General features: G+C 39.4%; 3 protein-coding genes, 1 long non-coding RNA gene and 2 other non-coding genes across 11 annotated transcripts; 3 read left to right on the top strand and 3 right to left on the bottom strand.

Moving 5' to 3' along the window:
• The first annotated feature begins 3,001 nt into the window (after positions 1–3,001).
• On the top strand, positions 3,002–5,251 carry LOC115004981 (uncharacterized). The gene is made up of 3 exons (XR_003831905.1): positions 3,002–3,078; positions 3,156–3,329; positions 3,625–5,251. It is a non-coding gene; the product is annotated as an uncharacterized LOC115004981 (long non-coding RNA).
• A 6,042-nt stretch (positions 5,252–11,293) lies between these two features.
• trnat-agu (transfer RNA threonine (anticodon AGU)) lies at positions 11,294–11,367 on the bottom strand. Its single transcript has one exon. It is a non-coding gene; the product is annotated as a tRNA-Thr (tRNA).
• Positions 11,368–11,612: 245 nt separating this feature from the next.
• trnas-aga (transfer RNA serine (anticodon AGA)) lies at positions 11,613–11,686 on the bottom strand. The gene has a single exon. It is a non-coding gene; the product is annotated as a tRNA-Ser (tRNA).
• An 834-nt stretch (positions 11,687–12,520) lies between these two features.
• Positions 12,521–23,931, top strand: atxn1l (ataxin 1-like). Its single transcript, XM_029461357.1, has 3 exons — positions 12,521–12,619; positions 14,648–15,798; positions 16,817–23,931. Exons 2-3 carry the CDS (start codon positions 14,770–14,772, stop codon positions 18,320–18,322), a joined length of 2,535 nt encoding a protein of 844 aa, XP_029317217.1. The 5' UTR covers positions 12,521–12,619; positions 14,648–14,769; the 3' UTR covers positions 18,323–23,931.
• Positions 23,932–26,695: 2,764 nt separating this feature from the next.
• Positions 26,696–42,738, bottom strand: znf821 (zinc finger protein 821). 3 transcript variants are annotated; one of them, XM_029428761.1, is made up of 6 exons: positions 42,581–42,738; positions 33,063–33,194; positions 32,802–32,920; positions 31,102–31,200; positions 30,226–30,392; positions 26,696–28,684 (listed from the first exon to the last, which is right to left on the bottom strand). In XM_029428761.1, the coding sequence occupies exons 1-6, from the start codon at positions 42,582–42,584 to the stop codon at positions 27,766–27,768; spliced, it is 1,440 nt and encodes a 479-aa protein (XP_029284621.1). In that variant the 5' UTR covers positions 42,585–42,738; the 3' UTR covers positions 26,696–27,765. The 3 variants fall into 3 exon arrangements, with proteins under 3 accessions (XP_029284621.1, XP_029284620.1, XP_029284619.1); XM_029428760.1 differs by lacking the exon at positions 42,581–42,738 and adding an exon at positions 39,261–39,936 and having other exon boundaries at positions 32,802–32,917; XM_029428759.1 differs by lacking the exon at positions 42,581–42,738 and adding an exon at positions 39,261–39,934.
• Positions 42,123–62,892, top strand: ap1g1 (adaptor related protein complex 1 subunit gamma 1). 4 transcript variants are annotated; one of them, XM_029428756.1, is made up of 24 exons: positions 42,123–42,235; positions 48,395–48,598; positions 48,738–48,862; positions 49,064–49,205; positions 49,388–49,484; positions 51,048–51,124; positions 51,535–51,543; positions 52,886–52,981; positions 53,293–53,373; positions 53,460–53,558; positions 53,643–53,698; positions 53,801–53,914; positions 54,018–54,158; positions 55,075–55,129; positions 55,362–55,484; positions 55,604–55,693; positions 55,828–55,952; positions 56,075–56,179; positions 56,331–56,472; positions 56,742–56,868; positions 57,058–57,162; positions 57,346–57,506; positions 58,078–58,176; positions 58,319–62,892. In XM_029428756.1, the coding sequence occupies exons 2-24, from the start codon at positions 48,398–48,400 to the stop codon at positions 58,418–58,420; spliced, it is 2,472 nt and encodes an 823-aa protein (XP_029284616.1). In that variant the 5' UTR covers positions 42,123–42,235; positions 48,395–48,397; the 3' UTR covers positions 58,421–62,892. The 4 variants fall into 4 exon arrangements, with proteins under 4 accessions (XP_029284616.1, XP_029284615.1, XP_029284617.1 ...); XM_029428755.1 differs by lacking the exon at positions 42,123–42,235 and adding an exon at positions 42,336–42,860; XM_029428757.1 differs by lacking the exon at positions 42,123–42,235 and having other exon boundaries at positions 58,325–62,892.
• The last annotated feature ends 303 nt before the right edge of the window (positions 62,893–63,195 follow it).

Genomic DNA, 63,195 nt, shown 5'->3' with positions numbered 1-63,195 from the left:
AGTCACAGATCAGTGCCTCACACGGAAGTAGTTGGGGAGGTTTAAAGGCTTCCCAATCAAAATACAGAAAGATAAAACGGTTTATTTGACATCTATATGAAGTGAAACTCCTTTGCTATCAGTTCGAATAGATTTGACACTTTATCACTTCCTGTAGATGAGTATTTCATACATTTATTGGCGAAAAGGAAACACAAAACTGTTGAGTCTCCAGGGTTCGATTGGTGGCGTGCTTCTTTGATGGGAACGTGTTCAGTTGTAACTGTCCAATGAGCAACGCGCAACGGCCGATATTATCTGACCAATGAACGACGAGATGAGGCTATATAAACCGCCGGTTTAGTCACCGTTGGTCATTCAGCAGAAGGAAACGAAACAGGCAGGCAGCAACAGCTAGGAGCGGCGCTAACAGCTAGCTAGGAGCGGAGCTAACAGCTAGCTAGGAGCGGAGCTAACAGCTAGCTAGGAGCGGAGCTAACAGCTAGCTAGGAGCGGCGCTAGCACGAAGCACCAAGCACCAGGGCGGCCAGACACCACACACCAGGGCAGGCCAAATGAGTCTTGGCGACCGCAATTGCCCGATCGCCGGCGGCCAATAAAACCCCAGGGGGCCTAATAAGCCGGTGCGAGCGGCGGTCAAATGAGCCAAGGCGGCCCTATACATGGGAGGTCATGGGGAGGGGCGAAATGATTGGGGAGGGGGGCCAATTGTGCCCTAAAAATTGATTTGAAAAAAAAAAAGTAATAATAAAAAAAAAATGAATATATGTATATACATACATATATATATATAAAAAAAAAAAAAAAAAAAGTAATAAAAAAAATGAATATATGTATATATATACATACATATATGTATGTATATATATATATATATATATATATATATATATATATATATATATATATATATATATACGTATATGTATGTATATATACATACATATACATATATATGTGTTTATGTATGTGTATATATGTATATATTTATATGTGTGTATACATATATATATATATATATATATATATTTATGTATGTATACATATATATATATATGTATATGTAAATATATCTATATATATATCTATATATATATATATAGATATATATATCTATATATATATAGATATATATATAGCCCGCGGGCACTTGGTCGCCCGCAGGGACCATGTCTTTTCTAAAAATAACACTTGTCACCATGGAGCTTCGCCTAAAATAAATAACACTTGTCACCATGGAGCTTCGTCTAAAATTTGTATTTAATTGTTTTGCTGTTTGTTTTCAAAAATCAATAACACTTGAATTATTCTTTATTTTAAAATGAAAATATTGAATATAGCATTTAAAAAACAAAAATGTTTTATCTATATATGAACTCTAACCCTGTAAACTAAATCTCCATTTCCCTTTTCGCTGAGACAAGCTAGCGGGAGCAGCTACGATGGGGCTCGTGCTGCGTTGTTTACGCTAAACATGGCAGAAAAGCGAAAGAAAACGAACTATTTTCACAATGATTGGGAGGTAGAATTATTTTTTACAACAGTGAAAGAAAAGTGTGTATGTCTCATTTGCGTGGCGACGGCAAAGCGGCACATTGTGGAGACACTTCGGTACGTGTCACAGAAGCTACCATGCTAACTACATGCTAACTACACACCTGCAGCACTGCGGGCAGAACAAGCCGTGAGTTAAAGGCAGCTTTGGGCAGCAGCATCTCTTCTCACGAGGCCGGTGAACAAGTCACACAAAGCAACGGAAGCTTCATTTAGAGCTGCACATCTTTAATACGTATTTTTTAAATAAAGTACAAGAAAGCCTTTTCGGACGGAGAGGTCTTGAAAGGTGCAATGATGGTTATTGCAAACACTGTTCTTAGACGAGAAGAAAGGTTCCGATGTCATCTCCACTCTCTCCAATGTTACAAAGTTAGTGTTTGTACAAACAGGATATGATTTGAAGATGTGACAGTTAATGATTTCCTAAATCTTTTTACAGAAGTGATGCTTTGTATTAAAATATAACTGGTGTCATTTTGAACAAAATGCTACAAATGTGCTCATTCATACAAAACTCAATAAAGATATTTACAAAAATATCAGAGATGTGATAACTCTGACTTTCAAATGTTGAAATAGATTAAGAACTTAAATAAATGTTGCATGTTTAAATATATCTGTTTCCTACCATGGTAAATCATTGTTAATAATCATTGTGAGGAATAATTAACATTAACATGTGATCAGACAGTCTCTTCACGTATATGAATATGTATTATGATTATTAATGATAATATTATCATTAAAGGTGAACCGTGCAACTATGTTATTCAGGAAGTTTGTATCAAACAAGTAGCCCTTCGTATTGTTCAGTACCCTTGAAGTAGCTCTCAGTATCAAAAAGGTTGGTGACCCCTGATCTAAACCGATCTAAACACTATAGTCCGCTGAAAACATAGGTTGAAAGTCTGGCAACCACGTGAGGACTGACGCTGAGGGGCGCCTGCTGAAACCACAGACGGGTGTAAAGTCCATCGACAGCAGCGGGTCGACTGCAAACCACATCGTCTTGTTTTCAAAGTATTCAATCTAATCATAATGGAGATTCCAGTATTCAGTGTAGATGCCTTCACTAATTTACCGTTCAAGGGAAATCCTGCTGCAATTTGTCCACTTATGCATGTGAGTAAGAACATTTAGGTGAATGTACAATATCATACATGACAGGCTGCATTAGGGTTTGAAAAGATGTTAAGACACTTCAACTTGCTACTTCTAAATTGTGCATTTGTTTTTTTGTTGAAGGATCAGGCTGCTCCATGTAACACTTATTGATTAACTGGACATTTTCAGCCAGTTCACTAGTTTTAGTTGCTCATAAGTCACATGATTTTACAATTAGTTGTAAAATATACAAAGTTTAATCAGCTTGACATACCACTCAACCATACCACAGACAATTCCCTGATTTTTCAGAAAATGAGAGAAACCTTTCAGCCTCGTCAGACGCTTGTTAATGACCCAAGCAGAGGTGTTGATATCCTCTCCACCTTCCCAAGATTCCTGGATACCAAAGGATTGGTAAGTTTGGAATTAAATGTTTACAATGGCTTGACGTATTTCCTGTAGTAGTAACGGTAATATCTTCTTTCGTAAAGGTGGATCAAGACTTCACCCTCCTATTTGATCATGAAACATCCTCCAGGCCCCTTCAGAAATTGGATTCTTCAGTCCAAATGTCATAAAAGAGGCTAAGTGGCTTACTTCAACACCCAGAGTTGCGTCGCTTGTTGCAGAGAATCCCACAGGAAGTGATCTTGATGAGACAACAAGTGAGTTGTATTTGTTTAGCTTGTTTAAAGCACTTGCTTTATCTCCAAAAAGACTTAGTCTTTCATAAGGTAATTATATTATTAAGGTGATTATAATTGTCATGTCACCTTCTTAGCCACAAAAGAGGGTTGTTAAAAAGTGAATGAAATTGAAATGAAGTCTTCATAAGCATTCCCATCTTGCACTAGCCAGTAAGAAGATGTTTGAATAACTGATCACTTCTACAATGTATTTTTCTCTGTGGCTGCACATTATTCTTGTGTGTAATGTTAGGTTTCTTTATCTCAACCCTAGTCATCCTGCAGTTTGGAGGAGCATCTCCGCAACCAGCAGGGTCGGCAGCCATACCTCCTCGCTGTTGGGCGTCAGAAGAGCAAGATTGACAGCTTCTACATCACCATGGATAAGCATCTCATCCCACGCCAGGCAAACCGCTCCCTACCTTGGGGCTTTCGACAAACTTTCCAAAACCCATTTTGTGTTTAATTTGTCGTACGATGCTGCGTTACTGAATTTTTACACATTCTTGCAGACAACATTGTATAACAGTGATGTGGGGAAAATGAAGGAGTCACCCAGAGTCAGAGACTTGAGAGCCAGACTGCTTGACCAGCTAGTACCGGTCTCACTCTCTGAGTAAGAGGCTGAAACAATACTGACCGGTTTCATGTGTCAGAATTTGTATCCCAGCAGCCAGAAGTTGATGGTGTTATACTGGAACCGTTGATAATTTATATAAAATTACTGGAAACCCAAGGCCTTGGTCTTAGTAGTGTTTGATTGAGAGGAATGATTCTCAAACAGTATACAATGAGGAAGATCCCAAAGTGATCCTTCGTGGAAGAAATATGTTTGATATGCATTACAAATCTCTCCAAGACAACCCACAATTGAACTCCTTGTATGGTTTGAAAGAGACTTCTACACTTAACTCATTGAATTATTTCCATGTTTGAAATAATTACTCATTTGATATAATGCATGACCTTCTTGAGGGTGTGACTCAGTGTGAGATCAAATTGCTTTTTGAATATCTCACAAAAGACTTAATATCACAACAGAACTTGCTTTCCAGGATTTATGGTGTTTACTACGGATTTTTAGAACGAAAGAAATGTCCCACAAAGATAATTTTGGACAGTGCTGGCAATGGCATTGGTTTGAATTCTATTCAGACATTGTGTCTTGTGAAAAACATCCCACTGTTTGGTGACATCATTCCTGCAGGAAACGAAAACTGCAATGTGTTACTGTTGTTACTTAAAATAATGAACATGGTTGTGTCACTTTTTCTCACTCTAGGTACGACAATATATTTAAAGCATTTGATTGTTGACCACCACAAACTATTTAAGCACTTGTATCCACATAGAAACTTGCTACCGAAGCTATTGGCTATTGCTTACCACTGGGAAACCTTCACCCTCAAATAAAAAGAGTATGGACCAATTAAGACTTATTCCCTCAGAGATGTGAATGTGGTCAACAATGAAATGCTTGAAATGATTTTGTCAAAAGATGTTTTCTTAACTAGTTGTGTTAAAGTTGATGGTGTGTAGAATATACATCTGGACTTGTTTGTCTTTTGTCAAATATGTGATGTACTTTTGGTTGAAGGTAACACATTTTGTTTATTAACAAGCTATTCACCGAGAATTCTTTTGATGACCATCATCATGCATTTCTAGTGTTACAAAGTGAGGAAAGGTTCACAATAAAAATGTCTGAGCTTAAATTCCAATAAGCCATTTGATATTCAAAGCTCATACAATGTTTCAGATGAAAGTTTGTACATTATACCATGGCTTTGTTTATTGGAATCAATGAATATATTATTTAATAACATAGTAATTAGTGTTACTTTAACTCTGTTTTGTGAGTTAAAGAAGGAACTCTGGCACAGTGTTTTAACTATTATGAAAGGGTTCATTTAACCCTGAAAAGTGTGGACCTATATAAACCCTGAAAAAGTGTTGAAATCAACTCTGGGAGTTAATTCAACACTGGACTTTTTGCAAGGTCCAGGGTGAAATATATATGAAATGTTTTATAGGTCTTAATTACCAGCAACCTTTAGTCACGTTTAGAGAATACATTTAAAAACTAGCTTTAGTGGCATTATAAAGTATTTTAAAGCATTTAGCAGCGATATTACAGGACAAAGTCACAGATCAGTGCCTCATACGGCAGTAGTTGGGGAGGTTTAAAGGCTTCCCAATCAAAATACAGAAAGATAAAACAGTTTATTTGACATCTATATGAAGTGAAACTCCTTTGCTATCAGTTCGAATAGATTTGACACTTTATCACTTCCTGTAGATGAGTATTTCATACATTTATTGGCGAAGAGGAAACACAAAACTGTTGAGTCTCCAGGGTTCGATTGGTGGCGTGCTTCTTTGATTGGAACGTGTTCAGTTTTAACTGTCCAATGAGCGACGCAATGGCCGATATTATCTGACCAATGAGCGACGAGATGAGGCTATATAAACCGCCGGTTTAATAACCGTTGGTCATTCAGCAGGAGGAAACAAGACAGGTAGGCAGGTAGGCAGGCAGCAACAGCTAGGAGCTGCACTGGCAGCTAGCTAGGAGCAGCGCTAACAGCTAGCAAGGAGCGGCGCTAACAGCTAGCTAGGAGCGGAGCTAACAGCTAGCTAGGAGCGGCGCTAGCACGAAGCACCAAGCACCAGGGCGGCCAGACACCACACACCAGGGCAGGCCAAATGAGTCTTGGCGACCGCAATTGCCCGATCGCCGGCGGCCAATAAAACCCCAGGGGGCCTAATAAGCCGGTGCGAGCGGCGGTCAAATGAGCCAAGGCGGCCCTATACATGGGAGGTCATGGGGAGGGGCGAAATGATTGGGGAGGGGGGCCAATTGTGCCCTAAAAATTGATTTGAAAAAAAAAAAGTAATGATAAAAAAAAATGAATATATGTATATATATACATACATATATAAAAAAAAAAAAGTAATAAAAAAAAATGAATATATGTATATATATACATACATATATATATATATATATATATATGTATATATATATATATATATATATATATATATATATATATATATATATATATGTATGTATACATATATGTATATGTAAATATATATATATATATATCTATATATATATAGCCCGCGGGCACTTGGTCGCCCGCAGGGACCATGTCTTTTCTAAAAATAACACTTGTCACCATGGAGCTTCGCCTAAAATAAATAACACTTGTCACCATGGAGCTTCGTCTAAAATTTGTATTTAATTGTTTTGCTGTTTGTTTTCAAAAATCAATAACACTTGAATTATTCTTTATTTTAAAATGAAAATATTGAATATAGCATTTAAAAAACAAAAATGTTTTATGAACTCTAACCCTGTAAACTAAATCTCCATTTCCCTTTTCGCTGAGACAAGCTAGCGGGAGCAGCTACGATGGGGCGCGTGCTGCGTTGTTTACGCTAAACATGGCAGAAAAGCGAAAGAAAACGAACTATTTTCACAATGATTGGGAGGTAGAATTATTTTTTACAACAGTGAAAGAAAAGTGTGTATGTCTCATTTGCGTGGCGACGGCAAAGCGGCACATTGTGGAGACACTTCGGTTCGTGTCACAGAAGCTACCATGCTAACTAACATGCTAACTACATGCTAACTACCATGCTAACTACACACCTGCAGCACTGCGGGCAGAACAAGCCGGGAGTTAAAGCTTTGGGCAGCAGCATCTCTTCTCACGAGGCCGGTGAACAAGTCACACAAAGCAACGGAAGCTTAATTTAGAGCTGCACATCTTTAATACGTATTTTTTTAATAAAGTACAAGAAAGCCTTTTCGGACGGAGAGGTCTTGAAAGGTGCAATGATGGTTATTGCAAACACTGTTCTTAGACGAGAAGAAAGGCTCCGATGTCATCTCCACTCTCTCCAATGTTACAAAGTTAGTGTACAAACAGGATATGATTTGAAGATGTGACAGTTAATGATTTCCTAAATCTTTTTACACAAGTCATACTTTGTATTAAAATATAACTGGTGTCATTTTGAACAAAATGCTACAAATGTGCTCATTCATACAAAACTGTCAATAAAGATATTTACAAAAATATCACAGATGTGATAACTCTGACTTTCAAATGTTGAAATAGATTAAGAACTTAAATAAATAATGTTGCATGTTTAAATATATCTGTTTCCTACCATGGTAAATCATTGTTAATAATCATTGTGAGGAATAATTAACATTAACATGTGATCAGGTATATGAATATGTATTATGATTATTAATGATAATATTATCATTAAAGGTGAACCGTGCAACTGTTATTCAGGAAGTTTGTGTCAAACAAGTAGCCCTTCGTATTGTTCAGTACCCTTGAAGTAGCTCTCAGTATCAAAAAGGTTGGTGACCCCTGATCTAAACCGATCTAAACACTATAGTCCGCTGAAAACATAGGTTGAAAGTCTGGCAACCACGTGAGAACTGACGCTGAGGGGCGCCTGCTGAAACCACAGACGAGTGTAAAGTCCATCGACAGCAGCGGGTCGACTGTAAACCACATCGTCTCGTTTTCAAACTATTCAGTCTAATCATAATGGAGATTCCAGTATTCAGTGTAGATGCCTTCACTAATTTACCGTTCAAGGGAAATCCTGCTGCAATTTGTCCACTTATGCATGTGAGTAAGAACATTTAGGTGAATGTACAACATCATACATGACAGGCTGCATTAGGGTTTGAAAAGATGTTAAGACACTTCAACTTGCTACTTCTAAATTGTGCATTTGTTTTTTTGTTGAAGGATCAGGCTGCTCCATGTAACACTTATTGATTAACTGGACATTTTCAGCCAGTTCACTAGTTTTAGTTGCTCATAAGTCACATGATTTTACAATTAGTTGTAAAATATACAAAGTTTAATCAGCTTGACATACCACTCAACCATACCACAGACAATTCCCTGATTTTTCAGAAAATGAGAGAAACCTTTCAGCCTCGTCAGACGCTTGTTAATGACCCAAGCAGAGGTGTTGATATCCTCTCCACCTTCCCAAGATTCCTGGATACCAAAGGATTGGTAAGTTTGGAATTAAATGTTTACAATGGCTTGACGTATTTCCTGTAGTAGTAACGGTAATATCTTCTTTCGTAAAGGTGGATCAAGACTTCACCCTCCTATTTGATCATGAAACATCCTCCAGGCCCCTTCAGAAATTGGATTCTTCAGTCCAAATGTCATAAAAGAGGCTAAGTGGCTTACTTCAACACCCAGAGTTGCGTCACTTGTTGCAGAGAGTCCCACAGGAAGTGATCTTGATGAGACAACAAGCGAGTTGTATTTGTTTAGCTTGTTTAAAGCACTTGCCATATCTCCAAAAATACTTAGTCTTTCATAAGGTAATTATATTAAGGTGATTATAATTGTCACGTCACCTTCTTAGCCACAAAAGAGGGTGTGGAGCCTCTTGTCCACAGTCCATTACAGGGATGACAGAGAGAGTATAGTGTCACACACACAGCTTTATTCGCACACAGGTAAGTTGATATTACAGGCACCGCTGACAGGTCGCTCTCCTGTCCGTCGCTCTCCTGTCCGCTGCTCTCCAGACTGCGCTGCTTCGTGGCTGAAGAAGCGTCTCCGTCTCCGTCTCCTCTGGAACCCAGCCTACTGCAAGAGAACAGAACCAGGCCATCACCATGCATTTATTATGTGACTGATTACCTGATTCCGTTCAGCTGTCTGGCCTCCAGCTGGGACTCTCCCCAGCAGCCGGCGCCCTAACCACACCCCACTGCCACAGTGGTCTATGAGGTGTGAAGCCAAAGACGAGATGTTTAAAGATCATTTCAAAAACATAACAAAATCACTTGCTAAAAAGCATCAGATGGCTATTGCTTATCACTGGGAAACCTTCACCCTCAAATAAAAAGAGTATGGACCAATTAAGACTGATTCCCTCAGAGATGTGAATGTGGTCAACAATGAAATGCTTGAAATGATTTTGTCAAAAGATGTTTTCTCAACTAGTGTTAAAGTTGATGGTGTGTAGAATATACATCTGGACTTGTTTGTCTTTTGTCAAATATGTGATGTACTTTTGGTTGAAGGTAACACATTTTGTTTATTAACAAGCTATTCACCCAGAATTCTTTTGATGACCATCATCATGCATTTCTAGTGTTACAAAGTGAGGAAAGGTTCATAATAAAAATGTCTGAGCTTAAATTCCAATAAGCCATTTGATATTCAAAGCTCATACAATGTTTCAGATGAAAGTTTGTACATTATACCACGAAAATGGCTTTGTTTATTGGAATCAATTAATATAGTATTAATAACATTAATTAGTGTTACTTTAACTCTGTTTTGTGAGTTAAAGAAGGAACTGGCACAGTGCTTTAATTATTATGAAAGTGTACATTTAACTCTGAAAAGTGTGGACCTATATATATGTATATATAATTATATATAAATATATAATTATATAAATATAATTATATAAATATAATTATATAAATATAATTATATAAATATATATAATTATATATATATAATTTTATATAATTATATATATATTTATATATTTATATATATATTTATATATATATATTTATATTTATATTTATATATTTATATTTATATATATATATATATATATATTTATATATATATATAAATAATTATATATTAAGGCTGTCGTGATCGATATCCACATGAATATTAAAGTCACCTACGATAATTACTTTATCTGTTTTAAGGACTAAATTCTGAGAATTCAGATATAAATTCAGAACAGTATAACAAATAAAATTGGCTTTATTGTTTTCCATGTTGGGTTTGAAAGCGTAAGAACAAGGATTTTAGGTTTAGGATTGATTAATAAGCTTGAGTCTGCAACTCTACCTCCTCGGCCTGTGCCTCGAGGAACGTGAGTATTATTTTGGCGAGGTGGAGTGGGTAGATGAATTGAAGATGCCCTTGTGACAAAATGTCAGATTTATGTCAAATTTCATACAAAGACAAGAATAATATCTAAGCACTCTGCATATACATTTTCAATTATGATGAGTTTATGTTCATATATTTTTTAATATTCCACAGCGCTCTCTGCAAGAAGAAAAGATGCTGTGGTTTAGTTGGTGAAAGTGCCTGTCTAATAAACAAGAGATCCTTGTTTCAAATCCCAGCAGTGTCTAAGTGATACTGAGAGTATCTTTCTCTTTAAACTCAAATTTAGTCTAAAGAGGGAGATCATCTCTGTTCTACTTTATGAATTCATTTGTCTTCCTCAGACAAAAGAATTCCAACTGTACAGATCAATAAGACAACCCACAAACCGTGAAATAAGACAACCCAGTCAGTTTTTTGTGCGCTGCCAAGATCAGAAAACATTAGATTCTAGGCTTTTACTGGAGGGGGGTTTACGGAGCTAGGTGCTAAAACGGGGTGTTTCAGAATTATGTTTCCATTCAGTGTTCCTCAAAGCCATGGGTCAAGATGCTCAGTTGACGGGCAGTATATTCTACTGATCCTGCTTGTGACATATAGGAAGGGGAGCCAAATCTGAATGGTTTGTTTAATCCCATGTATTCTGATCTCGGCAACCCCTGTTTTATTTCAGTTTGGGGGTTGCTAGGTAATCCAGATACCCAAATGTTTATACATCAGCACTGAACAAGTGAGTTTATTATGATACGTTCCCTTTAGAGACAGGAACATTATGTTGATTTTGATTACAATAGCATGCTGCAGTGATGGTTTCAAGTGCATGTGATGCTGACTGAGGCCAGAGGTGAAACAAACATGAAGTGAGTTCACATGACTTTGAAATGCATTTAGTGACTACGCCCAAACTGGGCACTGATTTATGTAGGGGTGGCATGAAGTAGAACAGAGATTATAGCCCTCTTTAGACTAAATTTGAGTTTGAAGAGAACAAGAATTTCAGTATTACTTAGGCACTGCTGGGATTTGAACCCAGGATCTCCTGTTTACTAGACAGGCACTTTAACCATCTAAGCCACAGCACCTCCTTAGCGAGGCATTCACCAAGACTAGCACATTGGGGATTTCTGTAGTAAGAATATTTAAAAATAGATAAACCACATGATCTCATGGTGAATTGAAAATATATATTGAGAGTTCTTAGATATTTTTCTTGTCTCTGTAAGAACATTAATTTAAGTTAAATAAACCTGAGATATCCACAGTTTCTGGGTTATCTTGAGGATAATTGCACTTGGTCTAAAGAGGTGTCTTCAGTTCATCTCCAGTGAAGCACTGCTGGGATATGAACCCAGGATATCCTGTTTTCTAGACAGGCACTTTGACCAACTAAGCCACAGCACCTGTATCAATATCTTCCTCTGGACACATCAAACTTATGAAAGACTTTTATGAACTGAAATAATCACATAAGATGTTAAATACTGAAAAGGTATGTTGATTTTGATTTGTACAGTTGGATGTCTGTTGGTGACCTTTCATTTGTGTAGTCAGCTATTTACTGCGTCAAATTACTAAAGATGTCAGAACATATTAAATGGTCATAGATAAGTAGGCAACACACATGAAACGTTGGGTCACATCTAAAGTGAATAAGATTCTATCATAATTACTCTGATAATATCAGGAGCTTTTCAGAAATTTCCTATTTTTGTGTTTTTCAAACAAACTCACAGAAGAAACCTTAAGATGTATGAAACTGCCATATAATGAAATCCCTGTAGTGCACTTGTGTCCAGCTCCCCCTACTGTACAACATGTCACAATGTATATTTGATGCATTTAGAGGAAATACATTCTTTTTGTTTTTTGTTTGTTTATCTTTGTTGCATGTTGTGTATATTGGGCAAAAGCTGTTCATTGAAGTTACATTTTCGTTTTTACTATCATTCTTCCAGAAAAGCACATGGCCTATGAGTTGTTAAAATGGCATCAATAGTATATTATTTGCATTGTCGTTGGATGTAGGTAGGTCTATTTGTATTTTAGATTATGCATAGTAATAGTTCATAGTTATAGTTTATAGATTAGTCATAGTAATAGTTCATAGTTCTTGCACTATCTTTGCATCTATATATCTATCTTTGTCATTGTGTGTACGTATGTACGCATTTGTAGATGAAAGAAACAGGAAATTGAATAAAGTTAGTGACGTCATTGATGGGCGCCTCTGCTGGCCTTCGAAATGGGCTCGACTCCTTAGCCTTGATTTCTTCAATTGTCCCTCCGCATATCAACTTTTTATAAAGAAAAGCCTGTTCGCGATGACATTTGGAGGTACGTCTATATAACGAAAAAAAACAGAGACATTTTTTATAGGCATTTCTGCCCATTGCCATGTTAGCTGTGATGACTGAAGTCAGTTCATGTAGCTAGTTGTAGCCGTGTTAGCCCTGGAGCTAACTAGCCGGAACCTCTGGGCTGGTGCCCAGTGAAACGTTATTGTGATAACTAAATTGCCTCATATAACATTATGTATCATTTGAACTCACTTTCTACCTTTTACTTTTAATGTATGAAGTGTCATGCTGTCACTTTTCTGTGTTTGCGTTAAAATGAAGACTCTTAATTTGCTAGCTAACTTTAGCCAAGTCAGTCACTGAGCTAGCTAACGGTAAACATGGTTACTCTAAAGTGAAGTGTAGCAGCAACTGGAAGAAAACTCTGACTTGTAACTGCATTTGTAAAGCAGAGGTTTCCTATCTAGAGATGTTCAGGGGTTTGTTGCAGGAAGCAGGTTTACTGAGTATTCTGTACAATTGTGCTTCGTGAAACCAGGAACCCACTTGAGTCTGAATCATGGTCTGAAAATAGAGCTGCTCGAAGTAATAAGATGTATGATAAATGAGTAAACCTGCTTCTTGATAGCATGCCCAAGAACTTAACTCAATATTAATCCATGTGGGACTTTACACCCTGAAGTTAAAAAATAATATAAAATACTAAAGTCAACAGTACTTAGTTGATCATAATTTTTGTTAGACTATAAATGATGTAATTGAGTAAACCTGACAGCTAATGGTGTCATTGGGCATACATTATTTTGCTTGCTTGTAGGGTTCAGTATTTGTAGATACACATGTATTTGAGTTCAGTGTAACTATCATGCCGGTACTTGTCCTAATTTCTTGGCTGTACATTTTGATTTTACTAGAATTACATCATGCATCTAAACATCTTACATTACACAAGGGAAAGAAGACATGCTTGTTGCCATTGTACATGTTTGATCATTTAGATGTCGGGGGCTTATGAAGCATGTAGGGAAAGCCGAGGGTGTTTGAACCTCTGGTGGGTGAGTCATTTAAACTCATGTTCTCCACCCAAGCTTTGTTCAAACTTGCACTACTCAATTTTAAATCCTAGTCAAGATGCCAAATATGCTGATTTCAGAGTAAATGATGCTCAAGACATTTAGAAATCTTCCGTTGGATGAAATGTTACAGCCAAAAACTTTAGGATTGTTTAACTACTTAAAACATTACTATATTATGCAAACATTGTACTGCTTGCAGATACAGAATATTTATGATACTATCTCTGTAGAATAAGAATGGTTTCCCAACCTCACAAATAAATGGGAACAACTGGATGTAAAGGGGTAAAGATGTTTGGGAATCACAGTTCTGAAGGGGGACTCTTATTATGTTAGAACAATATGTTGCCCTTGATTATAATAGAATCACTGAACTCAATTCTTCAATATGTGTTACATTTCAAGACCGTAATACAATATTATTCTGTGTAACTCTAGAGAAAAGCAAACATCCAAAATACCTAAATAATTTTTGAAAAAGCAGCAATAAATCACATATTGTCATGAGTAATTGTTTTATGGAGTTATTTTAGTTTACAGTTTTTTTAAAGACTGCTGCAATGACATGGTGTGTAGTATACTAAAGTACATGAAGTCAGACTTTTCACACTTGGCAACATGAACATGTGAGCCATCATTCAAATGTCAAACGGCAGAACAGTTCAGAGTTCAAGAATGTTCTGTAAAAAGACACATAGTAACTTATATTTTCTCATATCTCAGGCAGGTGAAGCTTGTATCTGACCAGTCTAATGCTTTGTTTTTCAAATAAACTCAGTCAAGGAGATCAGTAACAACATTCTCCATCAATTTCTTTCTCTAAAGTCACAGATGAATGTCGCAGCACTATTAACGCCATGCTGAAACTAAAGATTATATCCTTTTTTATTGTTTTCATTTAGTTTGACATTTATATGCAGTATGTAAAATGGGAAAACCTTTGAATTGTGCTCATAGATCCTTGTTGTGTTTTTGTCCTTTTGTTCCAGGTGAATTGGCAGATGAGGTCAGCCAGTTGATTTCAATACTGGTTCCTGTGCAGGCTGACTGGCTTGCAAGTTTCAGTTCCTGTGCAGTACAGTAAAGTTACAATCTTTGTCAGAGGATTGCAATGAAACCAGCTCAGGAACGCAACCAGGAGTGCCTGCCTCCTAAGAAGAGGGACCTCCTAGTTTGTAACAGCAGTGGAGGTGGAGGGACAGGAGGAGTTGGGGCTGCAGGAGTAGGTGGTGGCAGTGGAGGTGGCAGTAGTGCTGTTTGTGGTATTGGAGAAGATGAAGTGGTTTCCATCCAGAACTCTTCAGCCAACAGTGACACTCAGGGAGGAACCCCATCAGGAGAGTGGCTGCGAGCTCAGCCAGGGCTTCATTATGGAGTGGATAATTCTGATGGCATACCAGCAGTGCCAGTTGACCAGTACAGTATGCTCTACAAAGTGGCTCTTCCATCTGTTACCTACTCGCCTACCAGTCTTCATCCAGTGCTAAGTCACATCTCTCCAGCCTACACCGTACACTCTCCTCTCTTGCAGCATCCAGGCCTTTCCTATCCTCCCCTTGGTTATGCCCAGATCCCTCATTCCTCTCTCCAGTTTGTAAATTCCCCTTATGCAGCGGTACCTTACACTCTACCCCCTGGCTTTGTCCCGGGATCATTAATCTCTCCCTCAGGAACCATTCCTCAGTCCCATGCTGTGTCCCACCTTGTTCCTTATCCATCTGTCCTACAGGAAGGTGTTGTTTCCCCACCTCCTCAGGCCCAGGTAGCTGCTCATACCTTTGCCAAGGTTGCAGAGCAAGCTGCCCAGCAGCACCTTGGTACTCTAGGAGTTTTGCCCGCAACAGAGCTCGGCTCTCGAGGGTTGCCAGTCTATTATCACCCTCAGGGTGCCAGGGCTGCTGGCAGAGACCCCCACAGTGCCCAGCAGGAGAATGAACCAGAGCAGAATGGAGGCGATAAAGAGCAGGGAGCTAGGGAGGTTGTACTCGACTCGGCCTACATTGCCAGAAATGCACGTTTGCTGCAGGTAGCAACCAACTCTGCAGCCCAGGAGTATTGCCAGGACAGAGGCCTGCTGAACCGAAGGCTGGAAGAGAGGAGCTCACCTGGCCAGCGCAGCACTCCAGACAGTGACCTGGAGGTAAGACACATTGATGGTCTCCTATTGTGACTTATGACTCTGGTTTATCTCTATTCCTAACTTTTAGCAGTAAATGGGTGATAGAAACATGTAAATGCAGGTGATATAAGATTTTCCTTTTCCCTGCTCCTTTTCAATAATTGAATGTGTTTAATATTGCTACATATTGCATCTTGTATTTTGCGCATAATGTTGCAAGTGAAGTGATTAAAAAAAAAAAAAAAAGGATTTTCAATAAAAAAAATTAAATCATCATTCAACATGGCAAGCAGCAGCGCCGTGACCAATTAGGGCAACATTTTCAACAATCCTTTTGATCAAAATATCTTTATATTATTCATATAGAGATTAATACTTGTTAAGAACATGATTAAAAAAATTAATTAAATAAAAACTACTATCTCACTTTTTCAGAGGTTGTAGGGTGTTATAAGACATTTTTATAGAAATGCCTACATTATTAATAAATATCTAGAGTATGTCTGTGTTAAACTGTATCTCAGTAATTGTAAGACTCAATCGCACGTGTTCATTTCAGACTCAACTTCCTTCCTTTATTGTGTGTGCTGTGGGTCTCTCAGTTGTTGGGCAATCCCTCACAGCCACAATTGCCACTTTGTGCCAAAGCTATGTTATTTGTGGTTGCATGGAGATGCTCAGTGAAGCAATACCAAAAAAGGCCATTGCGAGTAGCTGAAGATTATCTTTCGGTCTTAAATGTTTTAAAATAAGGAAAAACAGAAGGACTGCAATTGTTTGGCGTGGTTACAAAAAGGTTCTGTCTCTTACCTTTTCCTGGAAAAAAGCCTTTCCTTTCTGTTGGATCCGTTGATGAGAAGAGCGATGTTGGAGCGTGTTGGAGTGAGTTTGAGGCTTGAAGGATGATATGGTTAAAATGTATTTATTTACTGAGCCACACAGGTATTTCATACTTGCATGCTGTAATTCAGGAAGCTGCTGTGTGAACATATTTGGATTTCTTAATTTACTTAACTTGATTTATTTAATCCAATTCCAGGTGCAGCAGGTGGTTGGTCGTTTGGCTTTCTCCAGTCAGGTGCGGAAAGAGGTCTCCTTTGCTCCCTTAAACCTCTCTCAGGCTGCCCAGAGAAACCGAGATGTCCATGGAGAGAGCACAGGTGTAATTTCCAGCCGGACTGCGTACGCTCAGACTGCGAGTTACAGTGATCCCAGAATGACTTGTCTCCAGCAGCAAGCAGGACAACCAGGCCATGCTGTCGTTCTTGCTAACGGACAACCAGTTCTTATTCCCTTGGAGTATCACCTGCAGCATCAGCATCAACTCTCGCAGCATCACTACCCAGGACAGGCTAATGATATCTCAGCCAGCCATGCCTCTACCACCATGTCCTCCCCTATCCCAAGCTTTAAAGCCACAGATTCTTCAGCCAGAGTGTGCCTCCTTGAAAGGGTGGAGCCGACCACAGCTCAGCAGCAACTCCCCCAGCAGCCTCCTGTCCAGTTTACAGCAGATGTGACTCAGGCCTTAGCTTCAAGCCTCACCCCTGCCCCGGCTCCCAGCAACCCGTCACACTTCACAAAGGGAGCCATTATTCAGCTGGCTACTGGGGAACTGAAGCGTGTGGAAGACCTGCAGACTCAGGACTTTGTGCGAAGCGCCGAGGTGAGTGGGGGGCTTAAGATTGACTCCAGCATGGTTGTGGACATCCGTGCCAGCCAGCAGAGACAAGGTCTTGTCTCGCTTCACTTTACAGTTGGGGAGCAGCAGAGCAAAGTGACCATCGATGTGCCCCCCGAGCACCCCTTTTTTGTGTTTGGGCAGGGCTGGTCGTCCTGTAGCCCGGAGCGCACAGCCCAGCTCTACGACTTGGCCTGCCATCATCTGCAAATAGGAGACGTGTGTGTGTCCATCACCCTGCAGCAGCAGCTTCAGCCACAGCAGCAGAAACAACAACAGCACCATAATTCGCAGCAGCAGCAGCAACAACAACAACAACAACAACAACAACAACAGCAGCAGCAGCAGCAGCAACAGCAGCAGCAGCAGCAGCAGCAGAACTTGTCCAGGACTTTGAGCAAAACCAACGCTACATCAGGACCTGGTCACCAGCTCATGGGGCCTCCTGCCCCTCAGCAGTCACGGCCTCCCTCTCATTTCAGGCTAGACCGTATCCACAGAGAAAGACAGAGGGATGGTGAAAAAGATGCGGTCGATAAGGATGAAGCCACACATTTTGGGGTTATCAGCCACTCTGAGTCGGCCATCAGAGCGAGTAGGACCTCAGCAGAGCATCCAAGGAGCCAGAGCAGTTACCACTTGCACACAGAGGGCTCTGCTTTTGCAGGAGCAGGGATGGGAGCAATGCAGGCTGCACTAGGTGCTTCTCAGAGACGCTGGTCCTCACCTGGCCTCCAAAGATATAGCATGAAGGGAGACGAAGGGCCACGCCCTCAAATAAGCACCTCTGGCCACACGAGGCCCTCTTTCATCCCCCAGGAGGTCAAACTGTCCATTGAGGGGCGCTCTAATGCAGGCAAGTAGCATCACATTTGGTAGCCAGTATAGAAGAGACTGCTACGAGTAAGAATGTGTCAGACAAGGAGAGAAAGAGGAAAAAAGAGTGCGAATGTAGCCTCAGATTGTTTGAGATTTTGCACACCTAGAATATACAAAAATACAAGATCTTTGTCTATCTGGTGAGAAGTTCTGGTTCGGTTCGGTTGTCATTCAGCCAAAGGATCTGAGCCTGTGGTTTCCCAGCCAGCTGAGGTCTGACGGGGACATGACAAGCTGAGTAGAAAGTATGTAGCGGATGAAATGCCTACCATAGTCCTTGCACACTGCATTTCTCTTCCTCCCTCCCTCCTTAGTCGCCACTTCCTCATACCCATGCTTGGAGGTTACCATCGCATTCAGAACACTCTTGCTTCCTTTTTGACCAAACAGTCTCTCTGGAAGACTTAAGGACTACGAAGAATGTGTTTGTAGCACAGTGAAGCTACCAACTCGGCAGGTTCTGATGTATTTAAAAGATCCCAGCCAGCGATCTTTCATCTCCTCCATTCCTGAGATCCTGTTTCATCCTTCAAAAGCATTTACCCAAAAAAGAGTGCAGTTGCTGACATCAGCAGCTCCTGCGGTGATGTTGGCACTGTTGACGCTAACTGTCAGTATATGTTACATTATGCTTCTCTGGCAGGAGTCTAAAAACCTCTGCTGTCCGCAGAGTTAGTCTCTCCCCGCCTTCCTTTTGAGGAGGCTGGTCTGCAAAGAATGAGATCCTCTCTCAGGCGAAGTGTGGCACGTCCCACTTGTCTTACAATCGAAAAAGTGATAAATCAATCAGTGTGTCTGTTCAGCAATCAGTTTCCACAAAAAAAAAAATCTTCTCATGCCCTCTAGTTTAGGCTGAGGGCCCTAATGTGTGTGAATGTGTTTGCATAAAAGCCACAGATGCTTTGTTCCCTATGATAACTAGAGATATCGTGCATTCCAGTATCATCAGTGAGAATATCTTACACTTAGTGTTTAACTTTTTCTCCTTTAGAAGAATCTCTTCCCATCCTGAGCGACACCCTCCCTCCTCCTCACTATACCTCAAAGCTTTCCCGACCAGACTGGTGACTTATAATGCGATTGTAAACGGCGTAATTACCGGAGGAGGCACTGGCTGGTCATCACCAAAGCCACCTGTGGGAATGAGACGTTACTCTGTCACATCACTGGCTGCAGGCCACTTAAGGGTGGAAGGGCCTTGTAAGAAACCCTGCATGCGAGTGAATCAGTGGCGAGGAGTTCTAGTTGTTCTTTGCTCAGTTACCAAATTAAAGCAATAGTTGTTTTTACCGCACGCATCTGTAATGCTCTCCCCCAGGAGTCTCCCGTCGTGGGATGTTTTATATCCGAGGTGGGAGATCTGAGCCTATTTTAACCCCCGACCTTTAAAGGTGATGCACTATTTTGGTGTTCATTTGAATTGATTCTTCAGTATTTCTACACAAGCAATTATGCATGACAAATTTCTCAAGAAATCATTGTAGATGAAACTGCTTCTCTTTGATTCTCCATCTCACTGATGATATTTTATCTTTTTACTCAAGTGCATCTCCAAGAAAGGCTTGACTCTAATTAAGTTGTGATCATTATCAAGTTATCTTCTGTTCTGTCTTCTTTGTTTTAACGTATACGGTCCTTTTGCTTTTGTACTAGGATATCTTTTATCCAGTGGGTCTTATGATTGTCTTGTGTTGCACATAGAAGATGTCACTCATTAATTTCACACTGTCCTTGTTATTAGGAATCGCAGTACAGTAGATGTTTTTCTTTAATGAAGGGAATATGTTTGAAGTATTGTTGTTGGTGTTTTGTGGTGAGATTAAGAGAGAAAAAAATCTGACTCGCATTTTTAACTCTGTTTACAAATTACCCAAGATGAATGCTGCAGTTTCCTCCTCCTGACAGATTTTTATCCTTGTCACTGGAACAAAAAAAAAATCCAAATGGGTGATATTAAAAAAATAAGTGCAATTAGACCACACATAAAGTCATTCAGAGGTTTATAATCAGACGGCATTCCTCAAGCAGACATTCCCATTGCAAAGTGTAAATCGCACAGCACCATTGTCATAGATCTTTGGACTTACCTCTGGCAAAACATTTGATCACTTCTAAGTATTACATGTTATATTTCCTTTCATTGAATGTGTTCAGACCGGAGGATCAGTTGGTCGCATGGTTGTCAATTTGGTGTCTGACTGGTGTGCTGGTGCCGTCCATCAGTCCATCCCAGACATTGTTGTGTGTCCGTGTGTCCTCGTCAACTCTTTTAGGATCTCAGCAGGTAGAGGGGCAATGAGAGACAGAGTGACCTGAACTGGGACTCTTGTGCGCTGGCTCTGTCCTTTGGGCTTTTTTTTTTTTTTTTTTTTAAAGGATAGGTTCACATTTTTTATCAAGTCTGTCTTTAAAAAGACTCTCACTTGCCAGGTGTCAGGTGGCTCAGAAATCTACTTGTCCAAAGACCGTTTTTACTTTGCCCTATACAAATAGTTTTGTTTATTAGCAGTTATCAAATAACAACAAAGACTGAAGTTAATTGTTGTGTTTAATCTTCATTTAATTTAATTAATTTGGAGGTTTCGCTCACATTCTTTAACGCCACCCAGCTAAACTCCTGTTTTCATGATAATTTAAACGCTCACTTGCGCTTCAGCTCACAAGGTTTCTTTAAACGCTGCCATATTCTCACGACTTCCTGATCTGTACTGTGCACGTGCAACTCACAACAGAGATGGGAAGTAAGCGAGATGGCTCACTCTTTAGCGAGTTGGTAGATTTACTGACGTGGCATTTTACTTGCACAGGGTAAGCAGACAATCCTTAATGTTGAGCCCTGATAAGGTCTGTGTATTGGCAAGAATCTGGCGATACGATGTGTCTCATGATACAGGTGTTATGCTTTAAAAGTCATGCCTGAAACTTCCTATTAAAGGAGGAGACGGTCTGAATTAAAGCAGTTTCAAGTAAGTTATACATTCAAACTTCTGGACAGACGGCAAAACAAAAGCGTTACTCAATATCAAGGCCATATTGCGATTCTTTAAAATGTATTTTAGGAAAACTGTCATATTGTAAAGAAGACATTACCATATGCATAAAATCGGAGTAAAAAATGTCAACTTTTGTTATGCATTCATCACAGTCCCCGTAACATTAATGCACTACTTCTTTGTGCAATCTGAGCCACTGTCTGCGTCAAATCTTTGCATGTAAACTATTAATTAATAATAGTATCTCAAAACATAATATCGCAATACTCAAGTGTATGGATATTTTCTTACACCACTACTGTATTAGGATAGACTTGGAAAAAAGTGACCCTATTCTTTTAAAATGCTTTGAAATGAAAGATTCTGAAAAACATTTCACTCAAGTCAAGAACATCTTACCATCAGAAGCTCATCACATCGAGCCATTTTCATGCTGTAAGCAATATACACAATACCTGAAAACGTTTCATGTAGTGTTGGCATGTTCTATGCAGTAAACTCAGTATTGTACCGTTCATTGTCTTAAGTACAGCTCTGTGAAGCAGCAGGTTGTGCTGATGCAGTCATTTTATGCTCATGTCTGGTTATAGGATTTATTTTTGCTTTAAATTACACTTTATAGGAATACAAACCAGTATTTTTGCTTTGCTACTTTCAATTTTTTTGCCATCTTGCTACGTATATCACACTGCTGACTCAGATCAGAAAGCTTTTACTGTCTCGTGACACTCTCCAGACAAGTGTCACTCAAATGTTCCCGTGTTTGTCCAGCTTTATTTTGGCCCGATTGCCAAGCCACTTCGACGTTGTATTTTAGGTCAAGATGCTTTTGATGGGGTTTAAATGGTGTAAGCAATGCCACCTGTGACTTTACCTCCTGTTGATCCTCACAGCAAGACCACCCCGTGCTGCCATGAGCTTTGTTTTTGTTTTTGCCCTCTGCTTTGAGCGGTGTGTGCCATGTTAAGCAGGAAAGCTCGACTTCTTCTACCAAGATGTCCGATGAATCTTATTCACATCACTGATAGTCTGTTGCTGTAAGTAATTGCACTAAATGCCCTCCTTTTACAGTGTTTTGAACTTAAAACTGTTGGTAAATTGAAGAGTTTCAAAATGTAAAGCACACAGAATCATGGAGAAATCGCAGGTTGTGTGTTTCTGTAGATAGCTGTTTTTGTTTTGTTTTTTTGTATAGATAGCTTTTGATGATGCTTGTCGATAAATGCCTTAAATTCTGCTTTGTACAATGTGTGAAATTGAAATAATGGAATAAGGCTTCTGGTAGACTTGGTGTTTCATTTTCAGACTGTGCAAGAGCAAATCAGAAATGTTGAGCTTTGACTGTTTTGTCAGGCTTATGAGCAGAAATTCATATTTCTCAAAGGGATGACGGTGAATTCTCTTTGGGCCCCAGGCAGTTCAACTTAAAACTGCAACTTTGTGTTTGTGTGCTGTTGTTTTTTTAAATACCCCCACATCCCCCCCCCCCCCCCCCCCCCCATTAACTATTCCGTTACATTTTTAATTCACTCTTTTACGCTAATACTTGCCTTTAATTCCTGTTTTTAAATGTGTGAAAGTGAAGTAAAGGGAAGCTCTTCTCTGCACTTTTTACAAGGCGACGCCAACAGTGTCAGCAACGGAGGGCAATCCATTAATTCCACACACACACACACACACACGCCTTCATTGTTTTTATTGTTGCACAAGATCAGTAGTTTTTTCTCCCTAGAATTAATGGATTGTGTTTTGTGTCTTGTGCTGTGTCCCAGTCTCTGGACAACAGAATCTAGGTTTGAATAAATGGAGACAGACAGGCTGCATTAATCAGATGGCTTTCCATTGGTGGTGATGTAATGCTTTATTATGTTTTGTGACGTTGGCAGTGGGGGATCTTACTCCTTGTATGAACTACTTCCTGTTTGATCCCGTATTAAACTGCAAAAGTGAATTTAGGATGATTTTGGTGTTGCTGATGTCCGATTAAATCAGGAAAAAGAAGAACTGTTAAACGTTTTAAAGAAGTCTTGTGTATTTTCAGATTCAACATTGTACTTTTTTCTGGCACAAGGTGACACTGCTTTTTATGTGACGTGCAACTATCAAAAAACAAACAGCATTTCATTTTTTTTTTAATGCCTAAATCTGCAAAATATATGCAATGATGTAAATGTAACATTCAATCCTCAAGTATAATCCAGGTATGAACTTTGTATAGTGAGTTTTAATATCGTATGGCCGTACCAATATGTATTGATCTTTATCAGAAGCCTTAGAGTTGTCGACCGAAAGTGCTCCCTTAGAATACCCTACACCTACCTGACTTTAACAAAGCATTAATATCTCTATTTTGTTGCATTTTTTTTGTACTGTTTTTGAATAAAATAGATTTGTACTGTATATTTGTACCTCTCTGTGAACTACTTAGGGCGGTTTTTTTGTTTTTGTTTTGCTGTTTTAATTCTATGTACTTTAAGGACACAAAGATATTGTATTTTTATTGTTACAGCTAACTTGGAGACATTGCATTTATCATGTTTGTTAAGTAAACACAATATAATATATATATATATATACAAATATAAACTATTATCCAACTTGTGTGCCGTGTTTCTTTAGTCGCATTTATGTATTTATTTTAGTTTGTTCCTGTTTAGTGTCTTTAAGAGTTGGGGGTGGAAGTGAAATAAATCGGCGTAAAAGTACACCCACAAGTAAACACACCTGCATTCATATATTTACTTGAGTAGAAGTTCAAGAGTATAAATATGGAGCATAAAGGACCTATATTTGGTTTATTATCACTGATTCATTACTATAAAGATTTTATTGCTGCAGCTGGTTATAGGGGAGCTAATTAAACTACTTCTATACTGTTGGGTAGTTTAAGGAATTACATCTTACTTTCAAAGTCAAACATATGAACACCATCTATATGAATTTGAGTTGAATTTTAATCTGGATGTTGTCAGGTCGTTTAATGTGGTGGGATTTCACTAATTCAGATTAAAAGGTTAACTACAATCCTCAAAATTCATTGATTCATTTGAAATTTAGTGTAAAAAGGAGTATAAAGAATAACAACCTTTAAATACCCCAGTGGAAGAACAGAGGAACACCAGACTGCTTCTGTAAAAACCTCCGACAAACACAAATGCCAAAATTCTCCATAAATATTTAATTATAAAAAACTACAACTACACTTGTCATTTTGAGAGAAGACCTCTCACTGTTGAAGAAATGCATGCGACACCATCTCAACTAAAACAATCTGTGTGTATATAACAAAAAGGAGGAGGGAAGTGACACTGGACACTACCATTATAGTAAAGTCAATGTTTATTTCCACATTCTTTACCAGGTTTCATCATGGTCTGTACATCTGTTAATCCAGTAACAGAGGATGGCATCCCCAAAGTGCCATCCAGTCAGAATGCATTGATATCGCAGCAAGCATGTTCTCAATAGCAGTTTAGCTCATTCATTTGGCCTTGTTCAGAGAGATTTCTTCTGTAAACATGGACATTGAGAGAAAATCCTGATAGAATTAATATAGAAAGGCCAACGGTTTTTTTTTTAAACAACTATTTTCTTTTGAATAAACTGTAAAAAACAGGCAGGCATAAACTAACAGTAAAACACAAGCTCATATTGAACCATTCTAGGACAAGTGCAGTTTCACGACATGCAGTGCTTACCTAATCCATACTGAAAGTGCTGCTCGTAAAAGACCAGCATCACTTCAGAGTTCAGAGTACTTCCTTTGCAATAATATGTCAGACCACAGGCGCCGCAGTTTTCTGTCGCACGGGTCCACTGTAGGACAAGAAGGGGATCACAGCAATTTCAAAAGAGCAAACCTCTGAGAATACCCAGTATTCATAGTCTGAGAGAAGAGAGAAATAAATGACACCTGAAGCCTCTGTCGAGAACAGCGATCTGCCCCTGGTACAGTGCGTCATGAGTAGGATGGCAGTGAGACCCTGTTGCTTTCATGCGCTGAACTATGAAGATAAAACACATATCCAAAGACAAAGTGTCTCTAAAAAAGTCACAAAGATGACAGATCTATAAATGATTCTTGTGGACCAGGGTGTTCTCTCGGGGCTCTGAGCCCTCTCACTGAGTTAAATTGCCTGAGAAGCTAAACTCTTTACATTGAAGTCCGTTTTAAGTCGCATTCTGCATAGTTTAAGTGAAACGTGAATGAATCTCCCTTGGAATAAATAACATCTGTTGCATAGAGGTTTGATGCACTCCTAGAAAAGTCCATATGTTTTACTCCTTGGTTAAATGTTTCGTAACAAACCGCCCAACAAAGATTGACTCTTGTCTAGGAGTGACTCAAACAGAACCAGTACTTGTCTCTGATATTCTTTGAAGAATATTTGAGAAACTGCTTATTGACACTGTAAATGTTTACATCTGGAGACGTGAAGTCAAGAAATACTGGGAGGTAACCTTACAGGCAGAAACTCAAACAAAAGGAATATCCAGACATGGCCTCTAATTTAAAACATTAAAACAATTTTATACCACTGATGGTAACCAAATAACCAAAAACATTTTCACAATAAAAAATATATTCACATCATTTTGCATAAATATGTGCTGGAATGAGGTTAATGGATATTAATAAAATCTCTCTCCCAGTATGGGCTGTATGCGTCATGAGATAAGCCCCAGTGCTCAGTAATGTATGGGGATTCAAAAATAAAAACAGGTACATGAGTTTAAAATCGGTTCCTCCGTCATATGAATCAATAAATATATTCCATCAATTCTGCTGACAGGATATACATTAACCCCGATGTAAAAAGTGGTACAGGTCACATATATTGAAGGTACTGCAGCTTTACAAAGCATGTGAATGCTACACAAAATTGCATGCAGAGGATGCATTATCTGTGTATGATCCTCTAAATATTAATGACACATTTTCATGTTGTTATTTACTCATCATGAGGAAAACAAATGTGTCTGTGGGCAGAATTCAAGTAAATTATTATATTAGGAACTGTATCATTGTAACCACTTAATGGATAACACACACACACATATATATATATATATATATATATACACATATATACACATATATATATATATACATATACATATATATACATATATATACATATACATACATATATACATATATATATATATATATACATATATGTATATATATGTATATATATATATATGTATATGTATATATATATGTATATATGTGTATGTATATATATATATATATATATATGTATATGTGTGTATATATACACACACATATATACACATACATATATATATATATATATATATATATATATATATATATATATATATATATAAAAAAGAGGTAACTAATGTATTGTACTAATTAAACTAATTAGTACTAATGTATTGTACAATAACAGCAGCACAGACTGAAGTTTTTATGAGCCAAAAGAAAAAGCTCTGTAACAGAAAGGTAAAAAATAAAAAATAAACTGACATTGGCAAAAATATTCGGAGTGTAAAAATGTCGGGAAGAGAAAACAGATTGGCAAAGAGAATGTAAAGAGGTGAATGCATCGAGTTGTACAACTCAGGGGGTGAGGGGGGGGGAATGTTGCTCAACACTGGGCGTGTTCAATAGGACAAAACATTCATTTTAGTTCATCTGTTAAGAAACATTACTATCAAACTTGGGAAAGACTTGTGGAACTGTTCGTAAATCAGCTGCTCCTGTGAATGTTTGTGTCCTATTAAAGTGCCTGAGAGATCAATGCAAACGCAAATTGTGGGAAACGACCCAAATCCTCTGTAGTAGTGTACGGTACATGCAGAGCTTTGGAAGCTTGGAGGTGGAACGCAGTAAGCCACGAGACAGAGGGCGACCACGGCGCCAGCTGAGGTAGTAGAGTTTGACTGAATATGAACTTCCCAGGGACCCACGGCGGCAGCTTGAAGAGAGAGGTGTAGCTACCGGTAAACCCGAGTCACTGGGATGGCGGAGTGGACCAGAAAGGGAGGGGGGGGGGCTGTGGCTACAAAGTCCCCACTCCTGTCACTGAAGGTCCATGTGCAAAAAGATTTTTTTTTCCCCCTCAAAAGGAAGTATAACTGCTCCTACTCGAATGAATTGTGTTAAATCTGCCTGCCCACTGACGAACAGATAAATCTCTTTACAACATGCTTTCATCCATACAATATGAAACATTCTCAACCCTGTTCCCAAGGCTTTCTAGACTGTAATAAATTAGAAATTGAAGTAGTTTTTGCTGTATTTAACAAATCAGTTTGTCTGTGAAGCTGTTGGACACAGAAGGAGCTGAAGGTAAACCAGCTAGGAATGGTTCACTGTGACCGTGGCAGCCTGTTGGCAGAGTGCAGAGGTTAACGCTGCTGCTAGAGGCCCGGTGTTTCCCCCCGCCTAGTGGCCGGGTCCCTTTATGGCAGCTTCATGAACAGACCATTATCAATGGAAGGTACAGGCATAGGACAGGGGAACTGAAAGAGACTCATGTCTGCTGTGAGGGCAGCCATGGCAGCAGGATCATGCTCTATCTGTGTCCTCAGGGCAGGGTCGATCTTCTCCAGCCGTCGCTTGATCCTCTTCGCCTCTCTCTCGCGGATCAGCCTGGACTGCCTCTTCTCCGGCGTCTCGTTGGCCCTCTTCGAACGCATGGCCTCCCTGTCTCTCTGCAGTCTGCGCGACCGCTGCTCGTCCGATTCCTGCATCCTCTGCATGCGCTTGGCCTCGCGGTCCCGCAGCCTCCTCAGTTCCCGCTCGTCTTCCGTCTCACACGCCCGCTTGTTCTTCTTTGCCGTGCGCTCGCGCTCTAGACGGTGCACGCGGGCCTCCATGGGTTCGTTCTTCCTTCGCAGAGCCCATTTTCGCATCGGCGACTGAGCCTCCACTAACTGCTGATAGGCCACGCAGCTGTTGCACACCAGCAACACTCCGGCAGGATACACCGGCATCGGGCTCAGGATATCGGGGATGGGAGGGAAGCCTGAGGAAGAGGAGTTAAGAGAATCGGGGATAGATGCCAGTGACGGCCCTTCAGAGAGGAGGCTGTCGGGCAGTGAGGGAAAGGAGGGTCCTTGGTCAGAGCCTGCGCATGATCCCGGGCCGTGACACGGTCTGGGGCCGTGACACTGGCTCGGCATTTGGCCTGGTCCCTGGCAGATACGATGGGCTTGACATAGGTTGGGGTCAGGTGCTTGGCAGGGGTGAAGGCCCTGACATGAACTCGGACTGGGGCCCGGGCTGTTCATGGGGCTGCTGGAGAGGGACATGGAACAGGTGTCCCTTCCATCGGTGACATCCATCCTGGTTGTGTCAAGGACATCTTTAAGCTTCTCCCTAAGAAAAGACCGTATTAAATAGTAAATTGTCAAAGCAATATATCCCCTTATTTATGTGTGGAGGCTTTCTGAGAAGCATTCGACGGCCCCGATACTAAATGTTCTCCTTTCTTAATCTGACCACTGGTCTTAGTGAGACACAATTCTAAATTCAAACTGCTTAAAAAAGGTGAATGTTATTCAGATATATATTTAGCTCTCAAGACACATCTGGGCGCAAACAGTCATCTCCTACTTTCTTTAATCAATTCATGATCTCGTCTCATAGCTACTATCACCAGTCTGCATCAAAGGCTAATAAATACAACAATGTGTTGTACGACAGCTAGTATCGTTTCAAATATTCAGCCTACATGAAAATGACAGTGAAGGGTACAACACAGACTTTTTTATTAATAATGACACTTTCTGTTAGCTTGTGTTCAACACAACCTGGTCCGGTCCGTTCGGTCACATATTCTTAGACAACAGTTAGTTCTGGCTTCATCCTTCAAGCTGCTAACTATCTGATCCAGTGGGTGAAAAGATGACTCATTCCATCTGACTCATTTTCCCAACTACTTGTTTCAGAGATGAGCAAGACACTGTGTTACATCACCTGGGGTTAAACTGGAGGAGTTTAGCACCCTGTTAAGAGGTGACTTCATTCACAGATAATTAGGGATTTCAAACACAACTAAGATGCAGTTTTCTACATCTGTGCTCAGTTTACACGCACTTATGGTGTTTTATTCACAGCAACACCTGACTATAATAGCTCATGATTGTTTGTCTTTGTCTCTGCTGTTACATTACGACTTTAATATTTTTCTTCTATTATGTGACCTGACGTTGCCAGTGCTGTTTAAATCTGAAACTGTATTGGTCGTTGCTAAACAACATGCACATTTATTTCCATTAAATCTGTCATTGCAGTACTAATTATATTCATCCCTCATGTTTGGCATCCTGCCTTATGTCATACTTTGAGAACCACGGCTCCATTGTGTTCGAGGCTGCTGTATTAAAGACATATTTTCAGAATGCTCTACAGTGCATCTGATTACTTAGTTTGATGTAATAAATAAAAAACAAAATCAACCTAAATACGTCTTTTGAAGGAGTGTGACCTGCAATTTCTGAATTCTTTTGTATTCATTCACTGCGCTATTTCAAATAGTTTCTCCTGCTGAATTGCTGATGTCTGCTGCTTTTGTTGTTTGCTGATAAAAGGATCTGTTGTAGGTTACTGATCCTGATGTCGTTTGAAATCTCTACAAATGAACAAAAACGGCAGCAAAACACTACGGATTATTTTAATATGATGTATTTGTCTTATGTACTTGAAAACTGTGGAAGCAACTGACTTATTAACATTTCTGACATCGTTATTGATAAATGTCATTAATCTGAAGTAAAACAGAGAAACTTTGGGACTATAACAATGCATCAAACATCTAAAACATCTAGAATATACATGTATACTTATTCCTTTAAAAAGGACGAAAGCAATGTGCGTTAAAGAACTGAGAAGAGAGATACAGCAGAGATGAGCCGAACCTGTCAAAGTTGTTGGTGTCTGTGAAGCGCGCACCACAGACAGCGCAGTTGGAGAGGCGGTCCTCAGAGTGGATGAGAAGATGCCGTCCAAGCGAGCCAGGAGAACTCAGGGCTCGCCCACACACTGGGCACACATAGCTCTTGCTGTTGCTCATCATAGTTGTGTGCTGGTAAAGACAGCAAAACAAGATAAGAACAAGAAACGGGGAGAAAGAAAAGACATTTAAAAACTGCACCACCAACATTACAAAATACAATCATTTGAGCAGCATTCAAATGTGCTGCTCATTCTCAGGAACTAGTCTTGCAATTATTTATCACTGCGACGGCAGTACACTGCCCATACGTTGCGCAGCGGTTAACGAGGCAAACAATGAAGTAACAGAATGCAACTTTCAGCAACTTTAATTGCAAGAACCACAATCTGCCAGACGCAGTTTTGATTTGTGTGAATTCTGCAAATGCTGAAGCAAACTATAAAATCAGCTCCTGAATATGAAGTGAAACCTCACAGCCATTAGTGAACACACATACAAAAAGGTGTGGATTATTGTAAAAATTAAAGATAAAAGAACCTGGAAGCATTTTTAAGAGAGCATAAGTAATCATTTACCATCAGCAAATATAATAGATTTGACCTTTTTTTAAATGTCAAGACTCCTATGCAGTTACGTGGCCACGTAAGCAGCAGATCATACAATAACACCTTCTCCCTCAACCTGCATTTCACTGAAGTACTGATACTGAAAGCTACTTAGGGACTTTAAAGGTTATGACCCACCTGCAGCTTATTAGACACAGACTGCAAAAAAGGATCTAAAGCGGCTTTTATGGTTCTGCACTAGATTAGGACAGGCGAGACGGTGTTATTCTCACCTGGTAGACATGGGAGATGAGCTTCTCAGGGCTGCTGAAATCCAGCGTGCAGAGAGGACAAACGAAGTTGATGCCGTGGTCCACCCCTTCCTCGCTCTCCTGAAGAAGTACCATTAAAAATACACATTTCAGGAGCAAAACCAGTGCTGCATGCAGAATGGGGCGCGACGTAATTAATTGTAATCAGTTATTGAGAAAACCTAAAATAAATGATAGTAACTTATCAAAAATGTTTGTGATTACATCCAAATATAAAATGTTTATAAAAACGCTCATTCTGTTTCTTTGTTCCGATCTTAACTTTACTTGAGTACAGTTGTGAGGTTGACACCGCCTGGTTTAACTTTATGTTTTTAGGACATTTCAGCTTCATTGCCCGGTTTAAAACCTTTGTTCGAAAAGTAATCAAATGTAATAAGCTACATTACTTTGATGAAGTAATTAAAATAGTTATATTACTCATTAGAAGTAAGGAACAAGGAAACTAGTAATGTGTAACCTATGACATTTCAAAAGTATACCTGCCCAACACCAGCTATAAGCAAAGTACACCGACACCACTGATTATAAACATAACATGGTGCATGCTTAAAGACACTAGTGATTATTTTTACTTTTTAATGTCTTGCCTGGGCCTTTGTGGAGTCACTACTCACTTCACGTTTCCAACTGGAGCATTTCTACAAGTGGGATATGGTGATGTGTCGAGTGTGTGAATGAGCGAAATTCTCACAAGCCCCAGTGACTCACTAACAGTGACATGATGATGTTTGCTGTCACAGATGTGACTCACACACAAGCTGAAATACATAACATTTTCAAAAACAGAAGGTCCTGGCACAAAACATATTGGCTGATACCAGGGGTGTTCTGTTCAAGTCCGTTGAATTGAAGCGCTTGCCGTTTTGCTTAATTGCGTAGGGGGATATTTTGTCACAAGTTGTAGCAACCCACAGAAGCGCTCAATGATTAGACGACATTATAAAAGGATCTGCGCTGCAGTGCAACTACTCGAAACCCAGTTTGTGTTTCACAGTTTTACCAGATGATCTGATGAAAAGGAAACACTGTGAAAATGTCTCAGATATAAAGAGAAATCAGTACTTCCTGTTCCTTGTGAGCCCCACAGTAATTCAGTCAAAGTATCTGCTATTTGTCTAGATTTATCACATATTTGAGAGGCAGAACAATTACTTTAACGATTAATTGATTACCAATATAGTTGAATCGTTGCAGCTCTATTAGCTGTGAATCCACAGTTAGTACAATAAAATAGACTTTTACAGGTAACTTAAGACTAAACTATTAAAACTGCAGCAATTACTACAGCAGCATCTGTTCCTAGACAGAATAGACATCGATAACTACATTAATATTCACATCCACTGCTGTGCACTGCACATCTGGTGGATGAGAGTTGAAAAAAACCTTCCCAATCACAATTAAGTTTAGCATTTTCACAGCCCGCACGTGTCTTGCCACATGTGATGTATCACGTATTCCAAAATGAAACTGGGCACCTACACAGTGACGCAGGGCAGATCCATGTCAATAATTTATCTCTGTGGAGTCATTGTTAGTATGTTCATGCCACACCACCAACTTCACAGTACAGTGATGGCCTATCATTTAACATAGGAGGTGGTATTTAAACTAATTAAAGTTGAGGCAAACCATTGTAAAAATAAATAATCTCTCACCTCTTTGACTCCCGCTCCCTGTAGGCGGCACTGCGATCTCTTGGTGGACATGTGGTCGTCTGCGGAGGTGTTGGAGGATGAGTCTTCCCCGTGGTTGTCAAGGTCACTATCGCTGTCTTCTATGGAGGCAAACACAGCCCTATCAATACAGACAGACAACAGAACACAGAGCAGGGCTTACTCTCACTAACACCCCTCAGTCCGAGGACAGTCCCACAGAGTCCGTGCAGTGCTCCCCTGTCCCGTCCCTCCATCCTTTACCTGAGATGCTATCCTGCTCGTGTACTTCCTGGGAGTTGTTGCTGCAGCATTCACTGTCTTCGGTGAACTCGTCCCTGCCATCCATGTTAATAGTGTGCTGAAGTCCTGTGATGCCTAAAGTGTGGAATGGCCCTGGAGACATGAAGAAAGTAGAAAGTCAGGAAATCTGGCTATATATACAAATCACCAAAAAGGAGCTAAACTGTGGAATTAATATGTTTCTGATATAAACCCCGCTGTACCTGCAGAGGAGTGCTAACATGAGTTAACACTAATTCAATAATTGCACAGTTAATGGTGATATCCAGATAATCACCCCAATCTTTACTACGCATGCTTCTACTGCATCTGTGTGTTGCTTGGAAACCCTTCTGCTAAACGTCTCTGAAGAACTCCATTGCTTGGCGGAAGATTAATATATGTATATGTTTTTTTTTTATCAATAATAACTTTATCATTGGCAGGTATATTTAGTCAAATGAATAAGCAACGAGAGGCAGAGGTTAACGGTGATTTTAGAACAGCTAAGGGGCGTTGTTACGCACAACGTAAATACACCACGAGACAATATGAATTTGCCGTCCATCTTAGATTTTGTCAAACTGCAATCTAGCCATAAACATCTGTAGACCACCACACAAACACAGACTATTCCACCACTGTTGTGCAATTATCACTGCCATATTGGGTTAGGGTTAGGTTGCAATATTCATCTTTGTAAACTACATGGCACTTTACCTCATATACTCTTTGATGTAACGATGTAAATGTCCCCGTTGTGCGACTAATAAAGGATTTCTGATTCTGATCAATGGGTGTATTAGACCAATGTTACAACAATATTAGTTTCTGCATCAAGGAGATTAAGTACCTTGATATGTCAGGTATTTCATTTGCTTGCAGGAAACAAACATTCCTATCTGAATAAATCCACCAATCAATCAAAGCATTCCAAGAACTGCATGTCCGGTTTGCAGATGAAACGGGTGTTGCTGGAAATAATCAATGATTTTTATGTTTGCACATGCACACAAAAAAGGTGTGGAGCACATCAATGGAAGACCGAGCCGATCTATGAAGTTTCACAATTTCAAAGACTGTTTTGGGTCCGACAACAAACTGCAATTTCCTGCATACCATGAATCAAACGGAGAGAACACAAGTGCGTCTACAGACAGACGGACGCCACTAAGACTTTGCACCGTGGTGTCTCGACTTCCTATTGAAGATTTGGTTTCGCAAATAACATTATTATCTTTAAAATATGGTGATTCATAGTATTTAAACATGTCAGTAAGTCTGTTTTAAAACAGAAGCCACCATGAATCCAGCATACGAGTGCTTTATCTCCATAGCAACATACTGTTCAGAGAAACAGAATCTACTGCCACAGCATACCACAAGAAGGTGTGAATTTTTCAACACTAGTGCATTCACCTATAGCTTAGTGTAAAATGTGTCCAGGCCTCTCAGAACATTTTGCCATTTGCTTAAATACAGAACGGTACAGATTATTACAATTATACAAAATGGAGCCGACAGGAAGTGCAACCTAGGATCAGAACAGCACAGGCCACTGAAAATAAAAACAGTCCCAGATAGTCAATTATTTATACAATTCTATATTTTTCTGGAGACTTTGGGGCTCCACACTCAAGACATAAACCACAAGAACGTTTCTACCGATGAGGCTGCTTTCATATGACCAATCCGGCACTGAAACATAATGAAAGCTAAGGCAGCAAGGCAAGCACACTGACATGTATGTGCACACACATTAACTTAATTTGCATCCCAACCCCCACTTTTTCACACACATATACACTCACAGATACATGCTAGCTCTGTTCGACAGCCATGCTGCAGTCCCACGGGGGAAGCAGCCTGCACTCTTTTCCTCTAGCTAACTGCCTTGCTGCTCACTGTGTTTCTCTCGCGCTCTCTCAGTACCACCCACACACTGAACAGCCTGGCTCGCCCTCTGTCCTCCCTGCTTGTATGCAACTCTGACTACTTCCATATCTATACCATCAGCTCTGAGGGGGAGGATAAAGCTTCATACCATGACAGCGAATATGTGGCTCAATTACCTCCTTGTGATGCCACTCTTTGTTGCACAGCTTTGTTGGTTGCAGAAAACTTCACTTTTCTTATTATCACACTTGACCCTGTGCAAACCTGTATCTAACTGCCAGCACTGCTTCACTGGAGACAGTTTTGTTGGAAGCTCCTCTGGCATTCACACACAAAGAACATCCCACTTCAGGTCACTAAAAATTAATGATAGCTTAAAATCCAATTGTCCTCCCTTGTGTGCTCTCCCTCCATTAACACAGATCAGAGATGGGAGAGGGGATCCTGACTTCAGTTACCTGAGACTGACATAAGTAATTACAGCTCTCTCTCTCTCTCTCTCTCTCTCTCTCTCTCTCTCTCTCTCTCTCTCTCTCTCTCTCTCTCTCTCTCTCTCTCTCTCTCTCTCTCTCTCTCTCTCTCTCTCTCTCTCTCTCTCTCTCTCTCTCTCTCTCTCTCTCTCTCTCTCTCTCTCTCTCTCTCTCTCTCTCTCTCTCTCTCTCACATACATACATACATATAATCTTGAGGAGGTTTGTCATCCTAGTATATTGCTACTGGCGAGGAAGTTAGTATGTGAATGCAGTTTGGGCACTTTTCCCATAGAAATCAAAGCATTCATTAGCAGTGGTAGAGTGGGTCTGAGTATTGAACTATGAACTACTACAACAAGCTGGCTTCACGGCACATAGCCAATGATTGATGTGTGAGAGATACCCATCCCCCCACTGCTGGGGCTCTGTCTGTACATCTGTCTCTCCTCGCTCCCTCCCTCCCTCCCTCCCCCATCCTCCCTCCCTCAGTCTCTGCCACTGTGATGTTATCTCTGAGTCTGTGTGTCTGTAGGCAGGAGGTGACGCAGTGTCTGACTGAATCCAGACAAAGAGACAAACTCATCAGCCAACAGACACACAGAAGAGGGAGAGAGGATGGGGGGGGGGCAGTGGGGGGTGGAGGGGTAGCGCACAAAACAAAACAGACAAAAGATAGAATGCCAAAACTCTACTCAAACACCAAGCAATGGGGGTCCTGTTGAATTCAAAGCCCCCTCCTTCTCCCTTTCAGCCGCCGTCCCCTCCAAAAACACACAACACCGTCTGAATCGGCAGGAAGTGCTGGGGCCCCTGTCTTACATCCACTCACACATACACGCAGGAGAACGAGGATGGTGGGCCAGACAACTGATCAATTCTCACTCTCATTAACTGATGACCTAATATTAGAAGAAGGTGAAGTGATTAACCATTTCCCCCCCCCATGTGGAAGACTTTCTCTGGATGGCTTGGCCCCTGAAATCAACCTAAATGCTCCTTCTTGATATGAAATATTAACATACTTATTGGGCCACGAGACTACACTGTCATTCAAGAATATTTGTGTTGAGGTAACTTGGGAGAACACATCTTATTTTAACCAAGTTCAGACGCTTGAAAAAACTTTACTTTTTATGTAAGATGAAATGCAATCAAATCATCAAAAAAAATCATCTTCTGTTCCCCCACATATGTACACTCAACATTTGAAAAGTTCTGGAATAACATGCACCGTGTTAATTACAGTCAACTTTTAAAGAAAGAGTTTTTCCTGAATGTTTACGGTAATAGGCGTACTTATACTGATGTCTATTTACTGTCAACCTCAAGGGCACATCCATTTTTCTCCATGAAGCAAGCACCACCTCCATTTCTTTCCAACTCTCAAAGCTAGACAGACAGCACTGTTGTATTATTGTCTGGAATTCCCTACGTGTGTGTGTGTGTGTGTGTGTGTGTGTGTGTGTGTGTGTGTGTGTGTGTGTGTGTGTGTGTGTGTGTGTGTGTGTGTGTGTGTGTGTGTGTGTGTATATGTGTGTGTGTGTGTGTGTGTCAGCCCGCCCGCCCGCCCGCCAGCCTGTCAGACTGTCTCTCTGCCTGTCTGGTCTGTCAGTCTGTCTATCTGGTCTGACCCTCTCAGGGGGACGACGACTCCGTGCATGCAATTCATAGCTCACAAGAAAAGACAGGTAAAACAATCAAGGCAAAGCAGAGGAGAGTCAATGTACAAAACACAGTGGCTGAACTCACACTGCAGGAGGTATGGCTTATCAAATCCAAAAAACGTCTTGGTATTTGTCACAGCATGAAGTGCGGTGCAGTAACGCATGTCAACATTACGTTGTATCAGACCCTCCTGAGGGTCCACTCTGGACTCTTGTTGAAGTGTTACAGAGCAGCAAATGAGCTCATTAGCTCGTAGGGATTACTGCAGTCGCAAGTGCAAGATGCATTTCAACAGTAGTTTAAACAAACTATGTTTAGAAAAGAGGGCTCCAGCCTCCATAACTTCAGCAGATTACACTAGGCAATCCCCTACTGTGGACTGAGGCGTGTTTAAGAAGTCAGCATGCTGTCCACCAAAAAGGAGATCCAGGGGGGGGAAGAAGGCCAAAAGCCAAAGCAAAGACAGGGACACCAATAGTAGGTAATTCACACCAGTGTCTCCCCAGTAGTACTTAGTTTCAATAAAGTTAATGTTGTATATTTGTATGCCAATATTTTTTATTAGAATCTAAATGGGATGCTACAGTTCATAATAGTGTAGTGACACTGGCAATATGTAGGAAAGCTCTGCATACAAACAAGGACTCTTGAGGACGATGTGCCATTCAGAAAACACTCAATATGAGGAAATGTGTACAAATAGAATTATTTTAGCAGGCAATACTGTAGATATCTCATTCTAAAAAGGGGAGAAAAAGACAACAGAAACAATGATTTCAACAACAACTGTCATCCTAAAGTACAGGGCTATTGCACGTATTTTAAATAGCCGAGGCTTTCATTCTTTTTTGCCGATTATGTGCTATAATGTGGCTGAAAATAATGATAATAATAATATTATCTGAATAATCCTTTTGTCTAACTAAGTAATAAGATAATAAAAAATAGATAAAAAATGTACTTTGCAGAACTTCAAGCTGACATATTTAGATTATTGACCGTTATGTATGACAAAGAAAAGTATCAAATCCACACATTTGAAAAACTTGAACCAGAAAGACCATTTTTCATTAAGAAATGACTAAAACAATTAAATTATTATCAAAATAGCTGCCTATTTAGCTTCCTGTCAATCCACTAATCAATTAATTAACTAATTGATTCAAGTCTACTGCTCTGTATTGCTGTTAAGTGATCTTGTGTTGGAGATGAGATGTCAGAGCAAACTGAATTGACACCATGCATAGTGTATAAAAGAAAACGCTTGTCGCCTCTGATCATCCTTTAACAATATACTATTGTGATGAGACTCACTCCAGACTTGCTATTCATTAACCTGAGACATGTTTTTTTTCCTCCAAATAAATCTACAGAAATTACACCTTAAAACAAATCCCAGAAATATGGTAAAGCACATACAGACTGACTACAGGAATATACAGGGCTTCTTGTGAAGCAGTCTACTGGGAAAATATAAATTAATTGAACATTTCCACATGTTATCAATTTAAAAGGAGATCAAGGTGATGAGTACCATTACACATTTTTAATATGAATCTTGCAGAGTTTTTCAAAAATAATGACATCTACTTTTAAGTAACTATTAAATATTTCCTAGAGATGTTCTAATTTGCATGTTTGTTTGTTTTAAATACAGTAACTAATCATTTTATTTTGTTATTCTATTGTTTTACCCAGAGTTTGAATTAGACAATAAATGTAACTACTCATGGGGCCATTGTGGAATTAAAAAATAAAACATAAATCGATCAGCCAACAAAGTATTGTGCTGTATTCTCACACAAACTACAAACCAAAATGAAAGTGAGATATTCATCAGCACTCTAACAAGAAATGTTTTTTTATGACTAACCTAAAAATATGTATACGTTATGTCGAATGTCAGCTGCTAACATAATATATTCTGAATTAACAATAGAGTTTGTGATGGTTTGTCATGTTGTATCCTGTCTTTGGTTTGATGCATCTACATGAATCTATTAAAAGCTACAGCGGACATCAAGCAAAGCAAATAAAACGCTGCGAAAACAATAGTCATTCTAAAAGCCAAAGTATACACAGATAACGGACGTGACATGGATAAATAGCGCGTGAAATAGCATGAGACAATACCTGGAATACCTACAGTTAACTTTGAAGGGGTTGGTCTGTTTTCGCCTGGACATATTACTGCCCACTCCCGGTAAAAAAAAACCTGGAATATTTTCCTAACCCCCGTCCAGGTGTTTTCCGCACTGAGGGGACAGATGATGAACGAAATAATAAATACAAAATGTGATCAAATCGTCTACTCGATCAGCAGAGTCGGGACCATTTACGGGGGTAAAAAATAAACAACGGATACATAATAGTCACATTCTTGCAGTCGGTAAAAGAAAAATCCCCGTCTCTAGTCAATCAGGGTTTTTTAAATGACCAGAGAGACACCGAGCGGCCCCGAGCTGCTCCGATCCCGAGCCGCTGGCACCCGTGCACTCACTGCAGCGATGCACGAGCTCAGCTGATCTCTAACGTAAAAAGCAGTGAAGCTACACCGAACAGGATTGTGGGATATGCAGGGATGATGGGGAGTTCATGCTAAAGATACTGTGGTGCGTTCACGTCGTGTTGGAGAAAAAACGACAGTGAAGAGAAACCTCACAACATTTCCATATACTACCTCAATTATTATATATATTTTTAGAGATAAGACAATTCTAACAATGGTCGAAATATATTTAAAATATATATTGGATAATAGTAATAGCACAGTTTTGCCAAACTACTATTTTCAAGGTCAAATTAACCTTCATACTTAGCTTTCAAAAGTCCTAAAAGTGCTAAAACCTAAAACCATAACAGCTGATGAGCTTACATGTCAACTAATTCATCTTCGTGACAACGAAGCACAAAATACTACAGGAAACTGTATCCTGTCATGGCTTAAAAAAAAGTCTCCTTTAATGAGAAAGAAGATGATTTTTATGTTACAGATTTTTATAAATCAGCACCAGACCAACATATACCAACAATATATCTGATAACAATATAACGACCAATATTTGTTTCAACAACACACAACACAAATATTTTTGATAGTGATCCTTTAACTTGGTTAGTAATTAATTTTGACCAAGTTATGAGTATGACATTTTACACTTGGAAAACAAACTTGTCAGTGCTCTCTGCTGGACAAACCACGCAATGACAACACAATTTCTAAATGGCCAAAAACATATACATGTTTTGGGTGAACTGACCCTTTAAACTTGAGCCGATGTTCTAGATTTGACACAGCAGAGTTATCTGGGTAACTTTGTATTCCTGCTGTGTGATAAAGGCCTCTAGAGTGGATGAATGCTTTTAGGTGTGTTGTTTGTTCACTCGGATGATAAGCTTCTAGGCTGGCGGGTCAAAGTATGAAAAAGTGACTTGATGGGTGTGTGTGCTTCTATAAACACTGAGCAGTGTTGATTCATCCACTCTGTAGTCTACAGGGAGACTGGCAATAGTGCTACTCTCTACTTTGTAGCACCTTGGGATTGCTTTTAGCCATGAAAGGCGCTTTACAAATAAAATGTATTGTTATCATTAGTGCTGCGTGCAATTAAAAAAAGCCTGAATAGGAATATCAATGCATAAATTAATTTCTATAATTCCTTACACTTCATTGCAACATTCTTAAAGTAGCTGAGTGATCAGCTAAGGTTAATGACATCTAACGTCTTTCACTGCAAACCATATGTTTCTACGTGTCCTTTAATCCTTATTTCATGGCAATACTTTGCGTGGTAATTCTGTAAATAGGCTAAAGAAAATCCACTTGTTACTAGAGAAGCTCCCTGTGTTTCAAGAACTCTAGAACATCTAAGTTTAAGGCTGATCAAATAAGTAAAAATGTAATTTAATTAATAACAAATGTATAATATTAGACGTCATAACTGGATCAATTCAAATTGATTTCAGTATTTTCATTGACATTAAACAAACTGGAAGTATGCAATAAGGTAATTGCCACCTCTGATTCCCTAACCAGCAGATTCTGTTTACTCAGACAGTTTTATGACAGTAAGGCTGTGACCACATAAATAACAGGCTCAACCAAGGTCTTCACATGATATTACAATCACTGCAGTTAATCTCAGGATCATAAAAATTACATTCTTTATGACACTAACATCCTTTTTTAACCAATGTTTTTGGTTACAGCCATTCAATTATTGCTGTTGTTAGTTTATCATTGATTACAGCTAACTGATATTTTACTTCCATCTGACTTTACAGTTGATCACAATTCATTTAAAAACTGTCACAATTTGACTATATGTGATGCCTTGTACTCTGTCTAAATATGAATAAATACTTGTATTAAATATGATCTGTATCCATGAAGATGACCCTTATTTAAACGTAAGACCAAATCTGATGCGGTCCTTTATTTAGCCTAATATTTAATGAACTTGGTGGTGGAAAGTAACTAAGTACATTTACTAAAGTACTGTACTTAAGTATATTTTTGAGGTACTTGTACTTTACTTGAATGTTTTAATTGTTATGCTACTTTGTACTTCCAGTCTACTATATTTCAGAGGAAAATATTGTACTTTTTAATTCACTAAACCTATAATGAGTAAATGAAATACAATGCATTGTTATACAGTAAATTAAACCACCGAACAGTATAAAACAATGAATACAATGAGCTCTCTTGCCGCCATCTATAACATTAAAATGCATCTTACATGTTACTGCATTACTATATAATAATATAACAACTGAAGAGCCCATATTTGGCTGTATAGTGAGTGTTTTAAGTACATTTCCTTGATTATATTTACATACTTTCAGTTAAGGTAGTATTTTGAATGGATGACTTTTATTTGTAACCAAGTGTTTTTTTAATCGTGGTATTAGTACTTTTACTTAAGTTAAAGAACTTATTACTTCTTCCACCATTGAATTAACTACTAATCAAGCCCAACCTAAGGAATAATTTCTTGGACAGCACAGTAACAACACTAGGTGGCGCGCCAAACCATTAAACTGCTAATGTCATAACATTCATGTGTTCGTCATCACTGACTGCCACGAGTAAACGGACCGCAGCACGACATTGACAGGGTAAAAATGTATTCTTCCGCAGGGTTGAGAGAAAATATTGCCATCTCAACAACATAATCTCGTCATGGCATGACATTGTTGGCGTTTGTAACTGATGGCACACGTTAATACTCAAGATGAAAGCCACATTATACACAAGTTTGTAGAGTCAAGCAGTTTAAGAGATCAATGAGATAACGTTAACGTTAGCTAGCTGGCTAAAGATAACGAGCCGAACGTTAGCCCTTTATAGTCAATGCGAGAACAAGCCTACTAGCTAGACAGCAACTAGCTAATGATAACCCGGATTAACTGCACAGTCATTTAGCTACATCTCTCATCGTGAAGACATAATTCAACTATTACCCATGGTGTCCAGTGAGCACTGGCATATCAGGTTGGAGTCTCTGGCAGAGGCACAGCCTGTGAATAAGTCCCCTTCTACAAGCTAACGTTACTGTACGCTGATGATTAACTTCTCTCTGTCCGCGCTTCTTTCACCAACCTCTGGGATATGTCAGTGTAACCCTCCGCCTGCGGTAGATGTGCTGAGGCTGGAGTAGCCACCATTTTGCATGTCTAGTGTGTTCCTCCCTCCATTGCTAATAGAGAAGATTCCAGTTATTTTCTGGCATCATTACGGCTAGTAAGTATATTCTAAGAATAAGTTGTCGGCAGAAATATATGAAAATGTCTTTACGTGTGAATAATTGTCAGTGGTTTGCTTGTATCTACGTTGTCAACTCTCAATGTGGCGCTGCATAGGAAGTCGCAGCCCTCAGTGCACCGGGGTTGTGCCTGTCAGCAGCTAAGTTAGCTAGCATGGTTAGTATAGTCTTATAGCATTGCTAACTACCTGCTGGGCTAGGGATGTGGAGCTCAATAGCCTTTTATGTGGAGTGATTGTCCACTAAGTCATACTCATCGTGACAATACGTAATGCCAAGTTTATGTTTTATATATTTATAGAGAGCTAATTAGCTAGGTTCTTACAATGTTCCACTTAGTTAAGATATTATTCGGACAAGGTAATAGAGAAGACAACGAGTGTGCAGGTAGCTAGCTAACGCCACTGTGGAGTCGCTAGCTTGATAATCCTTCAAGAAGGCCTAAACTGCATCATGTCCTGTTCAAACGGCTATCAGATTCAGGTGTCATGACTAGCCTTTAATGGCCTATCGTTTCATTTTGAGAATATTGTTTAATGCTGTTGATATGAACATTCATTTGACGAAAAATGGATAGCCATGGTGAAGCTCCTGCTGTAGTGTCAACCTAATATGTTGCCCTTTCATTGAAAATACCAACTGAGCTTGTTGTTAGCTGACTTTTGGCAGGTGTAATTTGCGTTAGCTAAGTGACATTACAGATTTTACGTTTTCCTCAAAGGTTTTAATGGTATCAGATGTTCCTAACATTTGTCAAATTGAAAACATTTCACCAATAAGTCAACGTTGCATTTACATTTACAGGAAGCTAACGGTAGCTAGCTTAGCCTGTTAAGGACGCGGACTCCTTTTTGCTCTAGGTTCATAACTTTGTTACTCGGTGTTGTCAACGTCTTTAATTAAGAAGGTACAATTAAGTCAACACGCCTTTTAATAATGCCTATACGTCATCTAATGAAGACTAGTTTTCATAAAAACAATTTGTGGGTTAACGTTAAGGATGTCAGCTGTGTATATAGGAAGTCATCAAATGAGTATGACGTATGGTTTGGGAGATACCTGCACATTTTTGTCACATCCATTTTTGATAGCTGTAGAACATTTAAGAAGTGCCATTCCAAAATATCAACTAACTCCTGAGTAATAGCCCACTGTTTGACGGGATTCAGTTGTCTAATATGAAACTATGGTGAAGAAATATCCAGGATTCAACAGAATCCAAAGTTGTCCTTTTGATGTTTAATAATTCAGTGTAATAACATGATGACCGGTTGAAACCAGACGGCTATGACCTTAATTAGTGCTTAACCTTTAACTCTGCCAACAGTGATATGATGACTAACTTGTTGGCATACTACTTACTTGAGCAGGTGCATTACGTAGAGCTTTATTTTACAGTAGGGTTCGCAGTTATTGATCAGCAACACATTAAGACTGGGCATTGCCCCTGTGTTTACAAATCAGTCTCGGATACACTGACTGTGAATTGAATTGGCTCATGGGTTTGTCTTAAGTTTCTTAAAAAGTCTGAAGTATCTTTAACATCAGAAGAGTTTTGGTTAACACATTTGACTTGCACAGTAGCTGATAGTTCATTTCTCAGATTCGGTTTACTCCCTCATAGTAAAAGCAGACCAACCAAGTCAGTGGTGGGGAAAGTACTGTATGAGGTAACATTACTATTTGTTGCTTTGCCTGCTGGTTAGTTTGCACTCTAACAAAAAAAAAAAAACCTATTTGTATAGGTTGACTGAGCCTATTCTAGCTACAGTTACTGCTTGGTAGAGTAGAGAAATTATGCCTTTGGCTAAGGAATTGAACTCTTGTTTGCACATATTCACATTCATTTTGAATTCCATGATGCTGTATTCGGCTGTTGGTTTAAGATCTGCAGAGCCTCTACCGGTTTAGCTATTAATTCACATGTTTGCCAAATGGGCCTAGTAAATATTAAGCTTAGTAATGGCTTTCAGCTGTCTACTGACCACCAGGTTTTGCACATTTAACATTTGTCTTCCACTAATTGAGAATTTATATGTGGTAGTGGACGAAGGTGGAGATGGCTGCAAACAGTGTTATATACACAAGCTAACTAACATTTTCTCATCAATGTAACAGTCTTGCACAATGAATCCTTCTGTACCAAAAAAAGTAAATGATTAAAGCAATTGAAAAGCCAGTTGAACTCTATTTGGATGGGCTACACAAAAAATGTTTACATGGGAAACACTGTTCATAATATTTAGACTATTAATTAAATACATTTCTTGTTCTCTACAAAGGTACAGGACCCAACATTTGACTGTGCACGTAAGAAGCAGGGTATAAATGTAAAACATGTTCAAACTGACACAATGGCTATTATGAAATATGTATTACCCTGCATAGCTGATCACTTATAGTTGGTGATATGATAAGGAATAGAGTGGTCTGCTTTGATAGTATTTCATTTCTTACATCTGAGTGCAGCAAAGCTGAGCACAGAATAAAGAGACAAAGTGCAGGTTACAACAGCTTGGCAAATTGAGTAGGGAAAATGCTTCTCCCCAGTGGTGGCTCTGTAAATTCTTCATGTTTTATCTGTCTGATGATCTTTTTGTCTAGTTTCAACTGTGCGACTCTTTCTCAACAAAAAAGGTGGATATTGATTGAATCTGTGCTTTTAATTTGAAGTCCTCATGGTGTTCAATGATCTAATGTAAAGCTGTGTTTCATCTCTTATTGCTTCTAGTCTGATGTCTCAGACTTCAGATTGACTGCTCCCTGAGGTACAAGGAAGGTGTGGCATGCTTTTTTGTTTGTTACTGGTTGTCAGGCTATGAAAGATAATCTGGGCTGGCTCTCTAACTCTCATGAGAGTAAAAGCTTGTTATGAACATTTCACAGTACATGCAAAGTACGCCCATATAGGAAAGATGTGTTAATTAATGATATTGCGCAGTCTGACTAAATGATCCATAGTGTTAGTCGTGTTGTTGGGTTAGGCATTTAGAGGTCTTAGGGGCAATCACCTTGCTTAAAATTAGATGCCTACCAAACTATTGGTTTGTCATGTTGTTGTTGTTTTTTCCATTAACTTTTTGGCGCAGGGTGTGGACCTGCATCTTTTGTCATTGTCACGCTTGGGCCAGATATCCCCAGGTATACTGAGCCGTTATGTCCAGCAAAATCTGTATGGGCTCGTCTGTGTGTCACCACCTTAATCTGTACAATGGCTATACAGCAGAACAGCTCCCTTATTGTCTTTGTAGTAAGGTTGAGTAAAGCTGACCTTGGTGAGTGAACCAGAGGCTGTTGCAGCCCAACTATTGAATAGGCTCAAGGCTCCCCATCTTGGGGTCTTTCTAATCCACCTCCAACATGCTCAATCCCTCCCTGTAAATGTTGTCTTTTACATTTATTACACTGTTACACTTCCCAGAAATGGTAACTGCATGAAAGAGAAATGGCAATTATGGATAATAAGAAATATAATGTTTCTTGATTGTAGAAGAATGTGCCGTCACACTGCAACTGCAAGAATGAAGAACTGTAATTTAATCAGCTCTCAGCAGAGGCCTGGATTTACCTTCTTTAATGTGTAGACATTTGATTATAAGCACAGCAAGAGGAGGGAGTCATGATTTACTGAGACCAACACTAGGCCCATTCAGCTCAGGTAATTTAAATGGTTTTAAGGCAGACAGTAGATCTCTGGCTTTATTAAAGTGTGGCCTTGCCTGACCACCCACCCCCTCCCTCTTTGATCACAGTGAATTCTTAGATTCTCTACAAACCACCGAAAGAGTCAGGGGCAACCAAGTATTTCTACGACAAATTTAAAGTTGATGTCCTGTTAATTTAAAGCTCAATCTTCACAGTCACCTTAATCTATAAATGCTCAAGCGATTTTTGGAGTTGGTGTCATGTGGGAACAGGAGCTGGACTTGATTTTCCATGTAAAGCTCTCTGGCAATTATCCAGCTCAGGACCTAGAGCCCAGCCATAAGTCTTATGGAAATATAAGTCCTATGTCTGGGCTCTAGTGAGAACAATAGCAGCAATATTTTCGATAAGACAAATGCTTACGACACAGTCTTATGTATAACAGTTTCACTGAGCCACAACACGAAGTTGTCTTTGGTGTTACACTGCCATTTAAAATCATAGGGGCAGAATCAGCAGGCTTATATGAAGCATCTAATCTCCCCTTTGAAAGTGTCAGAATTCAGGGATACGCCTCGACACAAGTAATGGCGGCTCTGGCTTTGCTCGTCTACATGACATAACTCGGGAAGGACTCAGCCAGACATTTTTCTTTTCTCGAATGAGATGGACGTCATAGCGCTGCAATACGTGTTCTTAGGTTTAATTAATTTTAAAGTATTCTGTTATTCTACAATATTATTTGTTGTTGAATATTTGGGTCCAGCCCTAGTAACTACCATAACTTCTGATGCTGTAGCATTTTAGTTACGTACTGCATGCTACCAGATAAAAGGCTTCATGACAAATGTACCTCTTTCTAGGTAGAGGGGCTACCAATATTAACTTTACAGTTTTATTAGAATTGAAAATGAGATGTTGAAAACCTGCAACATGACAATCCTACAGATGTACAACAAATACAAAGAGGACCTAAATAAAGCTGCTTCCTGTTTGTCACTGGGACTGTAAAGATATTGATTTCAAAATATGAACCACTAACTTTTAAAGTTCTGTCTCATTGTTCCGCATGTGCTACGTATCCTGCCTCTTAGTTTTCTTGTCTTGCTAGGCTACTTAACAATCGCCGATACAGTCTCTTTTATAGAAAAAACACCACGCCCTGCTCCATCAAAGACTTTGTTTATCTTAAATTCTTTGAGTAACGAGTTTCTTAGATATTACGTTCGATAAAACAGAATTGTGACGGGACATCTTTGAATCATGCTATCAGCTTACCTATGTTGCCTGTTTTGGAGAAGTAAGCATAGTGACTGTTATTTTTTTGGGTCCATATAAACGCAAGATAATTTATTCTCACAACTAAGCATGTACTTATAAATATTTAAACCGCCTCCTGTGGCTTAAAGCTTGTGTGCTCTCAGAAGCTTTTCCGTGAGGGAATGTAATTTCACCTGCCATTTGCCTTTCCCTCTGCACTTTTAATACTATTAAAAAAATTCAGCTCTTAAAGGAATACCTAACGGTTTGTCTCCTTATTACAAATATTCATCAAATCTTTTGCTCATGGTGTTTTTAGGAAGTTGTTTTTTTTAGCTTTTATTTGATTGTATTAGTTTAAGTTGGTATGCTCTGCAGTAAACCACATAATGTGTCAACTTAACATTTACTGCAATGACTTTATAACTGTAAAATGTACATTTGCAGCGGGTCAGCAATCAAATTTCTTCTATAATCACTACCATGTTTTTGAAACAAGGCCAGTCATTTTCTTTGTCAGAAGTGTAACTTTTCTGTTATTATTATGGTTTAATCTAGTGCCAAAGGCAATGAGTGCCAATCGGTCTCTTTTCCTCATGTTTTCCAGAGAATGCCAGCTCCGATCAGACTGCGGGAGCTGATCCGGACTATCCGGACAGCACGGACCCAGGCAGAGGAGCGTGAGATGATCCAGAAAGAGTGTGCTGCTATCCGCTCGTCCTTTAGAGAGGAAGACAATACATATCGTTGCAGAAATGTGGCAAAGCTACTTTATATGCACATGCTGGGCTACCCGGCACACTTTGGGCAGGTATGTTTGGTGATGTTGGGAGGATGACTGGGGGATAGGCAAAATTAATAAAAGAAGCTTTTTAGTTTTGCCAATGACATTATTGTTACAAAGCGTGCATCTTTTGGGCAGTTTTGTGACATGATGACTTGTTTTCCAGCTGGAGTGCCTGAAGCTGATTGCGTCCCAGAAGTTTACGGACAAACGAATAGGTTATTTGGGAGCTATGTTGCTGTTGGACGAGAGGCAGGACGTCCACCTACTAATGACAAATTGCATCAAGAAGTAAGTGGAGGCAAGATCCTCGGTGAATATATTAAATATTTTGCTTTTAAATGTGTTCTTGATGAAAGATGAAATTCATTACATCAATTCGGAACCCCAAAATCTACCATAGCTGCTATTTGACCTGTCATCCAAAATGTTTCTTCTATCTTTTATTTTCGTGTTTCCATGGCTCAATCAACATCTCTTCTCCCAACACAGTGACTTGAATCACAGCACACAATATGTCCAGGGCCTGGCCTTGTGCACTTTGGGCTGCATGGGTTCCTCAGAAATGTGTCGTGATCTGGCTGGGGAGGTAGAGAAGCTGCTCAAAACATCCAACTCCTACTTGAGGAAAAAAGTAAGCCTTATCGTTGTCATGTTTATATGAATACCGTGAAGGGTTTTTAATCTGTTGTTGATTATTCATGAATGAAAATATAGGCATATGTGCTGAACAGTTAATACTCAAAAGTGACACATTGTGTTAAAGGTTGGACCCTTTCCTCATTGAGTGTCTTATGTCTACATATGTGTTGACAGGCGGCATTGTGTGCAGTTCATGTCATCAGGAAGGTTCCAGAACTTATGGAAATGTTCCTTCCAGCCACAAAAAACCTGCTGAGCGAGAAAAACCATGGTAAGTGCAAACAGTTTGTCAGGATGCAGTTGCTGGCTCGTGGGGAAATGTGCTTGTCCTACACAAATGCAGACTTTGTCCTATTTCCTGCCACTCACTCACACTGCTTTGCTCAGAACAGCTGGACAGCTCATGTCCTTTTTGTGGTGTCCTTTGCAGAGGAGAGTGGAATTAATGAGTTTGTCATACACTCTGGAGCTTATGTGTACCCCACTTAGGGGAGATACAGTATGTCACAGGAAAATGTTTTTGTAACTGTTGAAATAACTTCTTCTCTAACATTGTGTGGCAATGCAGTAGTGATTGCTTCAGATAAAACGATTTGAAAATGCATCAGTGTTTGTTTGCTAATTTTGTAGATCATTATTGTCTGTCCTGCAATGTACAGCGTTAAATTGTGTATACAGTAAATGGAAGCTGGTCTGACATGGCCACAAGATACACAAAGATGTACAAAGCATTGTCAGGATTCTTAGGAATTGCTAATGCAAACTTGCAGATACAAAAATTATAAACAAAATACATTTTGAATTTGTAATCATGCATATCGTAATTAGACCACATACCCTACTTATGTATAATGTACATTGACCTTTATACAAACACCCAATCTACTCCATGATGTGAAAAAATATCTCTTGCATGTAAAAATTATTTACAGAATTGATTACTTAATAATTTGAAACATTATTTCCGAATATGACATGTTTATGACTGTTGTTTGGCTTCAGAGCTCACCACCACTGCTTTCCACAGCTGACACTCGGATGATGAGTTTTCAACCTTGTAACATTCAGATCAGGTCACTTGAAAATGATTAGCCTGTGTAGTAATCTTTAAGATTTATGATGCTGTCACCTGATGTCCCCTGCAGTTAATCATCTGTATGCTAGTACATCATATTTTTTGACATCTCACTTAGGCTTCTGTGCAATTGGTCCACCCTTATATTGATACAAAGAACTACAAGAGCATAGTCTGCATATTGCTACATGCTTGGCAATGTGTGTAAATCACATTTTAAAAGCAGCACGGCAGATTACCTCTCGTCTGTCATTTGGCACATGCAGCACATAAATGTTGTGAAAGCCGGATGCTTAAATACTTTTTGACATTAATTCTGTGTTCAGACCGACAAAAGCACTGTGTGGCAATACCATTCATTACAATGAGACCACTGCATTGCCACAGCAGGGTTGCCAAGGCGTAAGGCTCCAACAAAAAAGTTAAACCTGGCACAACTTTAGGCATGAAACATCACCCAGCAACATATTGCGTTGACCAATCAAATGCAAACAAGCCCACACTCCTGTGCTGTGTTTTGGCCATGATAAGCCTTCAAACTCATGGATCTGTTACTGAAGCTGGCGCTCCTGAATCTTTTTTTATTGGATCATCTGTACCTGAAACAATGGCACTCACCAACATAGTCCCTTGTGGTGTTAGGTCTGAATGCCCAGTAACAAACGGGAACAAAGGGAACAAAGGGAACAAATGAAGGGAACAAAAGTACAAAAGTAGTCAAACTATTAGTTGAACCTCCACTTTTTGCTATTCTCCCAGGTGTTCTCCATACATCGGTTGTCCTCCTCACTGAGATGTGTGAAAGAAGTCCTGACATGCTGTCCCACTTCAGAAAGGTACTAACAGATTCTCTTACCTTTTTTTAAGTAGTTACTTAGGCATTTGTCTTAAGCTCACGTCACATTTCATTCTCTCTTTGCGTACACATTTCCTTTTGGTATAGCTAAGCTCAGACAAACATGTTAAACTTTTGAGGCTTGGATTCCACTCCAGGTTTGCTCTGCATATAAAGTATGTCTCAATCTTTTATCTCCTTTCACTGTCTTTTCCTCTTGTATTTCAACTGCTGCTGTCCCCTTTCCTTCTCTAGGTGTAAAACTGTGCCAGAAGCACCACCCCTCATGCTCATGATCTTAACATTATTTTAAGCTCTCTGAAAGTGAATGATTTCCAGTTTCCCCTCCCTAACATCTACCTCATATTTTTTCTGTCATTTGTCTTTGTTACAATTCCTGCATTGTGTTAGAATGAGAAGGTAAGAGTACATTCTGATCTCATAGCTGGTGCATGCTGTAAATAGTAATCACCCCTCACACTCACCTCAGACTTAACCAAATTTATGTTGAGTAATGTCATGTTGTGTTTTGATTTATAATTTTGATTTACTTAATTTGTACAGTGATCATTACTATGTCAGTGTTTTTGAATATTATAAAATAATCTTATGGTCCATCTGTCAGATGCATTTCTCACAATTGTTTGAGTGCCATTTTTACCTAATATGCAACTCATTTGATCACTGTTTATTTAAAAGCAATTGGGTGGGTGTGTTTTCACATGATTGCCACAAGTGTTGTCACCAAGAACAGATGATTTCCACTGTATCTGTGTCACTGTTAGGGGGTAGCTTACCTGTCATGTCAGAAACGGTCTTAGATCCCCACTCTGGCATTTTGGGTTGCTTGTTTGTCGTCATACTCGCAGCAGACGGGAACATGTATTATTTATCCTGTAAAGTGATCTGGTCTGAAAACGTATTTGTTTTGGCGTAACAGAAAGTCAGTAAGCAGGTCGACACAAAACTAACGGTGAAGGAAGTAGGCCACTCCAAACCTGTTCTATTTACATGCTGTATCTGTAAGCTCGTCACCATTACATCCAATTTCCAAGAACCGGGCTAGCAGTTTCCCTGCTTCCAGTCTGTGTTATTTAGTGTTACGACCCGGACATTTAGGCTAAACACATTCTACACTTATCTCTGTTCTGGGTGCAAAGAGATGAAAATGATGCCTAATCTTCTAATTTAATAATGCATAATAAGGCAAACTTCCCAAAGTGTTAGTGTTTCTTTAAGGTTACATTTTGATAACCTGTTTATAAAAGGCATCGAGGGATTAGAAATTACATATATTTGAAAAATTAATTATTGTGACGAGATGTTTCCTATCTTGTATAATTCCATTTGTAGTTTTGCATTGAATTAAACTTAAGTTTTAAATATACATCTGTTTATTTAGCGACATTCAGAAGTGACAGAAGTGTGAATGTAGATTTAGTTCTTTTTTCCCCTCTCAAATCCAAATGTTCAAACCAAATTTATTTTGTACGATCAATGTTTTGATTTCACAACCTCAAAAATTTGGCTATTCAATCTCCTAACTTTCAACCATATTCTACCTCAATAAGCAAAATTCCCAACCCCTTTGCTCTTGATATGAGTTTGTCTGGCTGCCACTATATCATTGAGAAATAATTAACTTTAAAAGTTGATGAACACAATATTATATGAATGTTATGAATAGTAGAAAATGTGATAGATCTACACAAAATACTGTGACACCTGTCCTTTTCTGTTCTGTTGTTGGTTTTTTTATTAGCTGGTTCCACAGTTGGTGAGAATCCTGAAGAACCTAATCATGTCTGGATATTCTCCTGAGCATGATGTGTCAGGAATAAGCGACCCTTTCCTGCAGGTAAATCTCCTTCTTTCTTGATGCAAGTACCCTCTACTTGTAAGTGCAGATTTAGGCATGGCGTCAACTGTGCTTCATTCGGACAGAAATATCAAAGAATATTTAAAGCTGTACCCGTAGCAGGTAAAAAAAATGCTAAAAATGTCTTTATATTGGTGTACAAACGGTTGAAGTATTGAATGGCACACCTACAGTTAAAACAGGCGAAGTTGTGCCAGTGGCTAGAGAAACCAGAATTTACTTGTGGGGGGACAAAAAGTACATCACACTTGTCAAGTGAACTGACGGGACGGGACTGTTTCTTTCCTTAGGTGCGGATATTGAGACTACTGCGAATTTTAGGCAAGAGTGATGATGACTCCAGTGAAGCAATGAATGACATTCTTGCACAGGTTAGGATTACAAATAATCTGTTTTTGGCCAAAAGCTTTCTGGAGAGAGTGTTCTCCTGACAAATGTGTGGTGTTCATACTTCCAGGTTGCAACGAACACAGAGACGAGTAAAAATGTGGGCAATGCGATTCTCTACGAGACTGTCCTGACAATAATGGACATCAAGTCTGAAAGTGGACTGAGGGTGAGTTAATTTAAGAGAGGGAAAACTTGGTATGAGCATAGACATTCTTTTGTTGTTGTTGCTTAAATGCCTTTTATCTTACAGGTCTTGGCCATTAATATACTCGGTCGCTTCCTTCTTAACAATGACAAAAATATAAGGTAATTAATTTGCTTACAGTACTTGACCTTGCACACATTGAGACATCCAAAATGTTTTTTTTTATTAATTCCTGTTAACTTTTAATTAAATTACCATTCCAGATACGTGGCATTGACATCTCTACTAAAGACGGTACAGACGGACCACAATGCAGTGCAGAGGCATCGGAGCACCATTGTGGATTGTTTAAAAGACCTGGATGTGTCCATCAAGAGGTGATTCACAAGTGCACCCATTACTAAAGCAACAATTTTAAGTTGATTACTATTTTGCCCTGTTGTTTCTGACCTTTGTTGACCTTTGTTCATTGTTGTGTAGACGTGCAATGGAACTGAGCTTCGCCCTGGTGAACGGCAACAACATCAGGGGCATGATGAAAGAGCTGCTCTACTTCCTGGACTCCTGTGACCCGGAATTCAAAGCAGACTGTGCATCAGGAGTCTTTCTAGCTGCAGAGAAGTATGGACACTGACACACAGACTTCACTATACATTACACCTGTGCTCAACTGCTTGGTAATAATTTGATACACCTCCTGTGTGACCTTGGCAGCAGTCGAATTGCCAAAAAAATGACATGTCTTTTCCTAACTCACCAAACTTTATTTATAACACACAGAAAATGAGTACAGTGACAAATTAAGAGAGGATTCCTGTCTAAAACTGAAAACATCCTTCTTCAGAGGTGTGATTCTGTTTATTTAGAGTTTACGATTAAGCGTTGATGCAACGCTTTAAATGTTCCTGTCACAAGAAATTGTCGGGACGGCATTATCTCCTTTCCTTTTGGTAAAGGATGGTCAAGTGTACTCTTTGCTAAAGGAGATAAGAAAGAAAGCATTGAAACACATTTCCTTAGCATTTAGAGAATTCAAACTGCCCTTATCATGGCTGCCACTTGGATACTTCCAGGTTATTTCACTCAGTTAGGAGCCTTCCACAGCAAAAAAGACAATTCGACTGCAACCCTAATACAACTGTGCAAGGTTTTCTAAGCGATATAAGCACAGAAGTGCAGGTTGCAAGAACCTGTTAGAAGAACCTGTATCTGCATTAATTAGATGCATGTTGACTAAATGTCAGGTTTGCCCTGTGAAGAAGGAATTCATTCCACCTGTTGTCACAGAATACAAAATACTCTGACATGTATCAAGATACCATTTTTTTAGTGGTACCACAGTGGACAGAGGATGGCTAACATTTAAATGCTGAATGATGATAAAATGAGTGATCCATCGTCTGACAGACCATGTTGATACCATTTATTTTCTGACAGCATTTGTCTCCTGCCTGTATACAGTTGAGATAACTTGGCATGTTCATGATTCTTCTTCAGTGCTGTGCTGGGACTAATCAATGTATTATTTGTGTTGCAGGTATGCCCCTTCAAAAAGATGGCACATAGACACCATTATGAGAGTCTTGACAACAGTACGTATATTACACAAACGCTCTAATGCCTTTGACTGTTGGTTGGAATTGATTCTCAGCATGCATAATCATCATAATAATAATAATAATAATAATAATAAGTATTACCTTGAGTACTTCTAATGATCTAATCAAATCTGGTAATGGTCATCATCCAACGCTGCTTTAGTTTTACTGAAGATATTTGATAAGCTTTTGCATTTCTCATCGACATTTCTGCTCATCCTTACAGGCAGGGAGCTATGTGCGAGACGATTCTGTTCCCAACCTCATCCAGCTCATCACCAACAGTGTGGAGATGCATGCCTACACAGTACAGAGACTTTACAAAGCACTGCTGGATGACATCTCACAGGTCAGAGCAGTTGTGCTTTGGGTCATGATTAGATTTGGGACAGCACTGTCTTTAAAGAATACAGGCACACCATCTTAAGAGTGCTCCAGAGTGTAATTGTGTTTCTCTGTGTTCTGTAGCAACCTCTAGTGCAGGTGGCGTCCTGGTGCATAGGAGAGTACGGGGACCTGCTAGTATCTGGACAATGTGAGGAGGAGGAGCCCATCCAGGTACACCTGGGAGAATCCCAGCTCAGCACCACATGCACATAGACGCACGCAGTGCAGACCAAACTATGCACACACCTGAGAGAAACACCAAGTCATCAAATGTTGTATTTTTCTTCTCTTCCTTTTGGTTTAAGGTGACTGAGGATGAAGTTCTGGACGTGCTGGAAGGCCTCCTGGTGTCCAACCTGTCCACACCTGTGACCCGAGGTTATTCCCTTACTGCCATCATGAAGCTGTCTACTCGCTTCAGCGGTGTTAAGTGAGTAATGGCCTCTTACAGCCATCCTATACTTTTGAAGCTTTGTTGATGACGTTAACTAGCCAATACCAATGCTACTTTCCCTCTTTTCTAACCTGTAACATTTAAATTTTTGTTTTTAGCCGAATCAAGAAGGTGGTTTCGATATATGGCAGTAGCATCGATGTGGAGCTTCAGCAGAGAGCTGTGGAGTACAATGCTCTTTTCAAGAAATACGACCACATGAGGTGAAACTGCATTTCACTCGACTAAAAATCACATTCTGTCAACCACATTGTATCAGATAGATACAGTACAGTAGATGAGGATTATCCTCCAGTGGGTGAGCTTGGTTTATCTTTTCTCCCTCCTTAATCCTTGCTTGTTCCCTGACTTTAGGCCAGCTCTCCTCGAGCGAATGCCCATCATGGAGAAAACTGCTACTAATGGCCCCACAGAGATTGTGCAGACAAATGGGGAGACAGAGCCCTCTGTTGTGGAACCAAAACATCTACCACCTGTCACCCAGCCAGCCAACCAGGTGAGGGCAGTTCTAATTACGTTATTATGAAATAAATTAAAAACTATACACCAAATAATCCATTAACATGATATCACAGTGTTTTAGCATCATGAGCTTTTATATTTTTGTGCTTTAAAAAGAAAATAATTGAGAAGAGATTTGAAAATTATTCTATTGATAATGAAAAACTATTCTATTTTTGAGGTATTATTTCTATAAATCGATGGTGTATACATAGATACTGCAGGTTTAGTTTTATCATGTTCACTTGCTGTTCTTGTTTTCAGGCTAATGATTTATTAGACCTGCTGGGTGGTAATGATGTGGTGCCAGTAATCCAAACCACGATGCCCACCAAGCCTGCCTCAGCTGGAGGAGAGCTGCTTGACCTGCTGGGTGACCTCTCACTAAGTGGTAGGATGCTCTCTTTAAAGCTATCTATTACCCCTTTTAGAGCAAAGCAAGGACCTGGTATAAACTTGTTTGCCACGAGTGTGAATGTGCCTGCTCCTGTTCAAGCAGTGACGTACTGCTGACATCGTCTAGTCTAGGTATAAAAAAAGTAAACAGAAACCCTTGTTTGTTGCGGTCCCCTCTTTCCAGGTGGCCCAGCCACTGCTCCTGCTTCCTCTGTGCCCACTTCCCAACCCTCTTTCCTCCTGGATGGCCTCTCCTCACAGCCCCTGTTTAATGACATTGCAGCTGCAGGTGAGAGTCTGTTACTCTCCTAACCATCTGCTCCAAAATATACAGTCATATATTGTCCTTATGTATTAAAGCACTTGATCATTGTGTTTTTCTTTTCTTGGATTACCATGGCACATCCCATGAAATGTTAGTTATCATATCTCTCAATCTTTTGATGGTCTGTTCTCTGAAATCTCTTCGTAGCAATTCCTCCTATGACGGCATACAACAAGAATGGTCTGAAAATAGACTTCACATTTGAGAGAGCTAATCCCAATCCAAACGTCGCCGTCATCACCATCCATGCTTCCAACTCAACAGAGGCGGATATGACAGAGTTTGTTTTTCAGGCTGCAGTACCAAAGGTAAGCAGACACATTCTGACAATGATGTGGTTGAATTTCAAATGGTGTTTATTACTGATGAGTATCCTGCGTAGTGTTACAATGTGAATGCCCTAAAGTTTTTCACTGGATTTGCACTGCAGATTTAAAATGTACAATGCCACTGATGTGTAGATCATGTATGTAGAACACATGAATTATAAAACATTGAAAAATATTCTTTGAATTCCTTAGTTAGTTTTCAGTAAGCTATTACAGACCCGAAGATACGGCTGCATTACAAGTCCCACCATTGGCAGCTGTTTGTCTAGACAGAAAGATCAACTATTAACGTGTTTGTCGGTAAGATCTGGCAGCTGTGATAGATCAGGCAACGGAAATACAGTTCACAGACGTTTATTTTTCTCCATCACCCATTTTACAATCAAATTATTAAACCCATAATTGAGTCATTTGAATTTAAGATCCATCAATTGTGCTCGGTGTCTGATCAATGTGAGCATCCCTATTTTATGCTGCTGTAATGAGCCCATTTTTCCATGGGTATCATCCCATTCTCTTCTAACATAACGTACCCCTATCTGTTTGTCAGACATTCCAGCTGCAGCTCCTCTCCCCTAGCAGTAATGTTGTCCCAGCACTCAACCAGGGAACTGTCACACAGGTCATCAGAGTCCTCAACCCACAGAAGGTGAGTTTGTCCTTCACAAATTGTGTTTGATTAATTTTTGTGTCCTTTGAAGTACACTTTGTGCATTTAAGACCTGTGCAGTCTCAAATGATTTGCAAGAATTTCCTCTTTTATAAACATAATCATCCTCACAAAATTTCAGCAACAGCTACGAATGAGGATCAAGCTGACGTACACCCTCAAAGGCTCGCCTGTGCAAGACCTGGCTGAGGTTAATAACTTCCCCGCTCAGTCCTGGCAGTGATGAGCTGCTCCTGTTGCTCTTAAAAGCCCCCATCAAGGGAACTATGAAAACGATTTTCCTTTCACCTCCCTCCTTTCTTCCAACGGATCCCCCTGTGACGTCACTGCGGTCCGCTGCCCTCGAGTTGCATGGGAAACGGCAGAGCATCTAACACAGGAGAAAAATACAGATGTGACGAAGACCCTAATGACTATTGACATCACCAGAATAATTGGGAAAACATATCAATCAATGAACTTTCTCTTTTTTTTCTTTCTTAATTGGTTTCCATGATGTCTTTTGTGTAGTAATACACCCTCCGCCCAGCACCATTACACCACACAAAAGCACATATGCACACCATTTACTGTGGCACACTTAACCTCTCAAGTCACTGTAGAGAAAAATTGTTGTCCACTATGAGCACTGCAGTAACCATAGTTTTATTTTAATTTATAATTAAGCTCAAATGCAGTCAAAACACTTTGCTCAGTTGATATTTATGATTGGCTTTGAGTTCAGATTTGTTTTATATGAACCTCCAGTCCTATGATGGCAGCAGAAAAAGCTTTGAACCGTCTATTTAGTGCAGTCGTAAACTTCTTGGATAACCCCTTTTTGACTCTCCACATCATGAGTGATATAACTTGTCAGGGAGTTGATTACTTAAAGCATGTCTGAGCATTTATAGGATCACAATCACACCTGACTCGAGCTCAGAGGGGAAATTTTGGTTCTGGTAACAGGCCTCTTTATCCTATGTTTCTATAGGAAGTAGTCTACACTTGTTTTGTCACTGATAAGAGCATAACACATCCAAGATGTCCAGTTTGATCACCTGTGGCTAGTTTCAGAGAATGTGCTCAGATTGTCCCACACAGCTCTCCTAAAATCATCTCATCTGTAGCTTTAGTTTAAGATCTGTATAATAAATTCAACGGTTAATTGCTTTGCATAGTTTGAGGAGGTTCATTCATTAGAATGGATATAATCCAGGCCTGAAATATATCTGAAGATAAGCTGATTGCATTTGCGTTGGAAATCTGCGTTTAACCTGTTCCTGCATCCTGTGTCTTCACAGTCTAGCTTGCAATTCAGATACATTTCAGATTTGTTTACCTGGTTGAACTTAGTCACCATGCACATACATGTAAATGAAGCCTGTTATGAATGTAGTTACATGCACTGAATGCTTTTTTCCCCTCAAGTCTTCTTTCTCATGGCTGTCTCCTTTGGGGACGCTCATCTTATTGGCACTATTTTTGTGAAAGTATGTTTTATTTCTGCAGTAATTTTACTTAATTATTTATGCCTGATATCAAAGTGATGTGCCTTTCTGACTTGGCTAGATAAAAGCCCCTGAACTATTGAGTTCTGTATGAGCTTCGTTTGTAAGTCTGCTTTGTGTGCTGATCGTGTTTTCAATCTGAGGGAAATGGTCGTGATGGTTTTGAATTGGTATATCACTTCATTTAATAAGTTTAACGTTTTCACTTCTGTCTCATAATTAGTTATTTATCAGTCACCTACCAACACTGGCCTACCTGTATGTCCACAGCAATGACTTTTTGTCTTCGTTTTGACAAAAACATAGATTATAGCGACACAATCCGCTTCTTTCCCTATACTGTGTGGCAGACTTTCCATTACAAATGCCTGTTTAGATGTTATTAATAACATCCTAAAGTCCTAAAACAAAGGAAATCTCAAAGATTGTGGCAGCTAATAGATGTAAACTTTTCATAGGCTGGCATCAAGTGTCGACCAGTATAATGTTGTACTGAAGTGAAATATCATTAAGATATCCCCCCCGTCAACAAACTTTGAAGTGTGAGTTTGCATCACTTGGTGAGGTTCTCGGTCGGGTCGTTCAGCGGTGACTGTTGGTATGTTTTCTTGGCGCTCGTCTTCTCCAAATCAGAATTCTGACCATGCTGTCGGGGACAGTAACCTTAATACCTCACAATGTTATCTCTTTCTGTTAACTTTCAGTTGTATTAGGTTGACAGCTTTGTTTAGTCATAAATTGCAATCAAGGGGAGCATCTGCATGAGAGAAACTAATGGTAGTTTGTACGTCTCACTACTCGACCAGCTTAGCAGCCATGCGATGCTGTGTTTGAGATCCTCAGATGTTCAATCAGGCTGCATACTTCTTTTCACTCTGCTTCACTATCTCTTAACGTCTATGACCAAATCAGAGAGACTATTAGCTTTGGAAATATTTTTGAGCTATGATATGTGTATATGGAGAAAATAATTTAGTTTTTTTTTTTGTTGACAAATGCTATATTGGCTTTTTTTTCTGTACATATTGAGGGCTTTTACAATTTTGTCTCTTGTACTATCTTTCATCATTTTTTTTAGATACCATTTTCTAAAAATTCCAATTATTCACAATGTATATTGTCTAAATTGATCTAGTCACCATCAGTCTATCATCACTCATTGTAAAAGATATATGATCTGCTGCCTGTACATTGTATATAGTTGTAAAACAAACAAAAGCTGATCAAATTAAATAAAACCCACATGAAGACTTAAAAGATTAGCTAGGAAGTATAATTGTATGCATATATGTACAAAAAAGAACCTTAAAATGATGCAATTGAGCTGCATTTGACTTACTATTCTTCCTAGTTCATTCATGATCGGATGCGTCATATTTACTTCTTTTAAAAAGATGGAAGGCTACTTGTCGGGGTTCCTTTTGATGCAAGGTTTGGATCAATCTTAACAGATGTCTGAATGATGTACTGTACTACTGAGAAACCTAAGCACAGTGCTGCACAGCAGCAGAAGTGGCACCTTTTTATTCATCTGCCCCTCAAACGCCTCATGTATCCACACCCTCCTTCGAAGAGGAGCAGGTTTCTTGCCACCATGTAACGCTTCCCTTTGGCCTTGTGTGTTTAGTGTTCAACCTACAAATTGATTTGTGAAATGATGCCCCGTGGTCTTGACGTGTTAGCGCTCATGGTTGCCTGGTTACCTTTTTGTCTGCCATGTAGCATCTTCCTTAAGCATCGTGTCTCAACCAAGCAAGGCCACTACTAATGCCACACGAGGAGATTTTTAGCCTCACTGTGATTTATTTTTCCCAGTATGGTCAGTAGGTTTAAATTTGAATAGAGTTTTGTCTGGATAGGAGCTGATGGAAGTTTTATTATGTACTAAGTGGTTCCAGATATGTATATCGGAGAAGCAGTGTCCTTCCCTGGCTGGCTCTGAACAGTACAAGGCTTTCTTTTAGCTTCCTTTCATTATTTTCGTCCCTTATCGCTTATGTTATTTGCCTCTGCATGGCACACCTTTCAGTTTCTCTTTGTAGTCACTGATGGAAAAGGCGGGGCTGTAACTCATGTCAAATTGAGCTGAGTCCTCACTGTTTTAAATTCAACTTGACATGGCAGTTAATCATGGCGGGATATTAGGAAGGAAGGCATGGATTGTTTGTTTTGGTAACAACCTTTTTGATTTGTGTTTATGGAGTGCTGCTTTACTATCCCAAAAACAAACATGGGACAAGCCTGTGCTACAAGCTAATGACCACAAGGGGGAGCTGTGCAAAACGGAAGGCTGACGGGATGGAAAAGGAAGTTTCATACATCTATTCCTGAATGTTTTTGTTGGTGTTGCTTGTATTGTCTTATTCAACCAGTATGTATGTTAATCACATCTGATCAGTTCTTTCAATGATACCGTAAATTCATGCAGTTTTAAATGTACAAATGGAAATATTGAACCCAACATAAGTGCATTGCAACTTAAAAGGAAGAAAAGAAACGGAAACAAATACCCATCAGCGGTGTGATCAGCGTTTAAGGTGATATTCGTGTGTGTGTGTGTGAGTGTGAGTGTGAGAGAGTGAGTGAGACAAAGAGAAAATAATCATGCTTGAGAGGGAGCGTGATGGCGTGCAACATGTCTTTTATCTAGATGGGACATGATTTTTGGCTGCAATTTCAACTTTCAGCTTCTGAGCTGCATGTGAAAACCAGTGTAAATAATGTCATTTCTACAGTTGACCTGAGACTCTTTTTGAGATGCAAGAAAAGTTAAAACTATAAAATCTGTCACACCACCTTAATGGATCAGTACTAACATGTACAATAGGAAGTTGTTCAAATAGTGCTCACAATACTGTTATAATTGGATAGTTGATTTTTCTTTAGGGTGAATTCAGTGTGTAAAGGGCTTGGAAAAGCATCTGAATTGCCACCCATGTTCACGTTCCCTGTCGAATCAAGAAAAGTGCATCCATTGTATTTTGAAAACAAAATCTGTTTGTTACCCCCAGTCCTGTCCTGACTGTAAAACAATACGATGTCTGATTTGTCGGTGGAGGCATGAGGTTCACTTTTTTCAGTCAGGTTTGACATGTTGAACTGCATCCCAGTTACATGGCTTCAAGGTGAGTGTATGTCAGACTGAAAGTATGAAATGATGATAACGATGAGAAGTTGTAAACTATTAAATGGGATATTTTCAATTTATGCTGTGTATTCTTGTCTTTGGGTTGGAGAAAATGATCAAGCGAATAAAAAGTCAAATAAAAATCTAGTTTGTTTTCTTGGTTTGGGGGTGGAGTGTCCATTTACGCTAAAGTAGCAAACTTACCATTTTCTGGTTTAATAGACATCACATGGTGCGAATTGATTAACAGCAGCTCTGGCCGTATTGGATTTTTATGTTTTTTTTATAGAAAATGTGTATACTACATACTATACTACAGTATAATAAGTACAGTTTTCTTAATTTACTAGCTCAAATTAATATTTTCAATTTTCTTTTATT

The sequence above is a fragment of the Cottoperca gobio genome, chromosome 3, assembly GCF_900634415.1.
Source record: "Cottoperca gobio chromosome 3, fCotGob3.1, whole genome shotgun sequence".
Classification (NCBI taxonomy): domain Eukaryota; kingdom Metazoa; phylum Chordata; class Actinopteri; order Perciformes; family Bovichtidae; genus Cottoperca; species Cottoperca gobio.
Note: the sequence above shows the minus strand (reverse complement) of the source record. Positions and strands in the feature narration are given on the sequence as shown.

Coding starts and splice junctions, on each gene's coding strand:
- atxn1l (XM_029461357.1), top strand. CDS start 14,770: ATGAAACCAGCTCAGGAACGCAACCAGGAGTGCCTGCCTCCTAAGAAG. Junction 15,799..16,816: donor CTCCAGACAGTGACCTGGAG/GTAAGACACATT, acceptor ATCCAATTCCAG/GTGCAGCAGGTGGTTGGTCG.
- znf821 (XM_029428759.1), bottom strand. CDS start 39,300: ATGTCCAGGCGAAAACAGACCAACCCCTTCAAAGTTAACT. Junction 33,195..39,260: donor CAACCCCTTCAAAGTTAACT/GTAGGTATTCCA, acceptor TCATGTCTCCAG/GGCCATTCCACACTTTAGGC. Junction 28,685..30,225: donor GACACCAACAACTTTGACAG/GTTCGGCTCATC, acceptor GTCTTTTCTTAG/GGAGAAGCTTAAAGATGTCC.
- ap1g1 (XM_029428756.1), top strand. CDS start 48,398: ATGCCAGCTCCGATCAGACTGCGGGAGCTGATCCGGACTATCCGGACA. Junction 48,863..49,063: donor ATGACAAATTGCATCAAGAA/GTAAGTGGAGGC, acceptor CTCCCAACACAG/TGACTTGAATCACAGCACAC. Junction 53,374..53,459: donor TGAATGACATTCTTGCACAG/GTTAGGATTACA, acceptor TCATACTTCCAG/GTTGCAACGAACACAGAGAC.